Genomic DNA, 72,089 nt, shown 5'->3' with positions numbered 1-72,089 from the left:
TGTAATACCAATACATGTGTATGTATAGGGTGGACAGGTCTGAAATCAGAATAGTCCATGGTAGGTGTAGGCTTATTATGTTATTGGGGTGTGCTTGCCTTCGGCGAGCACAAACCATTGTTATCTCACATATATGTTATTTATTGTTTCTTTTCGCCCCCCTAAGGATGCCTCAATATTTGGACTACATAGACAACGGCGATGTCAAAAGGTTCGTCTCTGTAGCGATTGCGTTGGTTGTATTGGGATTTATGTTCCATTGCACGGTTTAAGTAGAAATTACGTTTTTGTGGCAAAAAGTGTAGCTAACGGTGGCTAACTTGCTAGCCACAGTCACTAACGTCACCAACGTCACGAAAACTCGCGTGACTATCTCTAGCAGAACATTAGTTTCCCATCTGTTAACTTGGGGGATACTAATCTGCAAGGCAGCTGCAGAAACGCCACAAGCAAAGAGGCCAGGGTGATATTTAATCATTTTACTTTGTGGTGTGAAACATAATTGTGAAATGTAATGTACAATATTAGCTGATATTATTAAGTAAGTAGGCCCACATCTACTTTCGGAAACGGTAGTCTACTATTTCACTGAAGCATTAGCATCATGACATTAGCCTCTGTTGCTTGGGCAACACATACTACAGTGGTCATGATGCATCTGTTTTCAATCGTTAAAATAAACATTCCTCACAAATACGTTTTTGTTGTAGGATTTATTTTGACATTAATAAACGATTTGTTGGTGAAATGACCATTACCTGTGGTTTCAAATCAGTGTGGCGGCTCACTGCAACGCTGTAGCCTACCCGAGACACTAATGAGTAGCTAACAAAAACATCTCTTTAGAGATGTTTAGAAAGTCAAACGGCGACGGAACATGTTTGGCTTTCCCCTTACTCAAAAGTTTTTCAATAGGTGAAAGTATCTGACTACTAACCTGAACTTCATTGCCACAGCCTAAACTTTGTCAATGTCAAAACTTTGTCTGTTCATGAAAATAATTAATGTCAGCCTGCTTCAGCCTTGCTTAGCTGTAGGATATACATTTTACTGGGTCTTGCTGCGCTGCTTGATTTATTGAAATTATTATGAAATGTTATGTTTTACTAGCCATTTGCCTTCTTAAGCAAATCACAGTATTTCCCACCCCTCATGGTGTAACTGAGACGACCGTAAATAGCCTAATTCATCTTTCAAGTAATAAGCCCCCGTTGAAGTGTTGAGCAGGAAATTAGCTGGTCTGTAGAGATCTTGGGTTGGTGGTTTTACTGATGCAGAATTCGCTCAAATAAAATCGATAGACGTAACGAGTGGCACATAACGTGAAGTAGGCCTAACATTGCATTTTATTTTGTTTGAGTTTTAATAACTTGTCCAGTGCATCGGGGCAAGTAGCACTAGCCTAAATTGATCTTCCAGACTTGCCGTTAAAAAAAAATGTACTCTTCCCGGACAAGCCTTAGCTACATGGCTAGACTGTTGATCCAGATCAGAATCCATCATATCTTGGACACTCAAAATCAGCGAATCTTGCAGCCAAATCAAGTAGCCTATATTTATAGGCCTTTATATGGCTACAAACTTCTGCTCGGTTTCTAGCTGGCTACTTGTTACCAAGTTACAACTTTGTTGCAGGGGCATTCTTTGTCTACATTGCGAGCTAACAGTGTCCGGTAATTATGTCGCTATAAATAATGATGTTAAACCGAGACCACTAAGCCCTCAAAGAAAATGTAAGGTCAAAGAAACAAAAGAAAGGTTTGAGGTTACTCTGAAAATTATTAATAAAATAGGCTTCTAATATTAAACTGCTAAATCCTTCTCTAACTAGGCTTCTCTATGATGCATAATGAAACTTAACGTTTTTTAAGTAATCAATAAGCCTACGCTTGCCCTCATTACTCAAATGATGCCGTTCAGGGCGTTCAAATTACATAATAGGGCGATGATAGGAGGATAATAGGACATAATAGGGCAACCAACAAGTTGTTTATATCTGATTACAATTTAATAAGTTATCTAGCGCTGCATCTTCATGAGCTACATTTGGCCTCCTTCTCTTCCAACCAACCAGTATCACCTCTCCTCCATCTGAGTGATGCATGTCATTTTTACAAACTTATTATCAAGGGAACACAATGGTCAGAACTGTAGTCATACACTTAAATGCTTTTTGAAATATGTAAACACCAGGAGTGTATGGAAAGCTGGGGCAGCCACAAGCACACCCTCACAATTTCCCCAGAAATTGTATGCTCTCTAGTTTATTTTGTCATTTATTTCATTGACTTAAACAATAACAGTAATATTTCCTATATTAAAAAGGATTTGATGGTATGAACATGTCTTTTGATGTTGATACATAGTTGATAGATCGTTTTTAGTACTTGTCTTTTGTAGGCTATAGGCATGTGAAACTTTGGTCCCTTTTCAGGACAGCTGATAGCCTATTCTGGATCAGAAGGCTGTTGTTTTCGACCTGTCTGAGTAACCCACCCTACGCGCAGGCTAACTGCATTAAAATCGAATGCATTTGAACCTATACATTAGTATGACGAGCCATGTGAAATACTTTGAACCTGCTACACAAAATACATTTCCTTTGGTAATCATACTGGGGTATATTTCCTCAAATGCGAATTTTAAGGATTTTGTGTTGTAAATAGCATCTGATATTTACACAGATAATCGACATTCTTCTCTTGAATTCTATAACAAAGAAAGTATAATGTGAGACTTCTGTCTCTCCTTCGTTTGGTTGCGATATCAAGACAATCATTCACTCTTTGATTCGCGTGCGCTCCCGCGAAGGGGGTGCCAATCCAGAGAGTCATGCATCGGGTGATTCAACACCTGGCTTATACAGATGTGTGTATTGGTACTTTGAAAGGTTTGAATTATTATATCCACATATCAATGTATAATTATTAAATTCCCTGCAACAATAGGACAAAAGAACACCAACAAAATGTGAACAGCCTACAAACAATAAGCATACTACTGTTGTATAACTGTAACAGGCTAGAGGCGATTCTAGAGGCGATTCTTTGGCTGTGTCTACTACCGCGCACTTTACGAAGTACACTGCAATACAGTGCACTGCAAAACAGTGCACTTACATATTCAGTGCACTCCGTCGCTGATGGGCCTAAGTGCTGTCTCAATTGGAACACTTACGTTAAACACTTGGTGGAAGTGACGGACGCAAATCTGCTCGCGACACCAGCAAAACCTGCCAAAATGAACGCGCTTCTCCACTCAAGTGGAAAAAGCTGCCGAAAGGGCTCCTCCTTTTCCGCTACGTAGCCAAGATGGTGCCCGTGTAGGGCGAGTAGTGTCCATCGTTGTCATAGAGTTAATATAACTAGAGACAGCTACTTCTGTCTTCCAAAATGGCGTCCCCATTCATTTCTATGAAAAGTGCTCAGTGGCGCAGTGAAGCAAGCGAGAGCGCGAGACTGGACGCAGCCATCTTTCCACTTCCGTGTTTTCCGGTCTAGCTTTAAACAGTGGCTCTTTTTTTCCTTGCTCCGAGACCTCGTGCACGCTTGCAACTAGCTGTACACGTCATACTTTGCGACAACATTGCAGTGGCAGAATGGGGTACAAGTCAGATAAGAATCAGACACATGATGCAAACTTAACGGAAATGTATTCTGTCACTGTATAGTATTCCTTTCACTTGTTTTTTTAGAAATAGGCTATAGGGCTAAATATAGGGCTATTCTAGATGGAACTCATCACATATGTTGCTTTTTTTCTTTGTGATATAAGTATGATTTCCAACGCATTGTATCGGATGAAATAAACTGTTAGCATGAACAGCTCCGTCTTTGTTCTCGCCAGGCAAAGAAAGCTTTATAGTTATTTTGGTAACCGAAATCTTCCATAATGCAGACTTAGCATAGCTTACTTTCTTCACACTGCCTTCAATTTAACATCAGTGTAGAAATATGGCCATGTGTTTTATATGTTCATCCTAACCAAATGCCTATTAATGGATATAACGTGATCTAACAAGACTTGGTAATAATGTAATAAATCAAAGCTTGAGAACTGTGTCTAAAATATACTTTATTGGACATTTGCCTTTGAAAGGGGAATATTCGAAGAACCATATAGGCTACACAACGTTTCCATCAGATGTAAGTGGGGGTGAAACATTTAGTCACCGAGGACCTTCATTGTCCCACAAAAGCAGTCTGGCTTGATGACACGATCAACAAAAGAATAATGGGTGTGTTTAACAAAAGCTTCTGAAGGCAAGACTAATATTATTTAAATATAGGCCTATATAATTTCCTATTGTGGTTACCGGTTAAAGTATTAATCTTCGTCTTTGCTCCAGATAGACGTCAACAATCTATGCTCGCGCTTAACATATTATATTTGCCATCATGTCATGAACGTTTTTACGAAAAATCAAATCTGTTTTAAAATAACGGGAATAAACTATATTAACAACATGTCATGTATGTGTGACATTTGCTTAACTTGCTGCAACAGGGCAGGCAACTCAAGCCAGTTCTCCCTGTGCTCATTCAATATAAGTCTATGGCTCATTCAGCTCCATGTAAATCGGCTATCGGCCAATGTGAACTATTGTGCTCATGCCCTGTTAGTATCCGCAAGCACATTTGCAGGCAACTTTTATTGACGTAGGCAAATAAATGGGGTGCTAGTTTACACATTTCGGATTGGTCTCAAACTTAGCAAAAATTGGGATAAATTATTCTATGAAAAAGCTAGTAGTATGAGCCAGGTTCGAGAATCGAACACAAATTATTGGGGGAGATAGTTTTGAAAAAATTGACTGGAGTTAATAGAATAAAAACGACCGGAAGAGTCGGAAACCTAACCGTAATGCAATACCACCTACATCCACCGGGGCCGTTGCTTCAAGCCGAGGGGCGAAGGGTGGGGGCTTGATCGTTGTACACTGTTTTTTTTGGACCGTTTGCAGTGCGCCATCTGGGTACTTTCAGTGCACTGAATTCTGCTGGTTTTGTGAGTGAAGCGCCCTAAGCACTGAAAGTCAGTGCTCGAAGTGCACAAGTGCGCGGTAGTAGACACAGGGATTTAAAACTGGTCGTAGCACTCTCTATCCCGTTCAGGTGCTTTCTCGAGTGTTTGCAATCAACTACCGCACACGTCGTTCCAGAACCACTTTTCTTCATGTTGTAAATTTTACATCCTCTTTGTCACTGCGATATCGGTGCTTTTCACAACGGACCTCGGTAGCAAAACAAACCCAGCCCGCCAGAACGGAAGTGGATTGCATATAGGGGAGCAGTTCAGGAAGTAGAGCGGAAACAGCTCAAAAACTGGCTATCCTCATGATTTGCAAGCTAGCTAAACTTTTACAAAAATAATTTTGTAGACATAACAATGGATTCCGCCACTGAATGAGTGACTTGGCTTTATTTCTGAAGATACTATCCACAACCGAAATATGTTACACAATGCTATAAGATCGCATATACTCGTGCTGCTCTTGGTACCCAGAATGCCCTGCGGCAAACTGAAAAGCTATTAAGTTAAGGGCATTACCTTAGTTAAATAAGCATTGTTTGGAGTTTTATTGTTGTGTTCGTTTTGTTTTGATATGTGTATATACTTACTACACTTTAAGTATTGGACATAGCCATATACTTAAAGTGTACTAAGTATACTTGAAGTTGTTCCACTTTAGCACATAAAAGTACACTTAATACACTTTAAATTGTGCTTCAGTACAATTTAATTACAACTAAAATATACTTCGTACAACATAAGTTGTTCCAAAATACCACACTTCAAATGAACTAATCATTCAATAATTTGAAGTATACTGATGATTAATCAGTCTTCAAGTATTCAAGTATACACATTTTTGTTTTACCTGGGTATGCTCGATCCTAGACCATTCTACATTACTCAGTCAGTAGGAAGCTCATGTCACCTCTAGACCGGGTTAGCTTTATTGCAGTAGCTTCAACTGATGTTACTCAATATCCCTGTTACATGTGTGATCTCAAAGTCCAAAAGAATAACAATTTGAAGAAAAATTGTCTCATTCAAGTTAAACTCAAAACAATCCTCTCAATTGAAATAATCGTCTGAGAGGATTATTTAAGCATTCTTTTCCTACCAGTGTTTAAGTCTTGATTTAATAAACATTAATAACCCTCCCTTTTCCTTTAATGAAATACTGGTCGGTCTAAACAAGACACACACTCGCACACACACAAAGCATAATCACAAACATGGCCAAAGCCATCCTTAGACAGTTGCCAGTTCTGGTAGATGGGTTTACCATGTTTCACTGTGTGTACAATCAGGCTGACCCATGAGTTGTAGAGTAGTAACCTGAGAAGTGGTCTCCACAGCACTTTTTTAAAATTCACTCTCGCTGTTTGTGGAGCATGGCATTGTAATTAGTAAATTGACTAGCCTTTACTGATGTTGCCCAGATTGAGAAGCTATGAAATATATAAAACCGAGTAATAGCTATTTATTAGATTTTAAGAAAACAAGCCTTTATGCAATGTTCTGGTTCCTTAAATCCTTTCTGAAATAACCCACAGCTGGTAAAATAAATTCATCTTTTATGTATACAAAAAAACAAATAAAGTTTGGACAACATCCAAACAGTGGAACACTTCACACAAAGTGTTTCCTTGTGTGAGTAACTGGGTGAGTCACACTCCTCAGATGTCTTCTGTCAACATATTTTCTTGTCTCCCTTCTCTCGTTGTCTCCCTCATTTTTATTATCTGTGTGTATATGGAAGGGGCATGTATTTCAGTCATTGTGGGAGTTTGGGGTGTTTTTGTATGTTTGGGTGGAGGCTGGGGTGTTTCCCTCTGTGAATCTTAGCATGTTCATGCCTGTCTGTCAGTATTAAGGTGTACACACCCAAACACACGCCCACACAGACAGTGCTAAAGGCTTTTTACCCATGCATGTCTTTGTTAACTTGGCAATACTGTAGGTGCTGGCAACTCCACACACACAGACTATTTGCATAGATAAAACTACATACAATTTGCATAGATATTTAGATGACTTTTATTTACACTACTCACACACTTTGGAGAAAATATACGTTACATGAGCAGAGAAGTAACGGAACTTTGAACCAAAGAAAGAAAATAGGGAAAAACAAACTGTCATCATAACAGCAAGGAAAGTTAGAGTGGAGTGAGAGAGGTGAAAGTGAGGATGTAGAACAATTGACCTGTAACTGGTAAGGAGAGAGGGGGACACGTCACTGGTAAGGAGAGAGGGGGACACAGTGACACAAATGGAGAGACAGAGCAAGGATACAAATGGAAAGGGAGACAAAGAGATTTACTCAGAAGTTCTTCAGTTCATCAGACATTTATTTTCTCAGGCCTCTCTTGGTCCTCTTGGAGCTGTTGACAGGAGACCCGTGTCAGAGACCAGATTCAGACTTTGACCTTGTCTATTTAGAGGTTTAGGTTTAAACTTCTAGCAAAAGACAATTTGTATAGACATGTTTCTGAGACATATGTAATCAGGAAACCACCTCTACAATATGATCACCATGCATTATCAATGTCTGCAAAGGCTGAGTTTGTGTCTATGGTCAATGCATTTCAGGAAAGACTGCAGGTATAAAAAAATAAAAACATTTAGTTTAAAATGTTGAAGCCATGCATGCACCCACACAGGCACATGTGGTTTAATCTGTGTTGGCGTATGACAGCTGCAACTGATGATCAGCCAATGTAGACAGCTATCCCACCATCATACTGAGTTTGTGCACACCTTGTGGGCTGCAGTCCTCAAGTGAGGCACTCTTTTCATTTTCAATGAATGTCAGTGTGTTTCTGTGTGATGTGATAAACTCACCAACTGATTCACCCACAGGGGGACTGGGGACCGCACCCACAATGCTATAAGTGTGACCTGATAAATACTTGGCTTAGAATTACTTTCCCAATATAAGCTTCATTGAAAGACAACTGGTTGACTCACTGCGTCTTAACTACAACAGCCTCGTCAATAATGTATTGTATGTTTGTGTACATGTGTGCATTTGGCATAAAGTCTATGGGATTTTAGGGTAGTGTTAAAGATGGCCTTATACTGCAGGTTTCATGGCGAGAGAAAGATGGTTATAATCTTTAGTCCTAGTTCGTAATGTAGCCATTGTTCTTCTTTACAGTAGTTGCAAATTACACTTCAACAGGATAGGTATGGCTCTGGTAGGGTGTGCACTTTTCCTGTGACCTACTCATCAGAGGCTTTAATAGGGGCCTACTCACCCCAAATACTGAAGTGCCTGTCTCTGCCCACAACACAAGTCTTTCCAGTGAACAAAAACTTCCCTGGGATTGGAAGATTTTCATTCCCTTTGGATGAGAAGCTGCGTGTGCGTGTGCGTACTTCAGGCGTTTCCTTGTATAGCACAATTTTGTGCGTGTGCACCAGTGTGTGTGTGTGTGTGTGTGTCATTGTGTGCCTGTGAGTGTGTTAGAGCTGGACAGAATGAGATGCAGAAAAAATATACAAGGGGAGAATTCAATGCATTCACCTTTTCTGGTGGTCACTCACACGGTTCCTTAGCACGTTAATCTGGAACACGAGAGGAGATTTAGAACCACATGGACTACAGTATGTATTTTATTACATTTTACAGTACTTAACTAAATAATTGTATTGGAAGACACTAGGCTATACCTACCATTACAATGAAAATACTATCTAAAGATAAAACAGTACTTCTTATGCATTTTGGCAGTATAATCATCATGTCTTTACAGATTAAATATTGAGTTAACTCTGAGTTAAACCCTTATGACGTTTACATTGTATTATGTGCTCACCTCATATTTCTGCCGAGTGAACTGGTACTGCAGCTCAAACTTCTCAGCTTCCAACTGGTGCATCCAATCCCACAGCTCTTTAGCTTTATCCCTGTGCTCACACACATGCACACACACACATGTACACACACAAACACACATTGTTTGGTGCCATAACCATTTTAGTGTACCTTGTGTTTATGGGGTCCTGTGTATTCTAACTTTCTAGAAAGCTGGGACAAAACGGTTGGGCTCAATTTACCTGAGCTTGTCCTGGCTGGCATTCTCCACATCCAGTGATTTGCGCCTGTCGTTCAGGATTTTCTTCTTCTTCTCTCTCTCAGTCTGTCTTTTGCCCACACGTTTCTCTGTCTGAAAGATTAAGTGATTGATGTATTCATATCTAACTACCTACCCCTGTCCCCCCACATCATCCTCCTATTTGGACAGCTATTCTCTCCATTATACAGCATCCCTGACCTCTTCCACAATCCCTTCTCAGCACCAACTTTCCCAATCCACCTATTCCTATCCCCCTTCACCATACCATTTGTCCCCTCTCCCCCTCCTGCTTCCATCTCATCCTGCACCTTTCTCATCTTACACCCTGCCCAGCACTCATATTTCATCCCCCCCCTTCCCCCTCCTTTCTATCCTTCACCTTCTCTTCTCCTCTTCCATCCCTCCCACTTTCCTCTCTCCATCCATCCATCCCTCCCCTTCTACTTCCCTCTCCCCTTCCATCCCTCACACTCAGTCTTTGACCTTTTGCATGTAGCCTCCAAAGTGCAAGCTGGTCAGTGTCTTCTTCTTCTTGGCGTCATCCTCAGCTTTCCTTCTGGACTCCTCTTCCTCCTTCCTTGTCCTCTCATCCTGGGGGGTTAGGGCTCGGGTTAGCCTTCATTGTTCTATGTGTGTGTCAGTGAAAGGATGTTGTTCTCATATTAGACCAAAGGAGATTGTTTCTTGCCTCGAGACGCTTCTGTCGTTCTTTCTCACGTTCACTGCGGATCCTGTGCTGCTCGGCTCGCTCAGAGCGACGCTTGTCCTGTAGGACAAATCAGGAAATGGGATTAGTCAGATATTAAAGTTTTTCTCTAAATGTATTACTGGTATCGATCATTTTTGATCTTTCAGAGTTTTGGTTAGGGCCATGGGAAAGCAATAGCAGCATTTTTGTGACAGGGGCGCAGGCCACTCACAATCCTGTCCTTCAGGTTGACAAGCTCCTCCTCTTCCTTCTTCCTGCTCTCAAAGTGGACCTCGATCAGAGTCTGCAGTTCATTCAGGTCCTTCTCCATTCTCTTTCGATGGATGTCCTTGACAGGGAGGAATGAAAAGGGGTAGAAAATTGAAAATAAAGACAATTTGAATATGCCACGTGTATATTAATGTACATCTTAAGGATGCATATCATAAATCATTATGTCATGTCTCTTTGATTTACATGATTCTATATACATGAAAAAGGGGTCTACAAATGAGCATCATAACTTGTGTGCGTGCATGCTACGGTTTACAGTGGGATGCCCAAAGGCAAGGCAGCTTCAGACATCAGTCACACACAACCCGTTCTTTTTTTGTGATTAATTATTTATTGTTTGAATGACAAAAGGTGACACGGCAAACATGGCAAAATGTAATACAACTATTTTCTATGTATTTTTTTCTTTCTTCGTAAACTTTTCTAACAGAATCTAAAAAGGGACTTTGAGGAGATTTTGCCAGCTCAACATACTGTAGGAACCCTTTGTGAACCTTCTTGAACCTTCCAACAAATCTACTGTATACAGTGCTCAATCCCTAGTAGCAACTCTTGTACTCACATCAAAATCTACTTTCTCTCCATCTGGGATCTTGGGAGGGATGAGGTTCGGCATCATAAAAGGCCTTGAAGGAGGGAAGGAAAAAAGGTGAACTGTGAGATAAAAAAGTGAGAACATGTAGGAAGGAAAAGAAGAAGAACAAAACCTCTAGTTTTGAGTGTATTCTGAGTGTACATGTGTGAATGGGGTGAGAACTCACTTGAATTTAGGTTTGGCCTCCTCTATAGACAAAATAACAGGGAAGGACAAACAGAAAAGAGAGTTATCTTTAGGCATGACTGTCAGACAGACAAGATGACTTATGGCTGTCATGCTTCAAACACAATAACACAGGTAGAAGTACGAATGAGTGACACAAACTATTAGGGTGTGTCAGGTTACAAGACATAAAGGGGTAACAATCCTGCCTTAACAGGCTGTGTACAAGGGGATACTATCTCGTTGTCCTTCGTGACATAATTTCTTACCCCCTTCCTCCTCTCCTGCCTCTGCAAACAGAAGAGAGGGTTAAAAGTGTGTGTGTGTGGTTCTGCAAGAAGGTATGGTATTGTAGATATATCTGTATGACAACACATGGTGCACACACACACACACACAAATACATACACAAGAAAAACACATCCTCTATCTGCTTGGGGAACGGCATTTAAAAAAAATAAGATTGAGGGGACTAACTAATAATAATTTCAAGGAATCTTCCCCTAGTTATTTCACACAGCGATACATGTGTTAAGGATGTGTGTCACCCTTGAATGTGATTTGTTTTGTTTTTCCGTAACTGTGGCAGTTACCCCCTTGAGGACTTTTGTCTGACAGACCGTTGAGCTCTGTAGAGTGGGGTGTGGTGAATGAGGAATGAAGACATGACACTGGGTGTGTCTGCAGACAGACAGAAACACAGTGTGTGCCCCTGTGTAAGTCAATAAAAGTTCTGAACTGCATTTCTCATTGTAATCACCATCCAGCCATGCAAATCAAATACCTGGTTTCTGTTGTAGACGGCTTTTTAGATTTTTTTGGTTAAGACTTTGCAGATCCTTTTTTAACGCATGTAAAATGTTGAGATTTACATTTTATCCATTTAGCAGATGATTGAGCAGATTTTCATTCAAAGCAGCATGTGTAAATTGAATTACATCACAAAATCTACATTTTGTGGGTGCAGTCAGTTACGTGACAGCAGGATGTCAAAGGTCTCAAATACAACATTCAGAAAAAGCCACCAGAAGTATTGTACTGCTAAGTGCTGCTCTGGGTGCCCTTAGGCCAACTGAAAGTAGTTAGTCCATGCAGATCTTGAAGAGGTGTTTCTTCCAACCTCATTAGGAGGACTGGGATTTATCTAGATCATTCCATCACTCTGGAGCATCGTATGGTAGATGTGCGCGAACCCTTCTTTAGCAGTGCAAAGCAAAACGAGTTGGGGTGCACGGCTGGATGATGCCCTGGATGATGCCCATTTTCTGGTGGGCAAAGAGCAAATCGTTGTGGGAATACAATATACACCTAGGCAGACATTTTAGAACCATAGAGGCACCAGGGTATCTTCTGAGGCACCGGGATACCGTCTAACGCTATTGTCTAACAAAGTGAAATGAAAATAATTTGATAACTTGCTTACATAATTTATCCGGTAGTCAGTGAGACGGGCTCCATCATGTGGGTGGAATAATTGTATAATTTAGTAATTTGGCTGGTCTATTTAACCAATCAGGAGCCTGGCGGTACACATGGAGGTTGACAAAAAATAAGTGAGAAACTATGCAGAGATTAGACAACCTAACTTCACGAGACTGAGAGGAAAGTTCACCAACGCGGATTTAAAAATATTAAAAACTCAAATATGTACTGTACGCACAATAAATTTCCTATGCTGTAAAACTTCTATCCATGTGAAACTTATATTATCAATAATGCAAAACCATCAATAATTGTGTATCAAGTCTTAACTGAATAGAAAAAACTGATTAGATATATTACATATATTATTTATATATATATATATATATATATATATTGAATACACTTCAAATTAAACGAAAAGGACATATTAATCATTGTCATGTCCCATAGGTACTACGTCTCAGTCTCAGACCATTTCTGACGCATCCATGGGAGAAGACGGAAATTTACATTTCAATATTTTCTTCTTAAAAAAAAAATGTAAACTATACTATAGGGAGCTTTTCTAGAAAATACTTCCATGGGCATTCACTTAATAAGTAAGAAAACTTTGGCTAAACGTCTCTATTTTCCTGTTCTGTGGGTGCAATACCCTGGCCGTTTGCCACTGCCTCATCTAGTTCTCCATAACTTGCCTACAGCCCTGCAGTCTTCTTTGTAATATCTGAGTGGCACTGAGGGCCTCATGTACTAAAGCTTTTGCGCCCACTTCAGGCATATTTGTTTTGCAATTTGCACGTTAAAGCATTGCAAGGTATGTACAAACGTGCCACACTGATGTAAAAGCGCAGACTGCCTGTCGCGGGAACTGAAAAGGCAAATTGCGCTTTTCCGTGTCCTGCATATGCATTCACGGGAGGGTCAAGTGGAAAGTGGGAGTTTCCCATAAAGAGTTGGGATGGGATGCGTTAAGTGCGCCTTATTATGTATTCCGCGGTATGTACAAAAATCGCCTCTGAAAGCACACCTCTATTTTTGAGGTGAAAATTCTCCGCTTTAAAATCAGGCGTAAACCAGGATGCGCATATGCCTCCTGGTGAAATGGCAGCCGTAACCCAAGCAAGTCAAAGACATACGCCAAAGGATTTTTGCCACAAGGATCACACTTTTTGAGTAAAGTGAACACAAAATCATTACGTGTTACGGATTAAGCAGCCATATTACAGTTACTGGAAGAAATCAAAAATTACATCGAATCTCCGACTCAGCATTCACATTCCATTCCAGCAGTTGTTAAACTCATCGCTACATTACAAATATTGGTATCAGGATCAATGGGTGTGCTTGCCTTCGGCAAGCGAACAACCATTGTTATCTCACATACATATTATTGTTTTCCTGTTTCTCTTTCTTATTATTGTTGCAATACTGAAACAGCATTCCAACAATAATAAGAAAGAGAAACAGGAAAAGTATTGTTCTTTGAATCGTTTTTGTGAGAATGCTGTTCAGCATGCTGTTCTTCCGCTGTTTTTTGGCCTTTAACTAGTCCTGCATACTTTCACCAATTCCTACAATTTTGGTATCAAAACGTTCAGGTCCTTCGGGAGATGATGGCTATGACATCTGGTAAATCTTTTCAAATCATTAAAAAGATTCCTTCTCTTTCAAACTTAACTACTTCAGAATACTTTCAGCTAGAGACACCATTCAACCTTTCAAATGTTCACAATACATTCAGCTATTCCCAAATGATTCAGCTTCTTTAAAATATTCAGCCAATTTTGAATCGTGACAGTTTTAAATACATGAAAAATGTAGCTCCTTCTTGATTTTTAGAGTGGCACACTGCTGGCTGCTCTTTTTCTGATATTCAATTAAATTGTCAAACAAATTCCTCTGACGTTCATATAGTTTAACTTACAGAAACAAGTTATACCTTAAAATGTAGGAAAACTTGTCCTCTTTCAGCCAATTTAACTACTAAAGAGCTCACATTTACAGATTTTTAGCAATGAACCTTGAAGCAAGAGCAGCCTTTCACATTCTCTCACTAACTTCAATGGAGAGGTGGGTAAAATTCGTCAGAGAAGGCCGAAAGGAAGATGATTTTAAAGCTGCCGGTAGAGTCAGATTTCTGACCACACAGACATATAAAGGACATGTCTGGTTTCGGGAGTCTTGGGTCTCGTAAAATATTCTAATTTTTAGGATTGGACGTATAGACCAATTATCACCCTACGTCACACAACTGTCAAGCAGGCTCAACTGCGCATGTCGGTTGCAAAAGACGAACTTGTCTCTGGTCTATTACACTTGGAGTGTGATCAGGTCCTCTGGCCACTGGATTGCAGGGCTTGATATTAACTTTTTAAGGCTCTTGGCCTTAAGACAAATACATTTACGTTTCACTTGTCTAAGCACAAAAGTCACTTGACCCCGATACCCTTAAAAAGCCTGACCAAGTGATCGGGCAAAACTAGCCTGGCTAACGGAGGTCGTTTTCTCAGGCAAATGACGAATGAAACAGGCTCGGTTAAAGAAATCCGAGATGCTGGCTATCTTCATTAGGCTCGTATCTACATTAGGCAGTCCTCCCTGACGTTTCTGTTGTAGAATGGAGTGAAATACAACATTGTGCACACTGCCAGTGAGCGAGTCTGACTGAGGCTAATGTCAACACAGTGGGGACGCACGGGACGCAGTCTCACTCAGATTGCCAGTTTAAACAAATTAAAAAAAAAAAAAAAAAAAGCAGAATTCCCATATCTCTTGAAAGCTGCCCTGCTCGACTTTTTAGATGTGAATTGACTGTAAAACTGTAAAATTATGAACTTTGTGACATGACGTGAAGACATGGTTGCCGCTCGACTATGCGGTCTGTACCGGGCGACACTCTCACTCAAATTTCAAGACTTTCGTGACCTAAATAAAAATGCTGATGCGACATATCAATGGGTAATTGGTTTCTCTCTTAAAGACTGTCCTCCTAAACCTTTTTGGTCTTTTTAAATCTAACTATTTGTATAATCCGTGTGGTCCTTTTGCCATTTAAAATGCTATCCTTTCCCGGTTTTCTGCAGCCACATTGCGCGCGCATCCCGAATGTTTACAAACAAATAATTGGTCTATAGTTTTGTGTCTAGGTTAACTTGTTTGAGGTGTGGATTCCAGCTAAATATGTTATTCTCTCTGCCCAGCTCGTTAGCAATCACAGCTGCGTCATCACCGTGGCAACCAAACAGACACGCACCATGAAAACAGAATTGGGCAACATTTGGAGACTGCCAAAAGAGTTGTATTTCTGACCGCACAGACATATACAGGATATCAATGATTTTGGCAGAGTCTTGGGTCTCGGAAAATACCCTTATTTTTGGGATTGGACGTACAGTTTTGCGTCTAGGTTAACTTGTTTGAGGTGTGAATGCTAAGTAAATGTTTGTTATTCTCTTATAATCGAGCTAGTGCGATGGCTCTCCATAACTAAACACGGCTCGACTTTTTCTTGCACTATGGACCAAATTGGCCAAACAAGGTATGTACATTGAGGTTAAAGTGTACATAATCTAGCTAGATTGTGTTTATTTTTGAAAGTTTCACAGAAATCTGCAAAAATTGAGGCTCGACTGTCATAGCTGACCGTCATGAACAACCAAACCGGGGTTCACAAAAGGCTTACTGCAGATGGCCATATTACGAACAAATGCTTCGTAACTGAATTTTTTTTACTTTTAATTGACGATATTGAACACAGATGTTAAGAAACTTGTCTTTACTCTGCATATCTTCTCCATTTTCAATTTGAAGCAGTAAATCTAATTCAGTAGGAATTCTCCCACGACATCCGCTCGACCATGTTTTCTCAGTCACACATTAGAGCTAGAAACACTGTTCAAACTGTATTTCTGTTTTTACATCTTTCAATTATGAATACTTTTCAGAATCAGAATGGGTTTTATTCGCCAAGAAACTTCAAACAGACGTGGAAGTAGAAGTGCACCATCATTGTCTTTGGCAGGTTGAATTTCTTCAGCTGCCGTAGAAAGAACATCCTCTGTTGTGCTTTCTTGGTGAGGGAGCTGATGTTGAGTTCCCAATCGCGGAAGGACTCAGTGTTGACTGGGGTTGCACAGGGTAATGGGGGTGACTGTCTTAAGAGCATTGGGCCTCATTCACCAAATGTTCTTACGAACAAATTTGTACTCAAACCCCACTTACGCAGTTTTCACAAAGATTCTGCAATTCACCAATGTTTTCTTATTTGGGATTTGTTCTTAGGTAAGAACAGAATTTACGCACAGCCAAGAGCACTCTTACGCACAATTGAGAGCTGACATGTTTGCGCAAAATAAGTAGTTATACCTTTTTCGTCTGTTCTAATTTAAAATAGAATATTTCTCTCCTTTTTTTTTTATTATTTCCAACTAATAATTGTCATAATTTTAAAAGTTTTTTTTGTTTGTTCAACCATGAAGAAAAACATTAATGGTTCTCAGTTGCCCCTGCCGGGAAGCGGGTCACCGGGGCCCCCCCCTGGAGCCAGGCCCGGGGGTGGGGCTCGATGGCGAGCGCCTGGTGGCCGGGCCTTTTCCCATGGGGCCCGGTCGGGCACAGCCTGAAGAGACAACATGGGACCCTCTTCCAGTGGGCTCACCATCCGCAGGAGGGGTCATGGGGGTCGGGGGCAGTGTGAGACGGGCGGCGGCCGAAGGCTGGGGCCTTGGCGGTCCGATCCTCGGCTGCAGAAGCTAGCTTTAGGGACGTGGAATGTCACCTCGCTGGCGGGAAAGGAGCCTGAACTGGTGCGCGAGGTAGAGAGTTTCCGGCTAGATATAGTCGGCCTCACCTCGACGCACAGCATAGGCTCCGGAACCAGTCTCCTTGAGAGGGGCTGGACTCTCTTCCACTCTGGAGTTGCCCTTGGTGAGAGGCGTCGAGCTGGGGTGGGAATATTTGTTTCCCCTCGGTTCGGCGCCTGTACATTGGGGTTCACCCCCGTGGACGAGAGGGTGGCCTCCCTCCGCCTTCGGGTGGGGGGACGGGTCCTCACTGTCGTTTGTGCTTATGCACCAAACGGCAGCTCAGAGTACCCACCCTTTTTGGAGTCTCTGGGGGGGGTGCTGGAAAGCGCTCCTCCCGGGGATTCCCTCGTCCTCCTGGGGGACTTCATTGCTCATGTGGGCAATGACAGTGAGACCTGGAGGGGCGTGATTGGAAGGAACGGCCCCCCCGATCTGAACCCGAGTGGTGTTTTGTTGTTGGACTTCTGTGCTAGACATGGCTTGTCCATAACGAACATCATGTTCAAGCATAAGGGTGTTAATATGTGCACCTGGCACCAGGACACCCGAGGTCTCAGTTCGATGATCGACTTTGTAGTCGTGTCGTCGGACTTGGGGCCGCATGTCTTGGACACTCGGGTGAAGAGAGGGGCGGAGCTGTCAACTGATCACCACCTGGTGGTGAGTTGGCTTCGATGGTGGGGGAAGACGCCGGTCAGGCCTGGCAGGCCCAAACATAATGTGAGGGTCTGCTGGGAACGGCTGGCGGAACCCTCTGTCAGAAGGAGCTTCAACTCCCACCTCCGGGAGAGCTTCGATCATGTCTCGGAGGGAGCCGGGGACATTGAGTCCGAATGGGCCATGTTCCGGGCCTCCATTGTTGAAACGGCTGACCGGAGCTGCGGCCGCAAGGCGGTCGGTGCATGTCGCGGCGGTAACCCTCGGACCCGGTGGTGGACTCCGGAGGTGAGGGATGCCGTCAAGCTGAAGAAGGAGGCCTATTGGACTTTATTGGCTGGTAGGACTCCTGAGGCAGCTGATGTGTACCGGCAGGCCAAGCGGTATGCGGCTTTGGCGGTCGCGGAGGCAAAAACCCGGGCATGGGAGGAGTTCGGCGAGGCCATGGAGAATGACTTCCGAACGGCTTCAAAAAGGTTCTGGACCACCATCCGGCGGCTCAGGAGGGGAAAGCAGTGCTCTGTCAACACTGTATACGGTGGGGATGGTGCGCTGCTGACCTCGACAGGGGACGTCCTGGATCGGTGGAAGGAATACTTCGAAGACCTCCTTAATTCCACCAACACGCTTTCCGACGTCGAGGCAGAGTCTGGGGACATCGGGGGGGGCCCTTCTATCTCTGGGGCTGAGGTCACCGAGGTGGTTAAAAAGCTCCGCGGTGGCAGGGCCCCTGGGGTGGACGAGGTCCGCCCGGAGTTCCTTAAGGCTCTGGATGTTGTAGGGCTGTCTTTGTTGGCACGACTCTGCAACATCGCGTGGACATCGGGGACAGTGCCTCTGGACTGGCAGACCGGGGTGGTGGTTCCCCTCTTTAAAAAGGGGGACCGGAGGGTGTGCTCCAACTTTAGGGGGATCACACTCCTCAGCCTCCCTGGGAAAGTCTATTCAGGGGTCCAGGAGAGGAGGGTCTGTCGGATTGTCGAACCTCGGATTCAGGAGGAGCAATGTGGTTTTTGTCCTGGCCGTGGAACAGTGGACCAGCTCTATACCCTCCGCGGCGTCCTGGAGGGTACATGGGAGTTCGCACAACCAGTCTACACATGTTTTGTGGATTTGGAAAAGGCGTTCGACCGTGTCCCTCGGGGGCTCATGTGGGGGGTGCTCCGAGAGTATGGGGTACCGGATTCCCTGATCGGGGCTGTCCGGTCCCTGTACGACCGGTGCCAGAGTTTGGTCCGCATTGCCGGTAGTAAGTCGAACTTGTTTCCGGTGAGGGTTGGACTCCGCCAGGGCTGCCCTATGTCACCGATTCTGTTCATTACCTATATGGACAGAATTTCTAGGCGGAGCCAGGGTGTTGAGGGGGTCCGGTTTGGTGACCTCAGGATCGGGTCGCTGCTTTTTGCAGATGATGTGGTCCTGTTGGCTTCATCGGGCCGCGACCTTCAGTTCTCGCTGGAGCGGTTCGCAACCGAATGTGAAGCGGCTGGGATGCGAATCAGCACCTCCAGATCTGAAGCCATGGTAATCGACCGGAAAAGGGTGGAGTGCCATCTGCGGGTCTGGGAGGAGATCCTGAACCAAGCGGAGGAGTTCAAGTATCTCGGGGTCTTGTTCACGAGTGAGGGAAGAATGGAGCGCGAGGTCTACAGGCGTCCGCAGTGATGCGGGCTCTGCATCGGTCCGTCGTGGTGAAGAAGGAGCTGAGTCGAAAGGCGAAGCTCTCTATTTACCAGTCGATCTACGTTCCTACCGCCACCTATGGTCACAAACTATGGGTAGTGACCGAAAGAACGAGATCGCGAATACAAGCGGCCGAAATGAGCTTTCTCCGCAGGGTGTCCGGGCTCTCCCTTAGAGATAGGGTGAGAAGCTCGGTCATCCGGGAGGGGCTCAGAGTAGAAGCGTTGCTCCTTCGCGTCGAGAGGAGCCAGCTGAAGTGGCTCGGGCATCTGATTAGGATGCCTCCTGGACGCCTCCCTGGTGAGGTGTTCCGGGCACGTCCCAAGGGAAGAGGCCCCGGGGAAGACCCAGGACATGCTGGAGGGACTATGTCTCCCGGCTGGCCTGGGAACGCCTCGGGGTCCCCCAGGAAGAGCTGGTGGAAGTGGCCCGGGAGAGGGAAGTCTGGGCCTCCCTGCTTAGGTCGCTGCCCCCGCGACCCGATCCCCGGACAAGCGGCAGATGATGGATGGATTTTTGTTTGTTTTAATAAATACACACTACACTTACACTTCTGGGGTCTCATTTGTCCTACTGTGCGTAGGATTCTTACTAAAAGTGCAAGTACGCCCAAAAGCTTAAAATGGCGTACGCACATAAAAATTCAGATTTATAAAACCCTGCGTACGCACACCTGTACGCAATTTTCCCTTTATAAATCACAGATTACCCACACGTGTGCGTACGTGAATCAACATTGTACCCCGCCCTGAACACGCCCATTTTTAACCATATATAGTCAATGCAAAGCACCTCATGAATGCTAATCTAGTATCTCATCATGACCCTGGCATACGATTGTTCTTTACGGTGAATCATAGCACATGACAACTTCTCAGACACTGTTAGCCTATTGGTGGAGCCCGAAAACTCAGAAAATGTGGTGGCCGGTAGATCACCAATAAAAAAAAACTGTGCGAGTGGCGTCAACTGTGGCAGTGATACTGCGAGTCGAGATACAATTTGAAAACAAAAGCGTTTTGTTGTGAACGGTAATCTATTAAAGTCTGGACTGATAACGAGGACGTAGAGTGTAGCGATTGCACGGGAGCTTGACGACTGTATTTCCAGTTTTTGACATATGAGGATATTTGCACAGTATTAAATAAATATATTTAGTTATACACTGTGTTCTGCAGTTATCTAAAAGTAGGATATGTGATGTTATCCTGTATTCCATGCAGTCGGGGAATCTCCCCCTCCTGAACTCCCGTAGTGGACAATCTGATTGTGAGGAAGCGCTGAATTTTTATTTAAAATTTGAGTTGGATTGTACAAGGTGTTTATGGAACAAGAATCAGTCAGTACAAGCGCAAATAACACTGCTGGATGTAATCTTCATGATAATCATGAAATTGAATGAAAAAAACGTGTGTGAGGAAAAAAATAAATAATAATATTACGAGTAATGTTCTCCCCACATTCAATTTCTGCAGTCTGACTAGTACGGTCATCTGCGTCGCCAATTCCAACTGTTTTCAAAATGTGCGTAGGTCTACGGGAGGGTCAGAGTTTGCGTGGAGGACCGCACATTCTCCCGTCAAGTTTGTTTTTTATAAATCACAACCTTTGCGTGGAAAGTGGCGTACGCACATTTTCAGCCCCGTTTTGTGCGTAAGCAAGCTTTATAAATGAGACCCCTGCTCATTTGTAAAGCACTTGAAATATCCATTGTGTATGAATTGTGCTAGGCCTATATAAATACAGTATTTTACAATCGCTATGACAGTTTTTTCAATACCTTTAACAAGTTTCCTAAACTCTTAACACAGTGAGTACAACATCCGTCTGTGTAGGCTATACAATTAACACATTTATTGTTGCTTTGACACAAAATGCATAGAGTAAATACAAATTTTAAATGCTTGAACTTCTTTTACACACAAGCTCAACCAAGACCAAAACAATCGATTTTTACTGCCCAATTTACCAATGCTTTCACACTGTCAGCAAAACAGATAACATCATGTTAAAAACCTAAATTATTGGCTTAAGTCAAAGGGAACAGCTGTTTATATTGTGAATTGAAACACAAATATATCCCCGGTATTTTATTCCATTGCTACTGAGAAACAGCTGAAGTTATGCAAATACTGTACATCACAGCTGATTCCGAACTAGGAAACACTCTGGTGTTGAGGTTCTTTCAATTGCATGACCATATGGTATAGACAGTAAAGAGGACCTCTTTGGACTGATCTGGTGTGGAAAAAAAACAATATAGAGCAACACAAGAAAGTAAGAATACAGTAATGCCTGCACAAGGGAGAGGAAGATAAGTACCAGGACAAGGGAGAGGAATGGGACAAGGGAGAGGGGGAGGAGTGAGACAAGTGCAAGGGAGAGGAAGACAAGTACCAGGACATGGGAGAGGAAGACATGTACCAGGACAAGGGAAAGAGAGACAAGTACCAGGACAAGGGAGAGGGAGACAAGTACCAGACCAAGGGAGAGGAGTGGGACAAGGGAGAGGAGTTAGAATGTGTGGTGGCGCTCAGAGAAGGGCCAGAGCTAGGGTAATACTGTAAATGGAAGCTATATTGCATATAGCAATGAAGCAAATGAAGCCTTTACTGCAGCAATTATGTTTCTGTCTTCTTTTTTATACAGTAACCGTACATTCTATAAAGCTACTCTGAGATGGGTCATTCGAAAAACTGTAAACTAGCTTTGCTTTGCCTTCAATTCAAATCAATTATGTTAACAGGGAACTTTGCCATCAAATACGTGACTTATCACTGTATTTATAGGCCCAAAGTCAGCTTTTTCCGCACACTAGGACTACACCACACAATGGCATATTTATTGCTGCTGCAAAATGTTGCGGAGCGTTCCCTGAGGAGTGAACATATCTTCCTTGACCATACCAATATATTTGCAGAGAGCGACGAGTAGGCTACTTGTTGGAACGCTTTAGGCTACCAAGAGCAGTCCTCATGGATATTTGTAACAGTCAACGGATTTCTAGGCTATGTTTTTTTGCTTAAGAATTCAGATTAAAGTTAAACCATTTATTTTTTCACTTCGTCAGTTTTGCGCACTTCTCCACATACAGCGTTCACTGCATGAGCAATAGCATTCCATGCATCGGTTTTATTTACTGCTTTGTATCCACAGCTGACGCTATTAAATATGATGTGTTGTTTGTCGCTAACTTCTTGCAGCTGTACCTCCACTTCAGAATTATGATTACGTTTTTCCGTCTTTTGTCGAGCAGTGGCGGAACTAGAGTTTTATAAATGGGGTGGCCAAGGGGTGACCAAAGCTACTTCAGGGGGTCCATAGTCTAGAGTCTTGGGTCACTGTTTTCATTAATATATACAGTATAATCTGGGTCTATAAGTACTGGAACATCCTAAATATTTTTAGGAAATCAAGCTCAAGCACCAGGGACTTATAATAACACAGTGCATAGTTTATTTACAAAACAAAGTGAATTTACACACCCAAAAAAACACTGCAATTTGACTTGACAGGTAGCAGAAATCAAGCAGAAATGGACTTGAAAAATATAAATAACTTGGTGCCCAACCAAGCCGATAAAGCCAAGTCACTCATTTAGTGGCAGAATCCATTGTTATGTCTACAACATTATTTTAGATATACTATAAGTTTAGCTAACTTGCAAATCCTGAGGATAGCCTACTGTAGCAGACCTTTCTATGTGACAACGGACAAGGACGTTTTGTCCCTCGGGAGTTGCGGTAGGCTTGATGCTGAACGCATTCGTGAAATCAGTGAGGGCTGTTCGATTAGCGATGTCAAGAAGAGCAGTGGTAAAATACGTTATGAAAAGAGACTGAGTCCGTGTCTTTTTGTCCACAGGATCTTACAAAGAGCTCGGTTACACTACCAAAGTTGAATTAGTAATGTTGTTAGCAATGCTAGCGTTATTTTGCTAGAGAAAGCTAGCCTATAGCCTGGGTCTTGTAGCTGTTTGATTAACTGAAATTATTATGAAATGTTATGTTCTACTAGCCATTTGCCTACTTCAGCAAGTCACTGTATTTCCAAGTCTTGATAGTGTAACTGAGACAACACAGTAGCCTAAATAATTCCTCTTTCAAGTAATAAGCCCCCGTTCAAGTGTTGAGCATTAAATTAGCTGAACGGTCTGATCTTGAGACAAAGACACTTTTTTGTTCTAAAACCGAATTACAGTATAAACTGCTTCGAAATATAAGGTGCACAAGAAAACCGTAAAATCGGAGTACAATTACTGACTGTCTCAGTTTGTCTGTTATTGGAGTCGAAGTTCTAACATTAACTCACACAGCTACTGTAGGCTAGCTAATCAACATAGCCTACGTAAAAAATGTTCAGGAAACCTAAACCCAATGCAAACCTTAAAACTTACTTCAAATATTATGCCTTTTTCAATCGCAAAGAGAGCTTGTGGAGCTGTGGAAATATTCTCTATTCTGCTGTCTGTTCTTATTCTTCTGTATATCGCAACAAACGTGTCTCTTCGATTTGAACAATGCACTGCAATGCAGCAAAATAAATGCTTCTTTCAACAAGAGGTCAAATAAGATGTCAATCAGCATTCAATTTCCAGTAGCAAATTACATTTACACCCGGGGTGGCCAATCAGATGTCAGGGGTGTCCAGTGCCACCCTGGACACCCCTCTGGCTCCGCTACTGTTGTCGAGCCCTCCATCGTCTTGACCACGTCATTTTGACATTTCTCTGAGTGTGCACACGGCCCTGCCATATCATGCCCTTTTATGGGAATTAACGGGGCGTTTACCTATGCTAAATAGGAGCAACGAGGCACGAGCTTTCAAATTACGAAATATTGGGACTCATCATTCTAAGAACACACCTGTGAACAATTCTGCTGTGTAAGAACGCTTCATGAATCACACGTAGATTTTTCTTAGGAACTTTCTTAAGAATAAATTTAAGAAATAACTTAGGAAGATATTGGTAAATGAGGCCCATTGAGCTGTAACATAACGCTTAAACATTTATGAAATTAAATAAGATACCCTTTTCATTTCACTCTTTTTTCTCCTTTGTCAACCGTAAGAAAATATTGCAATGCATAACAATGACAGATATACCTTTATCACTGTCTCAAAATTCTGGTTTCAAAGCAAAACTTTTTTCACCTTCATACTGCTGACATACCTTTGTCTGCTATGATATTGATAACTAGTATGCAATATACTCTTCATCACTATATTTGCTCATTTTTCTAAATTCAACCCTTCTGATTCTGTCTTTAATTCTTTTATACTTTAAACGCTTTAAAATGTATGAAAGTCAATAAGATACTCTTTTCATCAGTATTTTCTCCATTTTCAACAGTAAGAAAATATTGCAATGCATAAAAGACATATACTTTTAACACTTTTTCTCACCATTTTGTTTTTAAAGCACATACCTCTTTTAAAACATTTTTAAAACCTTCACTATTCAAGCCATCAAAACAATCGTTTCAACTGCTTTCAGCAAACACACACATTTTCTTCAGGAAATGTACCTTTCTAGTTTACTATAAAAAACTCACCAGGGACAACGACAACATCGGCAACTGCACTATTATTATTATTATTTAGATGTCATCTTAAATTAAGTGTCTGAACAGGACTGGGTGTGCAGGCACGCATGATTAGTTTATCCTTCATCTTGAACCTGATACCTAGATTCTAGGTTAGAAATGTTGCAAGGTATTGTCTGTTGCCAATGACTAACGGTTGCTACGTTTTTCCAGAAAGTTCAAGTCATTCCAGTGTTGTCCTTTTACCTGCAAATTCGTTCAACCCAGACTTCAGCAACCGGTTTTCTGCTAAATTTTCACATTTTTCTGCAGCTCATCTTTCTGAAATGTTCCCCTTTTAGTTTTGCATTTTTCTTCTTCTTTTCTTCTGTTTTCTGCCTTCATCTTGCTCCAGGTCCTTTCAAAAATACTTTTCACAGCAGTATCTTCCAACTGTCAGTACTTTAGATTTTTTTTCCTCCTTTCTGTACTTTTCTGCCTTCATCTTGCTGCAGGTCCTTTCTGACATACATTTCAGGCCTTTTAAAACTCCAGTAAATAATTTTCTGCAGAATTTTCAATTTTTTTCACCTTTTGTTTGGCATTTTTCTTCTCTTTTCTGTATTTTTATGCCTTCGTCCAGCTCCAGCCCCTATTTAAAATACCTTTTGGGCGCTTTGAAGCTTCAGCTTATAACTTTCTAAAGATTTTCAAAATTTTCAGCTTTTTTAACATGGTCAGCTATCCCCATTCCGGTTTTCAGCATTCTCACTGCTGTTTCGCAGGAACAGCCTTTTCTAGTTATCATTTCTTTTTGCCCCCCTAAAACTTTGTTAATATTTGGACTAAATAGAAAACCTAGGTGTCAAACGTTTCGTCTTGGTAGCAATTGAGTTGCTTGTATTGAGATTTATGTTCCGTAGCACGGTTTAAGTAGAAATTAAGTTTTTGTGGCTAAAAGTGAAGCTAACGGTGGCTAACTTGCTAGCCACAGTCACTGACGCCACTAACGTCAACAACGTCAACAACGTCACGAAAACTTGCGTGACTATCTCTAGCAGAACATTAGTTTAGCAGCTTGTTAACTTCGAGGAGATGGCTAGGCTAACTGCTTAACGGCAAGGCAGCTGCAGAAACGCCACAAGCAAAGAGGCCTGGGTGACAACTATTAGCTCATTTTACTTTGTGATATGACACACAATTGTGTATTGTACAATATAAGCTAATATTATTAAGGAAGTACATCTACGTTCGGAAACAGTAGTCTACTATTTCACTGAAGCATTAGCATCACGACATTAGCCTCTGTTGCCCGGGCAACACATACTACAGTGGTCTATGATGCATCTGTTTTCAATCGTTAAAATAAACATTCCTCACAAATACATTTTCGTTGTAGGATTTACAAGTTGATTACAAGTAAACGATTTGTGGGTGAAATTATCATTACTTGTGGTTTCAAACCAGTGTAGCTCACTGCAATGCTGTAGCCTAGTCTATAGCTACGTAGCTAACAAAATCATCTCCACAGCTGTTTACAGTACTAGTAGGATGTCAAACGGCGGCACATGTTCGGCACTACCTTTACTTAAATCCAAAGTCTTTCAATAGGTGAAACTATCTGACTAGTGACTACTAACCTGAACTCCATTGCCACAGCCTAAACTTTGTCAATCTGTTCGTGAAAATAATTCATTTCAGCCTAGACCATACAACGGATAGCCTGGCTTCCAGCCCAACTTAGCCCCGCCCACTACAACAATTTGGTCGGGAAGTTGGGTCTGGAGGGGCTCATATTGGGGACAAACTATATAAAACCAGGAGCTGGGCGGACCAATTAAATTGCCAGGGTGGGCTTTATACAATGATGGACAGATGACCAACAGTATGTAATTAACAACGTCACGAAAGAGCGTTTGGGTTGAATTTGTTTTCAACAAACAACATATTACGTTGCTATGATTGGTTGTAGGTCTATCCAATTGAACGAAGAGGCATTTGTTTTACGAGTTCGGTTGAAACATGCCCCATGGTCACAGCCCAACGGAGAGTTATCAGACTCATATTCTGACTAGAATCATGAGTATGACAACGTCAGGCTATACAACGGAAGTAACGTTAAATCGAATTCAACCAACGCAATCGCTACCAAGACAGTCTAGTACTAGTAGTAGCCTACAATTTACCAGGGCAGCTTCTCCACACAGCAGGGCTATATCGCATTTTGCCTTGTTACTGACAATGATCGCTATCACTGACATTTTTATGAATGAGTGATTTTCCCCTAAATAAATGTCAAGCTTATTTACCTTTTTGGGGGCATTTTTCAGTAAGCCTATGGTACTATTTGAATCGCGATTCCATCTGAGATAGCTACTGCTGGTAACGTTGTTGTTAAAATAAGCTTCAAAGGGGGTTCTTTATTAATGAATGAATGCAATATGAGTAAGCTAAATGCCTGAAAATATCACAAGAAGGGAAAAATGACAATGACGTTTAAGTCATAGAGATTAGGTCCATTTTTACACCGGTCTGCCAAATGTATTTGTTTTGATTCAACTATGAGGTTGCTGATCACCATTCCTTCTTGCAGGGGAAATGAGAAGACAACAATTTAATTCTACTCTTCACTTTTAGTATTTTGAGTTGTAAATGAGCAGAAAAACATATGCTTTTAAATATATGTAATCTTTATAAATAAGTAGGCTATGCATTTTTATATAAAATATACATAAATATTAGTTTGGGAGTCAGGTGGCTGAGCGGTTAGGGAATCGGGCTAGTAATCTGAAGGTCGCCAGTTCGATTCCCGGGCCACACCAAATGACGTTGTGTCCTTGGGCAAGGCACTTCACCCTACTTGCCTCGGGGGAATGTCCCTGTACTTACTGTAAGTCGCTCTGGATAAGAGCGTCTGCTAAATGACTAAAATGTAAATGTAAATGTAGTTGTAAAATGTAATTTAAATACGGACCCCTGCAACCAACGCAAGCATACCCTACAATTTCCCCTACAATTTCCCCCAGCTTTGGTGGCTGATCCATGTTAGAAAGAGAGAAGCAGGGGAAAATCTAGGTTCCCACTTTTGGGGGGGCAAAGCCCGTAGATAAAACCTATTATTTTTCCTGTGACCCAGCAAAACTAGGGGGGGTCTGGGGGCACGTTCCCCCATAAGATTTTTTTAAACATTTTTATATCCTTTTAAATTGTGTCCTCTAGTGGGTTTTAGGAAGAGAAATTAACAAATTTAGATGTAAAATATGATAAAAATCCCCTCCAAAATAGGGCTAGATACGCCCATGGAGAGAAGGAGGCCCATTCAATTGCACAGTTAAATGCGCAAAAGAATCTTAATGCGTTAAAATCTACTGTATAGTGGACGGAGAAAGGCGCTAATTACCCGATGACCTGCATGTTTCGTAAATACGACGTAAACTGAAGTAACACAACGTGCGCAATCTGCGGGTTGGCCACGGCGCTATTAACGCTACGTTTGCAAATGTACGTACATGAGGCCCTGAGTGTCATTCATTACGCATGGCAATATTGTGCAGAACCATTACGTGGCTTTCATTAAATAAATGAACTAGTAAACTCCTGAGAACCAGTCATAAGTGTCTCTGTTTCTTTCAGAAAGAGTTTGTTCAGACAATTTAGGATGCTCCGCAGGTCTTGATACTAACAGAGGTTTAGTCAAAATTGGTATTGGAGAGTTGAAGGGTTGTGTGTATTTCACTGCTCTACTGTTATGAATTACCTAAAGTACTGTATTTGTGTGTCAATGATTGTACCAATGTGTGTGTGTGTGCTTGGACTCTGGTTGACAAGAGGACAGATAAAGGTAGACAGCCTACCAACACTGCTCCAGGGTCTTAAGTGAGCTACCATGCTCTGGAATTCACAGACAACAGTCAAGTGTTCAAGTGCTTGCATGATAGGATCGGTGTGTGGGTTTGGGTGTGGCATACAGGAAGAAAGCTGTGTTCAATGCCAATGTGAATTTTAAGGCTAATGTAAGGGCTTTGCATTTAACATCTTAAAGCAATGACACAGCAAATGAGAAGAGGCTAGCAAAAGCCTTTAGCTCTACCTTCCTCTGCCTCCTCCTCTTGCACCTGCTCCTGCTCCTCCTCCTGTTCCACCTCCACCATCTCTTCCCCTTCCTCCGCTTTGCCAAGGCAAGTAAAGACTCACTGTTAGTAGGATTAGGTAACCGCCAGCAGCACCACCAAACACATACTAAAACACACACACAATCCATGACATCCAAAGATAGCCAACTGCTCACATCTCATTGACCACAATGGGATTTTAATAAAGATTGGTTGACTTGGATGAGTAACCAATGATTCATTGCAGCATTCCTCTCAAGTTAAACTGGTGAAATGCTATGGACATTTCACCAATAGCTGTAAGTCATCATTCATCAGCACATATTATAACTGATATGCACACAGACCAATATGTTGATTTGATCGATAGTTGTGGATCATAATCTTGCTGTATTGATAATAATGCAATTTGTTCAATTAAAAGCAGATGATGTGACATACATAGAAAGAGATGAAGGAATACATTTGTTATATGCACACACACACTTAAAGATCTTGGACTTATTACACACTAATGAATGTTGTCACAGTTTTCACCATTTCAAGACTCTAACTGAATAGCATTCTCATGAATGTTGACTTTTCTAGTCAAGTAAAAGGATCACTTGTACTGGATGCAGAGGGGTACATGTAATTATATAGCAAATGGAGCAGGGTCATACCTTCTGTCACTTCCTCTGAGAAACACATGCAGGGAAAGGAAAACAATAACAGTATGATTTTATTTATCACAACACACACTCTCCACCAGCAAATAATCAACTGTATGTATAAAGGAGTCATTGTATTCAATGACTATATGCAAACACACACATTTACACAATCTTACACAAACTCATTTATGTTGATAGGCCAGGGATTATTCGTCACAGTTTTTTCATCAAATGTACAGAATGACAAGGTCATCTGGTTTGTCAAAATATTATACAACTTTTTTTTTAACTTTGTTAAACATAACCCGTGCAGTCTCAAACACAGATCCACACACACAAACACATATTCTTACCTTCCTGCACCCTGTGGGAAAAGACAAATTGAATACCTTTATTCCCAATAGCTCATTTATATTAGGTTAAGTATACACAACGCTAACTTTACACTAGTAAAACTGTATGTTTCATATAAAGTATTGCAATAACCAGAAGACAGATCATGCTTCAGTGAAAGACACTCTCTATTGGTAGCCTGTCACATTCCTGACAGTTAATTCATTCAAGACCAATAGCTCTTATGTGACCTTGTAGCAGGATGCATATTGAAGGTTTAATGTGGGACTTACTGGTACTCCTCCACTTCCTCGTTGTCAGACATGTTGGTATTTGTAGTTCTACTGCAAACCTAAGCACAGACACAAATACATTTTTCTCTGATTCTAACACCAACAAGGGTTTGTAAAACCATTAGAGGATTTAAATGGTCTCAGTTTCATCACTAAAGCAACTATGCTTTAAACCAGGGTTCTCAAAGTTTCCCATTAGTGGTTATATCCACAATACCAACAACAGAACCATATGGAGTTTTAAATAGAACCTTCTTGGATACGAAATAGAAACTACCATCAATTTGCCTTCATTCTGTAATACCAACATAAATGCATGCTCCATGGTATTCCAGTTCACGTAAAATATAAGTAAGACTTACCTGAGCGAGAGAAAAAGATGGAGAGATCCCTTTTGACACAAGCAGAAAAGAACACCAGTCTGTTAGAAGTCCTCAGCTGTGTTAGTGGCCAACAGATATGTGACCAAATATAGATTGGAGGAGAGAGATGGAGTGAGAAAGAAAGATCCACAGAGAATGGTTGTGTGGAAGAGAGGCTTCATGGGACACATTGTGTTTATTAATAACTTCTGAGATAGCATGCACACACCCTTATCATCACTTCCAAAAAAGGATAGTTCAGTTGTTGGGGATAAACAGATGCCACACACACACACACACACACACACCCAGAATGTAGAATACGCACACAATCTATTCACACGCAACCTGAAAACTGACACACACAGTGGCAGGCTGCCATTGAAAAAACACATGCATTCCACTGTTATCACCCCCCTCTTGGTCAACTGTTTTTAGAGTAGAGGAGAGGTGTCTGTCCTTTTCCATCTTTTGTCAGGAGTCAGAACAGTGCCTAAGCAAGGACAGAAGAACTAAGCAAAGCTTTGTAGAGAAGGTTTTTGGAAAAATACAACCCGATATTTCATTATCTAGAATTAGTGAAAAAATATACTTTCAATGGAGCTGTGTAGGTATATAACACTTTATTTGCAAGACAGTGTGTCAGGTACTACTGTGCCCTGAGAGACAGTGTATTGAGCATTACTCTGCTCTAGTACGGACACAAAAAGTGGCATGTATTTATCAGATGGGGGTCAAAACACAGACACACACCTTATTCACTGAATTAAAATCTATTGCCGGTTCACTTCAGGAATGGACATTTGTCAAATACATCGCCATCACCACTGCAAAGTGCTTTAAGAATCACCCTAAGTTCAAAATTACTTAAAAGGAGTCTCCAAAGTTTCCTTAGAGAATTAGGCACACTTTAGAACAGAGCACACGGGGCTTTTAACAGTCTCCCACACACTTTACTCCTCTGATCATGTACTTCTTTCTCAATCTTTTTTGTATTTTCTTGTTTTTCCACAACTATGCACACAGGGGTTGTAAAACAAAGCATAGACAGAAAAAAAGAAATCAATTAAAGTAACATTCAGTCCTGCCATCTTCCATTTTGTACTCTCGGTTTTCTGTAATTTCATAGATACTGGAAAAGGGGGAAAATAGCATTAACAGAAAAAGAAAAGGTAGACAGTGGTCTTAATGACAAGTCTTTCCCCCAAATAAATGTTAAGCAATGATAACTTGGACAGGGATCAGGGTTGGGTGGGGGGGAGTTCTTCACTTGTAAACCTTGCTGTCAGTGGTTGGTTTTGGGGAGACCTTCCCTCGTCTCTCAAACAGACTTCTCTTACCGACGATGTCCACATGCCTCAGGTCCTAGAGAGAGAGAGATTTTAAAATGACCACACATGCAAGTAATGAATATACACATGCACAGAAAAACACACCACTTCAAAATCCACACACACCTCAAGCCCTTAACCCCCACATCACAGACAACCACCCACTCCACACTAAAACATTTATCTGGTAATACAGTTTCTCAGTGCTTTGTACATTTCTCAAATCATTCTTCACATTTGCAAAACAGTAAGTGAATTTCTTAAAACAATTTGTAGAAATTGCAACACACGATTACTTGCAAAAGCCTGTAACTTGCTCAAATCCTTACTATAACAACAACTATATCCTGGTCCACGTTACTCTGATTGTGGCATTTCGTTCTTCTGTAGTGGCTATTAGTTTTTTCTTCTGAAAAGTCCTGCCTTCAACTGCGTTAGCGTGCGCATAGGCTACTTATATTGTGAAACGTTAACAGCATATCAGAGATTATTTCATAGGAATGACCCTGATTAAAATAAAGATTAGTGTCATGACTCTGAATTGTAAACATTAATGTTTCCTCTTTCCTTCCAACCAAAACGATCAAGTTCATGATAATGACAGAGTTACGTGAACTAGTTGTTTGGCTATGTTTAACACGCAATTTATGCATTTGCATACGTAGTCTATGCTACATGCTTTGATGCCCAAATAAATGTCCTGGTGCACGTAACTCTGTCAGGCTATTTCATTGTTTACTTCTGTCGATCAATTTCTTAGCCTATAGCATCCAATCAGCGCTAAAGTATAGTACCTACCCTTTCCGTTCAGAGTTAATGTAATGTCGTTTTCCCTTTGGGGGAGCGTGTTTTTGTATTGGGGGGAGGTGAACAAGTCATCCGATTTGGGGGGAGTTGACTCGTATTCGGGGGGAGCGTTTTCATTTGGGGGATGTACTCATATTTGGGGGTGTGATTTGCACTTCAGGGCCACCGTAGGCCTGACCCAGCCCAAAGACAAGAAGAAGCCCATTGATCACATGTTTACTCCTTTGATTTTTGTCCCTTTTACAGTTGTTCACAATTGCTAAAACACTAAACCCCATTATCTGAATCAAATGTTCAGTGAACTAAACCAATTTGTGAAATCAGACACTCGTTTGGCAAAACAATGAACACATTTTCATTCACTAAACACATTTTGCACTTGTGCTGCAAAATGGTAAACACAGGCGGCAAACAGTAAACAACTACAACACAGTTGTCATCTGTAAAACACAATGAGCCCTATTTTAACAATCTGAAAACACAAGTATCAAAACGCAAAGCGCAAGTAACTTTGTGGGCGGCACTCCGGCGCGGTTGCTATTTTGTCAACGGGATAAATGACTTAGCGCCTGGCGCAAATCTAAAATGGGTTGGTCCAAACTAGCTACATTACTAATGAGTGTGGTTTGGGCGTAACGTGCAATAAACCAATCAGAGCATCATCTCACATTCCTTTTACAGTTTTTCACAATTGTTAGCAAACATTTTGCACAATTTTCACAACCTTAACTTCATGTACCAATTGCTCGAGCCAATTTGGCACTACTTCACACTCCCTTATCTGCATTAGACTATGACTTTCCTTGTTTACACACTGATGTCAATTACACATCCCCTTGTTGTCAAAACACTACACACAATGTTCAGTTGTTGCACACACTTCTCAAGTAAAGTCTCAAAGCATCAACCTACAACACACAAATATTCAAATCTCTAAACACTCAGGTTTGATGAGCAATTTGCGATCCGGACTGCAGCATGAAAAGGGCCTTGAGCCTCTGTTTTGTTTGGTGAACAATGGAGAACTAAGGACATATCAACAACCAGAGAAGGAGAGGAGTAAGAGAGAGAGGAGGAAGAGGAGGACAAGGAAGAGGACAAGGAAGAGGAGGGAGAGGATGACAAGGAGGAGGAAGAGGAGGATGACAAGAAGAAGGAGGAGAAGGAGGAGAAAGAAGAAGGAGAACGGTGATCTCTAATGAGATTTGGGCCACCGTGGTTGACCATGTGCTCAACCATGGTTTGAGCATGAGGGAGGTTGGCCAGAGGGTCCAACCAAATCTCAGCCGCTTCACAGTTGCTGCAATCATTAGAACCTTTAGAATGGAGAACAGGTATGAATTATATTTGCCTTGTGTACTGAAATACTGCATATCAATAGAATACAGTGTGCTCACTGTATTTGTATTTTACAGGACTGAAAGAGAACCACACCGTGGAGGAAGAACATGCACTTTCAAAGCTGAACAGGAGACTGACATTGTGAAAATGGTTTGTGAAAACAACACTATCACACTACAAACCAGAATCCTGGCTGACCATGCCACATTCAGAAACATCCAGACCGTCAGCCTCTCTACACTGGACCGTGTTCTCCGCAGGAATGCCATGCGGATGAAACAAGTGTACAGGGTCCTATTTGACCGGAACACAGACCACATAAAAGAGTTACGGAAAGAGTTTGTGCTTGTAAGTCCCATACATTCAGCACTGACACATGCATGTATTGTAACTGTAATCCAATATTGTTCCTTTTCTACAGTGTACCTCACTGTGTTGACCCATCTGTGTCCATACTATAACTTGCATTATCATGCTGTCTGTTTCAGCGGATCCAGGAGCATGACACAGCTAATGAGCTATATGAATACATATTCATTGATGAGGTTGGATTCAACCTGGTGAAGAGGAGGCGCCGGGGCAGAAATGTCATTGGCCAGCGCTACTGAGGTACCCGCAGAGCGTGGTGGGAACATCACTTTGTGTGCTGCAATGGGTTGAGCAGGCCCATTGACAGTACTGTACTGTTAAAAAAGAAAACCTTTTTTACTGCATATGTGTGCTGTTTTATGTTTGACTATGAAAAAATTAGGACTACACTGAGACATTTTACAAAAGTTACATTTACATGTATTCATTAAGCAGACACTTTTATCCAAAGCGACTTCCAAGAGAGAGCTTTACAAAGTGCATAGGTCACTGATAATAACAACAAGATAGCCCCAAAGCATTGCGGGTAGCCAAAACAAGAAGCACACATTGTGAACAAACAAAAAACACGTGTCAAAGGGAAGAACCATCAGAGCATGTAGTTAAGCAAGTTACAATTAAACAACATGAATCTCTAAGTGCAAGTGTAGCTGTAGAAAAAGCTGCAACAGTAAAAATAAAAATAATATTAACTAAAATAGAATATTTTGCAGCAAATACAACTGTTTAAATCAGTTGCCACTAAGCAACAAGAGCAACAAGACTCTAAGCAAGAGTGCTTGTGATCCTTGAGGAAACTAGCATTGGGTTCAGCAAACCATTCGCAAGTACCGTTGTACTCCCGGAACAAGTGCGTCTTGAGCCTTCTCTTGAAGGTGGAGAGACAGTGTCTCTGATGGAGGTGGGGAGTTGATTCCACCACTGGGGAGCCAGGCAGGAGAAGAGCTTGTGTTGGGACCGGGCGGTCTTGAGCAGTGGGACCACCAGGCGGTTGTCTGAAGAAGACCCGAGGTGGCGGGTGGGGGTGTAAAGCTGCAGGAGAGACTTGATGTAGTCGGGTGCAGTCCCGTTCACTGCTCGGAAGATCAGTACCAGGGTCTTGAATCTGATGCGGGCCGTGATGGGTAGCCAGTGGAGGGAAATGAGGAGCGGAGTAACGTGGGAGCGTCTGGGTAGATTGTAGACCAGGCATGCCGCTGCGTTCTAAATCCTCTAAAGAGGGCGGGTTGCGCATGCTGGGAGACCGGCGAGCAGCGAGTTGCAGTAGTCCAACTTGGAGAGGACAAGTGCTTGGACAAGCAACTGGGTGGAGTGCTCAGACAAGTATTTCCTGATCTTCCGGATGTTGTAGAGGGTGAATCTACACAACCGGATGACCGCAGCAATGTGGGCCGTGAGGGAGAGCTAATCATCCATGGTAACCCCAAGGTTCCTGGCAGAGGATGAAGGGGTCACCGTCGCAGATCCCAGGGTGATTGAGAGGTTGTGAGAGATGGAGGGTTTGGCCGGGATGATGAGAAGTTCTGTTTTGTTACAAATCAATATAACATACATAGAGATTTCTCATGAAAATATTTGTATAATCATTGAAGAAATGTAACACGCCATAAATCAAAACAATGTAACATAGCTTTGCAGAAAGAAGACCCTGACCTCATTAGCAGTGCGCACGGACCAAGCTTGCGCCCTTAAAATAGCATCTGAATAATGCGCCATTGACTTTAGATTACGTTTTTCCTGGTCAGTGGCGGGATTGTTTTTCTGAAACTGCAAAATAGCATCAGGGAACGTTTGCGCCAGAACACGGCTCCTTTTTTCGCTGAACCGCCCCCGGGAGCGCAAAGTAATTTCCTAATTTACCGACGTGCGTCTGTGGAGGGAAAAGTCTGCTTTGCGTTGAGTGAAAACTAGGAATGATACTTGCTTCGTTGAGGTTTTGATAAAGCCGTTATTGTTTTGAGAAACGTGTGTTAACAATTGTAAAAAACTAATATTTTCAAATCAAATCAAATTTACATTATTTGTATAGCCCTTTTCACAAGCAATGTCACAGAGGGCTTCTCATACGCCCATAGAACTGCCCCTCGCCAACCTCAAGCTTCAAAAGGAAGACAAGGAAAAAACTCCCATAAAAACTCACTTGAGGAGAAAAAAAATTTCCTCTAAGAAACCTTGGGATGAGAAATTCAGTGAGGGATCCCCTCCTCCAGAGACGTTGGCGAAGGAGAGGTGCAAAACACAGGCTAAACATAGTCATACATCAGGAAAGTGTCAATGGGTGTTGAAACACCAAAACCCTGTGTTTCAAAATCCAAAATCTTTTTTTTTTATTGCTACAGTAAATGAAATTTACTGTGTAAACATAATGAAATTATTCTTTACATGTAACTACATGCCCTGGATGCTGTGTTCTCCATTTGTAGGCCATATACTGTACAATGAACAAATTGTATGGCCCTGAACTAGCTACATTGCTAACTCTCTTATAAACTACACACCAGCTAGAACACTGCAATCATCAAATGCAGGCCTATTAGAGGTCGCCGGAAGCAGCCATAATAAGATTGGTGATGCGGCCTTTGCCGATGACGCCCCAAAACTATGGAATAAATTACCCATAAATATCAGAGAAGCAAATACGCTAGACATTTTTAAAAGACAGCTTAAAACGTACCTTTTTACCAAAGCATTTAACTATTTTTTATCTCAGAAGGGCCTTACAACTGGTAGTAGTTATATTATTGTTTTAACAGATTTGCTTTGCATTCCTGCAAAGATTGCGGCTTGTGTTTGACTTGCACTATTGCTTATGTGTTACATTTTATCAATTTTTGTTGAGTTATTGTATTTTGTTATTCTGTAGTTTCTATTATTATTATAATTTTACTCCGCAGATAGAGTGCGGCTTGTCTGGGTTGTTATATGTTTGGAAACTGCACGAGGCAGCTCGGATCCAAGACGGATTTGAGAGACCGCAGATAGAGTGCGGCTAGTCTGGTTTGTTATATGTTTTAGATCTATTACTTTTAACACTTGTATTATTGTTTTTGTTAATTTTATGTAAAGCACCTTGAGCTGCAATTCTTGTATGAAATGTGCTATATAAATAAAGTCTTACTTACTTACTGAACATTGTGCTTTCCATTTGTTACAGTAACAGTACTGACTGCTCAATAGATTTTGACTGGTTGCACGTTCATATCACCAAAGAACAAGAGTAAGTTGTGAGTAGTGAGATGCAGAGTACAGTACTGTATAGGGGTACAAGGAGGAGAGCAAAGAGCAAAGCAGAGTAGCAATTTCTGATCAATTTTGAGCTAATAAGCGCAGCTAGTTCTGGCAGGGCAATCAGGCAGCGCGCGTCAGTCAGTCATCGGGGACGTAAGACGTCTTACTCCACCTTCCTTACTCCACTCACTACCACACCCATGTTAGCAGCGCATATCCATTGGGCCACGTCCGATAAGGCGTCTTTAAAAGACGCGCGGATATGCACACACTCACCCCGGTCGTTGTATTATCAGTGCTGCTGCCACCCTCCACCGTCCCCTTCTCCCCCATGCTGTCTGTATGTCTATCCATCAGGGGGATTATATCTCTATTGCTTTCTGCCTCATATATCATGTATGTATGTGTTGCATCGAGGAGGCAGGCAGTGCTTCCCTTTGATCATCCACTCCGCCAAAGTAAATCTACATGTCCATGTCATGTAACAATAAATGCTCAAATCTAATACGTGATTGTCTTGACTGAACTATGATAGAACATTACATTTACATTTACATGTATTCATTTAGCAGACGCTTTTATCCAAAGCGACTTCCAAGAGAGAGCTTTACAAAAGAGCATAGGTCACTGATCATAACAACGAGATAGTCCCAAACATTGCAAGCAGCCAAAACATGAAGCATACATTGTGAAAAAGCTAAACAAGTGCCAAAAGGGAAGACCCATAAGAGCATGTAGTTATACAAGTTACAAATAAAACAACATGAACCACAAAAGTGCAGGACTGTACCTGTAAAAGAACAATCAACAGTAAAATATTACACAGCAAGTACAAGACTTAACTTCGTTATATCTAACCTACAATAGCAACAAGTGGGGCCACTCAGATATTTGTGAAAGTTAGTTTGTGACATTTGGGGTATTTTAGAAAGCAGGGTTAACATTATGCTGAGTTCTAACCCAACTCTGGGTTGACTGATTGAGCTGTCAAACTCAAGAGTTGATGGTTTCAGAACCGGTGGTAGAACTTAGTTTAGTCAACTTTGAGTCTGATTAACTCTGAGTAAAACTTGCACCTGAGGATATAAAAAGCCCTTATCAATGGAACACAGATAACACTATTCGTCATGGCAACAGGATAAAAAGACTTGAAAACTTTCTCCCCAGAGAAACTGTAAATATTAATGACTGCTTATGTCAAGTATGAACAGCTATTTAATATTTAAAAAGCAATAGCAGTAGAAAAAGAACGTGAATTGGCCATGGCAGAAAATTGTTACAGAGTCAATACATAATTTTGGGGAAAAAACAAGGTTTTTATCTTGTATTCCACGTATTCAATATTTGTATGTCCATGCACAAGTGCAACCCTAAAGGCATCAAACGTACTTGGTAGCAACTGAAGATTAAATAAAAACATATGCTTTAAACCGGTAAGATATAATTGCAATACAAGCAATTATGATGTTATTGAGATTCATTAAACAGCATTCAGCAGCTCCATTTTCTGAGCAAAAATACAGCCAGTATTTAATTTTGTCCATTTGAAAGCAAATTATTTTGTATACATACAACTCTCAAAATGTGTGCTAACTGAACATATGATAATAAGAAATCCAATCGTGGTCTGATCTCCCTCTCCCAATGAAGTATTTGTGCTTCAAAATCAAAGTCGCCATGTCTAACACATTCAGGTGTCAGGTTTCAGTTTAAGAGAAAGGACAAACTCAGGGTCAATGAAATCTGCAAGTAAACAGGTTAGCTTCACAGAGTATGTTTCCGTAGCAAATGACTCAGAGAAATGCTGAACTGGCTCTTTGACAGTGTAAACCCAGAGTTTCAAAACAAAAACTTTTTCACAAAAAAAGCTTTCTGGAACATTTGTTGAAAACATTTGTTGAAAATGTTTGGTTAGCACACACTCTTTCCCTGTTCTATTGCACAAGCATGTTGAAATGTAAATGTAAATCCCCATTGTCATAAACTTATTATTTCCAATTGCACTATTATCTGAACACACAATATATAAAATCCACTCAGACACGTTTATTAAATGCACAACATACCTATCACACAATAAAAATATTAGTTTAGTTAGTTTGAATTGTTGGTCTGAGAGTGTGATTCCCAGTAGGAATCAAATCATTCTGATTTCTTTTAAATAGTGGTGGGCATAGATTATTTTTTTTAAATCTAGATTAATCTCACTGTAATCTTGGCGTTAATCTATCTAGATTAACCCCTATGGAATCCTAAATTTGCCTGAAAACGCCTTAACAGCATACCCAAAGTAAATTGAAAGCTGTTCTTGAACCATTTGGAATACATGCATGTAAATGGTCTCTTTTGAAAGCTGACACTGAAGTTATTTCCCTTGTTGTCAGGACCCCTGTCAGTCCTACTAGTGTTGAGTAATATAAGCTTGAACACAAGGAAAGTGAAAGTTTCTATTTCCGCCTAGATTTTGTATTGAAAACAGAGGCCTGAAGGTGGCCTAGAGGTGGTAGGTATTAGCTGGAGGACAGAATTGGACCACAGCTTGACGCCTTACCCAATTCAAATCAAAAGTCAAACATAATACCACAATATATTCATATTTGTCACGTTTTTATAAGAGTACATCCAGGCGTTTTCTAAAAGGGCCTTTTGGAGACTCCAGAATGACCCTTGTAACCAAGGTCAAATTCTTAGGATAAAAAGGTATAATTGTTATCTCTAATGAAAGATGGTACTTAGAACTATCATATATAATAGCTAAATCCCTCATTAGTATTACTGAAACACAAAAACTGAAGCATGAACAAATTGGAGTGCTTTATCTGATTCCCAGGATCGGCGCACAAAGAACACTGATTCTGACAACCATAATGCGCAATCAACTTTTATTTTGAAGGCTCCACAACACCTAGCAAATGGGGTATTGCCATTTGCTGCTAGCGCTAAGCTACAAGGATGACAAGCTCATTTCAGAGCCAGTCGAAGCCAGTTAGAAAAAACTGGTTTGGTGATAAAGATGACTATTGATTAACCCATAGCCAATAAATCAACAAAAACACACATTTTCAAGTATATCCTCAATATCTTTATCAAAAATGAACATAGAAACTTCAAACTATGGATTAATCAATAATCAACTTTATCACCAAACCAAAGCTTGTACAGCTTGGCCAAATTGTAGTAGAAGAATGTGAAACAGGTCTGAAGTTTCTACGTTCATTTCAAACATAATCAATAATCAACTTTATCACCAAACCAAAGCTTGGACAACTTGGTCTGCTAGTATTAGACTTTATCACCAAACCAAAGCTTGACAACTTGGTCTGCTAGTATTAGAAGAATGTTTCTTCTAATACTAGCAGACCAAGTTGTCCAAGCTTTGGTTTGGTGATAAAGATGATTATTGATTAACCCATAGCCAATAAATCAACAAAAACACACATTTTCAAGTATATCCTCAATATCTTTATCAGAAAGAAACATAGAAACTTCAAACTTGTTGCACATTCTTCTAATACTAGCAGGCCAAGTTGTCCAAGCTTTGGTTTGGTGATAAAGTTGATTATTGATTAACCCATAGCCAATAAATCAACAAAAACACACATTTTCCAGTATTTCATCAATATCTTTGTCAAAAATGATCATAGAACCTTCAGACCTGTTTTGCATTCTTCTACTACTATTTGGCCAAGTTGTCCAAGCTTTGGTTTGGTGATAAAGTTGATTATTGATTAACCAATATTTCAGTATTTCCTCAAAATATAAGTTTGAAGTTTCTATGTTCATTTTTGACAAAGATATTGATGAAATACAGACATATTGGTGTTTTTATTAGCTATGAATTAATGAATAACTTTATCACCAAACCAAAGCTTGGACAACTTGGTGTGCTAGTAGTAGAAGAATGTGAAACAGGTTTGAAGTTTCTATGTTCATTTTTGACAAAGATATTGAGGAAATACTGAAATATTTATGTTTTTATTAACTTATTGGCTATGGATTAATCAATAATCAACTTTATCACCAAACCAAAGCTTGGACAACTTGTTCAGATAGTAGTAGTAGAATCCGCAACAAGTTAGAAGTTTTTATGTTCATTTTTTACAAAGATATTGAGGAAATACTGAAATATTTATGTTTTTATTGATTTATTGGCAATGGGTTAATCAATAATTAACTTTATCACCAAACCAAAGGTTGGACAACTTGGTCCGATAGTATTAGAAGAATGTGAAACAGGTCTGAAGTTTCTGTGGTCATTTTTGACAAAGATATTGATAAAAATAGCATGTTCAGGGGGGTATTCCAGGTAGCGGGTTTAGTGAAAACTTTGAGTTGGTTAACCCTGAAAAGAGGCATACTCCAGAAAGAGAGGTAAAAAAAAAACATTTGGTCAGTGTCCATGGTAACTTACTCTGTGAACCTAACCTGCTCGCTAGCAAGTTTTCTATGACAAACTCCGCGTTTTTACCTATCCCCTCCCACTTTCTGGGCCTGATAGCGTTGGCAGACATGGATAGGATATCCTACTGTTATGGGATATTTTAAGGATATCCCATAACGACTTTCAAGTTTCCAGAGATTCCTGAGATATCCGAATTCCAAATGATTCAAACCATAATACTCCACTCCCTCCCTCAAAAGCCACTCCCAAAAAACACATGAACTAGTAGAATTACTAGTGTGAGATCATGAACTAGACTAGCCTGACTACAGAACTGGTGGGAGACTAGTGTAGTTAGTCCATGAAAGAGAAAGAGCTTTTGAGAGAGCAGCATTAGTTTTTTCATGAATTACCCCATGTCGCATTCACATGTAAGAACACACAACAATGAGCGCATGGTATGGCACTCGGACAGTGAGCGTCACATCACCCATCACTGTGTATTCAGGCCATAGGTTTAAAAAGGTGTTTCTCAACAACTGTCAAGTCAAAGATGAGTCTTAAACTTTACTTTGGGTTTTTAAAGAAAATGCAAGGGAAACACAGAAAGGGGAGTTGACAATTTCACTTTGAAGCAACAGAACGTCATACACGCGACACAGCAACGGAATACACGAGCGACAGAGGCTAACAGGCAGAGCCCGTCTATGCAGAGCCTGTCCACTGAGTAGCATGTACCTGCAGAGTAGTGATGGGAAGTTCGGATCATTTTACTGATTCAGTTCTTTGAATCTCATTCAGCAAAATTAACAAATCTTTTTTCGAGTCATTCGTACATTTCAACGGGGGGGGGGGGGGGTGTATGATTTGAAGTGGTAATTTATTATCGCACTAGCATTTAATTATCACGGAAAACAATTACGCTGCACTGAACTAAGTGAAGTACAAAAAAAGTGAAAATAACAAAACCTGTAATTATTACTTGTGAACGAATATCATTCACGTCTTACTAAACCTAGTCACGCAAAACTGAACTAAACAAATCCTTTCTGTTTCCTCTTCTGAGCCTATGCAGGTCACGTGAAAAATGATCCAAAGATCTGTATCCGAAGACCCAGTCAAAATGAACGAATCATTTCTGTTTTTGCTAGCTACCAGTAAGGAGCCTATGCAGGTCACGTGAAAAACGATCCAAAGACTAGTACCAGGCAAATGAACGAATCGTTCACTTCCCAACCGTGTTTTCGGATCAATGGGCCTCATTCATCAAATTTGTACAAACAAATTTGTTCTCAAACCCCACTTATGCTGTTTTCACGAAGATTCTGACATTCACCAATGTTTTCTTATTTGGGATTTGTTCTTAGGTAAGAACAGAATTTACGCACACCCAAGAGCACTCTTACGCACAATTGAGAGCTGAAATGTTTGTGCAAAATAAGTAGTTATACCTTTTTCGTCCATTCTAATTTAAAATAGAATATTTCTCTCCTTTCTATTTAACTAATAACTAATAATTTTCATAATTTTCCACATATTTTTTTGTTTGTTTTAATAAATACACACTACATTTACACTTCTGCTCATTTGTAAAGCACTTGGAATTTCCATTGTGTATGAACTGTGCTAGGCCTATATAAATACAGTATTTTACAATCACTGTTTCCTAGTTTCCTAAACTCTTGACACAGTTAGCACAACATGTGTCTGTGTTGGCTATACAATTAACAAATTTCTTATTGCTTTGACACAAAATGCATAGAATACACTTGATCTTTTACACACAAGCTCAACCAAGACCAAAACAATTGATTTTTACTGCCCAATTTACCTGTGCTTTCACACTGTATGTCGGAACAGATAACATAATGTTCAAAACCTTATTGGCAAAAGCCAAAGTGAACAGCTGTTCATATTGTAAATTGAAACACAAACATATCCCCTGTATTTTATTCCATTGCTACTGAGAAACAGCTGGTTGAAGTTATGCAAATACTGTAAATCATAGCTGATTCCCAACTAGGAAACACTCAGGTGTTGGTTGAGGTTCTTGCAATCGTATGACCATAAGGTATATTCAGTAAGAGGACCTCTTTTGGCTAATCTTAAGTGGAAAAAGAACAATACAGAGAAACACGAAGAAAGAATGAATATGTAATGCCTGCACTAGGGAGAGGAAGACAAGTACCAGGACAAGGGAGAGGAGTGGGGTAAGGGAGAGGAGTTAGAATGTGTGGTGGTGCTCAGAGAAGGGCCAGAGCCAGCGGCGTAACAATGACTTGGCGGGCCTGAATGCAGATCTCACCAACGGGCCCCTTAACCGACCTATCGTCGGGCGAAATTATTGAGTGTTGATCTTAGCGAGGCGCATGGAAATGTACTTATTATCAGTGTTGCGTCTGAACACGTTCATGAACTTGCTCATAATTTTGGTGAACGTGAACTGAACGTAGCCTACTGTATTACTGCCTGATGAACTATACTTTGCAGTGGACGCATTCATTCTGGTGTCTGTGAATGGTGCGTTCACTCTTTTTAATTTTGTTTAATAAGGTGCCAGATTTCTAGAGACTTCCAGGCTAAAAACATACCGTTAACAGTATTGTGTCCAGGGTTACCCAACCTGTCAATCGCTGCGTGTTCTTTATTTCTTTCTTTCTTCTACTGTCTATGCATGGCAAGTGTGAGAACGCCGAATTGCGTAGAGGCAGAGAGCGGTATTGCAGACGGCAGCCACATATTGAAAAAAAGAACTGAACTAACTTAGTTCATTATTTGGAGCATTAAACTTAGTTCAACATTTTGAATTATGAACTATGAACTGAATTAGTTCATGTAGAAAGTGAACTTTCCCAACACTGCTTATTACAATACACATTGTGAATTGATTGATTACCATGATGAGTGATTAGCCTATCTAGCGTTAGCTATTTTCCAACAACATCCTGCACATTGTTTTCGATATCTAACCTGGCTGCTTCCTTATGCCTATACATGCATTTAATGACGTTTAATAGCCATGTCTAAATGCATTCAATAGGCTGTACCAGACAGTAAACGTTAGCCTACCCTGGTGGCTGAGTTTCACTCATTGCTGTTGGGCTGGGGGTCAGACGTAGCGTCCTCTTGAACACCTCGCCATATCCATATGAAGATAATTTTGCCAGCTTTGCCACCCTTTCATCCTGCTCTTTGCGTTCGTGCCGCTTCCTGCAGCCACTTTTGTGTTTTTGAATGAAGGGCATGGGGTAACGTGACCGCAATTACTCAACACACAAGGCAATGCAACACAACAGGATGGCAAACGATCAAAACGTGTGGGTGGGCTTTAGAATCGTTGACAACATATTACCCAGACAATATTACTTAATAAAAACGAAATTCGTTTCATTCAGCAAAAGGCAAATGAGGCAAAATGAATTAGGCTATTGTCTGTTGTTAAAACTGACTATTGTTAAAATGTTTATTAGGCAGGTGAGAATAACTGACACCATAATTGAGAAATGTTTGTGAATTGATCGGACTGAATCATATGTTAACCTTTCTGTGATTTACGCGGGGCGAGGGGCCCGGTTCTTCGAGAAGGGTCCAAATGCAGTGCTCCCTCCTCAGGCCCCTCCAAACCGGAACTCTCTCCTCAGGCCCCTGAAGCCGGAACTCTCTCCTCAGGCCCCTTTTTTCATGTGTATCCGAGGTATTAGTGCCACCGCTGGTCGGAGGATACTGTAGGCTATTTATATTAATAGGCTAACTTACATTGAACTTCGGTTTTAGCATAAGTCAATAGTGTTTAACAAAGCGGAAATTAGCATTGCGGCTAGCGTTAGGTACAGAGTTCTAAATTAACACCCTCCAAATGCGGGCTAAATTTCATTTTCATAATAAAAACTCGCTAGCCAGTTTGGCCGGTGATAGCCTAAATGAGGCATTTCATCAACGATACATAAGGCTATGTTCTCGGCATGGTTATTGTTAATTTATCCCCCTGCAGTAGCCTAAGTTTCCCATGAACACCGTAATCCTACGTTATTGGAATATGGAATATATGTTTAGTGCTATTACACATCTTTATGATTGAAGTGGTAATTGATGAAGCAACATTTAACATAAATACAAGGATGGATATTGATTTCAGATTAAGAGAGTAGTGTTGTTTGTATTATCAACGTTAAAAAATGAATTATTTCAGAGCCGGCTCTTGTTGCCGTGGAAACAATAAACAATAACACGAGCCAGCTGTTGCTGCTGCAAATGACCAACGGAAAAAATTTGATATTCTATAATGACCACTAGATGACGCTAAACTGCCAAACCTATTTTCTATGCTTGCCAGGGTTAGAACAGTGATCATGTTTGTAATGTTAGCAATACGTAACGCTAGCCGCAATGCTAATTTCCGCTTTGTTAAACATTATTGACTTATGCTAAAACCGAAGTTCAATGTAAGGTAGCCTATTAATATAAATAGCCTACAGTATCCTCCGACCAGCGGTGGCGCTAATACCTCGGATACACATGAAAAAAGGGGCCTGAGGAGAGAGTTCCGGCTCTAGGGGCCTGAGGAGAGAGTTCCGGTTTAGAGGGGCCTGAGGAGGGAGCACTGCATTTGGACCCTATTGGGTTCTTCAGATAGAGTTCTCACTTGAGATCGAGGACGGGCTCCCTTTCGCCACGGGCCCTAGTGCAGCTGCACTCCCTACACTCCCTATAGTTACGCCGCTGGCCAGAGCTAGCGTAACTGATGAAATATTGTAAATGGCAGCTATATTGCATATTTCTTGAGTATTTCTTCAGTAATGTCCTGTTGCAACTGAAGCCTTTGCTGCAGCAATTATGTTTCTGTCTTCTTTTTTCAATACAACAACCATAAATTCTATAAAGCTACTCTGAGATGGGTCATTTATTTTTTGTTCTGAATTTAACAAAAGAAACAAAATGCATGCAGCCCTCTGTGACATGCTTGCGTGTAAAAAGAGCTATACAAATAAATTTGATTTGATTTACTAACAAAACAAAAATGTAAATAGACTTCAAAAGAAACTGCATTGCAAAACATAATCTATGATCCATATGCTGTGAGACCTGACACATACTGTATAATAGAATGCAGTTTCTGTAATTTCATCTGATGTTAGTGTTAGTTATGACATGTGCTATGATTGATTAAATGTTCCTGTTGAAAGCGAACGTGTGTTAGTGTTTTGGTAGACATGGTGTATTGTTAATGTATTTTTGTGTTATTAAAAGTGTTTGAGTTTAGTTTACAATGTGAGATTTTGAGCATGAAATTAACAGTTTTGCCAATTGTGTGTGGTAGGTGGTGCATTAAGAGTAAGAGTAACAAGAAATGTATTGAAAAGACGAAAAATGTTCATAGCGATTGTAAAAAACTGTAAACTAACTGTAAACTTTGCCTTCAATTAAAATAAATTATGTTAACAGGGAGCTTTGCCATCAAATAATAAGGGACTTTTCACTGTATTTATAGGCCCAAAGTAGGCTTATTCCGCACACTAGGACTACACCACACAATGGCGTATTTATTGCTGCTGCAAAATGTTGCAGATCATTCCCTGAGGAGGGAACACATCTTCTTTGACCATACCGATTTATTTGATTTATAGGCTACCTGTTGGAATGCTTCAGGCTAACAAGAGCAGTCCTCGTGGATATTTGTAACAGTCAACTGATTTCTAGACTGTTCTTTCTCTTAAGAATTCAGATTAAAGTTAAACCATTTATTTTTTCACTACATCAGTTCTGCACACTTCTCCAGATACAGCGTTCACTGCATGAGCAATAGCATTCCATGCATCGGTTTTATTTACTGCTTTGCATCCACAGCTGACGCTATTAAATATGGTGTGTTGTTTGTTGCTTACTTCTTGCAGCTGTACCTCCACTTCAGAAATATTAGGACATTTTTGTGTCTTTAGTCGAGGCCTACACTGTCTTTACCACGTTGTTTTGACATTTCTCTGAGTGTGCACACGGCCCTGCCCCATTTATGGGAATTAACGGGGCGTTTACCTATGCTAAATAGTAGCAATGGGGCAAAAGCTTTCAACTTACTAAATATTGGGATTCATCATTCTAAGAACACACTTGCGAACAATTCTGCTGTTTAAGAACACTTCATGAATCACACGTAGATTTTTCTTAGGAACTTTCTTAAGAACAAATTTAAGAAATAACTTTGGAAGATATTGGTGAATGAGGCCCAACGTTTCGTTCTTTTGACAACCGGGTCTTCGGATCAATGATTCGTTCATCTGCTGGGTATGAGTCTTTGGATCATTTTTCACGTGACCTGCATAGGCTTAGTACTGGTAACTAGAGGAAACAAAAACGATTTGTTCATTTTGACTGGGTCACCCTTTCCTGCCGGACCATTCAAATATCTTTGCCGTCCAATTGCCGATTTTATTTCTGAAAACTGCTAGATACTCATGACAACTTAAACTCAAAGCATATATCATTGGTAAAGGGGTCACTGCCAGTGAAAAATACATTTATCGTCAGCAACGGCAGCCATTGTTTGCCGAGGCAGAGCCAGAGAGGATACCATGGGAGATTGCCTACAGTGTTAGATTTACAGCTTTGAATTGAAATCGGAGACGATATTATGATTAAAGACAAGTTTTTTTAATACATGTTGGGGGAGAGGAATACCAGTTTCCCCCATGTGTCCACTAATCACTCCACTAATCACTATAATGGTCATAACTTATAATCAAAATATTATATTTCTAATCTGTCTTCTGTTCTATATTGCCCACAGATTTGTGGATATTCCACCCACTCAAAGTATTCCTCCATCTTGTAAAGTGGTTAAAAATTAAGTTGTATGATGAGGTATGGTGTAGGGCTGTCCCCACTCAGTCGACTAGTTGATTTTCTGGTCAATATGCTCTTGGTTGACTAAGATTTTTTTAGATTTCCTGCTTGTGTCACCATTGCTGAATTAAAGAAATGTTCTACAGAAATTGTAGATTATATTATTTAAGACAAATAAAGCAACTCAAATATATATTTAAAAGAAAAGGTGTTATTGTTTTCCCTTTCGTTAATCTGTGCTTCTTCATTTTCTTCATTTTTTTTCAGCATTTCATTTACAGTACATTTACATTTACAAAGTACAGGGTGACTCAAAAAACGTTGAATGCAAACTCTGCCAACAACGGTTTATTTTTCATGGTTGAATATGACATAGTCTACCACCTGAAAACCATTAGTTGGCCTACTTCGCTCATGTTAACACACGCTGGGTTGAAAAATGAATATGCTTATTGTAAGAATCACATCCAAATCGAATGACATTATCTTCTCCGGCCAAGACAACACAATCTTTCTCTGTTGCACCGTTCCCCACTCGGCTTCTACATAAGTTTGCATGCTGCACTTTTTCAGGCAGTGAATAGCATGCTGATTTGCATGTTAAACAAACAGTATCTTTCATTTGTAGTACATTGTAATAGAGAATAAATAATAACCATTCAGGCATTTTGTATTATATCGGCATTCGGTAACAACAGGACTGGTGACATGAAGCTTATTATTAGTAATAGCTTATTTTATAGTGGCTGAATCTGGAATGTCCAGCAGCTACTTTGAGTGAGATCGGGAAAACGTTTGTTTGTCGAGTTGTCAATCTCCCTTTTTACGTATGTATTTCTTTCATATGATCTCTTAAAACAGTGAAGTAAAACATCACACAAAATGGTTTGATGAAAAACATTGTGACATTTATAGAAAAAAAAAGTTTCAAATTTCAATTAATCAATTTTCAGAAGTGCTAGTTTAGTTTTGGTCGACCAAAGAAAATCTTAGTCGGGGACAGCCCTTGTATGGTGGATGGAGAAGATTTTTGTAAAAAATGGTGATTTTTTAAAAAGGATGATTTGTTTAAGTAATCATATATTTATTCACATCATAAAAATCCCCTAGTTATCCTCTTCAATGTGGTATAAACAGTTAAGGTGTATGATTTAATCTGAAAATTCATAAAATATTAATGTTAATATGAATATCATATTTCCACAGCATATGAAATGTTCAGAATTTGGGTTTAGGCAGGAAAGGGATAGGATCTTTGGATAATTTTTCACGTGACCTGCATAGGCTCAGAAGAGGAAACAGAAAGGATTTGTTTACCTCGTTCACTTTTGCGTGACTAGGTTTTAAGACGTGAATGATATTCGTTTAGTTATATGTGATAATTATAGGTTTAGTTATTTAACTTCTTTTTTTTTGGCCACAAGAAAATGATCGAATCGCTCTCTGAGACTACTCGTTACTCCCGAGTCATACTAATGATTCGTTCAAAATGAATGAATCGTTCACCAACGACACACCGCTACTGCAGAGCTGGAGAGCTGCAGTTTCAGGACCGCAGTTCTAGGACCCTCGTTTTATCTGACAGCGCCACCTAGAGAATTGGATAACCATGGACCGGAAAAAGATAATCAATATTTTCCTGCAGTAGTAAATGTAGGTTACGGCTCGACATTAAATTATAACAAGAAGAAGAAGAGGAAGTGATGTAGGCTAGCTTGTTTCATAACAAGATGGACGACAGTCAGAGTGTAAGTAGCTAATTTGAATCACGTGTGGTTATGTATAAAACAATTCTAGTGTCTTGAATTGGACAATAAAGTTAACGTTAGCTAGCTAACGTCAACTTTGCTGTCAAAATCATTTCGCAACCCCAGAGTGGTTTTTATAACCACACATGATTCACATTAGCTACTTTTACCTATGAGCTACACTAATTGTCAAACATACAACTGTTTACAACCAAGTTGTAGACAGAAAGTACAGTTTGTGGGGAATACTGCTTTGGTCAAACTCTTTTTTGTCTTTTGGTGGTCGCGAAAATCTAGAAATCCTTCAAAATGTTGCTCTCAGGAGTGGTTGATGGGATGGAGGGAATGATGATGTTGGATGGAGCGAGTGCAAAATGAATGGGAGTCTATGGAGCTAAACGGCTTCTTTTGTTTCTTTCGCCTGATTGTTGTTGAGAAATCTCAGATTTTATTGTAGTCTTTGCATGTTCAACATGGATTATAGGTCAAAAGTTGAATGAACGAGTAATTATGTCCTTTCGATTTCTTACAGGGTGAGTCGTTGTTGCCCATAACACGCTAGCATTCTGCTAATGAATGCTGATTGGTTAGTGAAGGACTGATTATCACCAGAGATCCTGCTTGATGGCATCCGAAGCGGAACCAGAATGTCAGACCATTAGCAACATTAGCAATAACATTAGTAAGCCAAAACTCTTTCTAGCATGTGTATTGACAGGGAGAGCCTAACTTGTCAGCTGTATTGTCGATGACCAGAGCTTGCCGTAAAGCAGTATCTCTGGTCGTACGATGTGTATGATGTCATTTACATTTTAAAAGGCTTTTTAAGACAAAAAAGCGACTTTAAAATGTTTTAATACCGAGCAGTGTGTATTTTTTTGCCTCCCCTTTCAAATTCAACATTCAAATCACTAGACAAAAAATTATATCCTGAGAAAAGTGGATTTTGAGGGGTATAGCTCCATCGACCTCCATTCATTCTGCACTCGCCCGTTAGCACCCTAATATGGAACTAGAGTGGAACTGCAACCAGTTTAGAACCCGGAAGTTTCCCGAGAGTGGCAATTCTCCCCATAGACATAATAAATAGTCGACGGCGCATTGGCTGCTGAGCAGGAGAAATGCAGCCGCCATCTTGGAAAGGTCAAGTTCCTAGTTGCTCAGCATCAACATAAACAAGATGCCAGCACTGTGCAGCATATTCCTGCTCAAATCGGTGGACAATCTCAAACAGGGCTCGGGGGATTACTTTTCACAAGTAAGATTTAACATTAACATACTATTGGTTGTATTTTGCGAAATAATTGTAATAACCATGTCCTGTATCATAGCTACTTGTATGACCAAGCAAACCGCGTGAAAATCAGTTTGGTATTCAGTTCGGTATGATTAATTAAATGCACCGACAGCTCATTGCCCCAGCCAAACAGATTACACTAGAGTGGAGTGGTTGCCCCTTCCAAGATGGCGGCCCCACGGCTCGTCAGCGCCAGTAGGCAGTAGCGGTCGATGCGGCGTCTACTCTTTATTATGTCTATGGTTCTCCCCATATTAGACATTCTCTGCTAACAGGTGCCTAATCAAGTACAAAGTAGGTACGAAAGAGTTATTCGAAATGCCACAGCAAATTCTGAGAATAGGTGCGTTCCACTTCATGCAGCGCCGGCGGCGCCGACAGCCGGCTGCAGCCGGCTGCCTCAAAGCTTAGAATGCCATCGGCTTCTTCAAGTCAGCCTGGCTGCAGGCGGCTGCAGGCGACGCCAGCACTGCATGAAGTCGAACGCATCTAATAACTTGCTAGCGCTGTACGTGCGGAGTGTTGCGCAAACCTGGAATATCTACAGAGTCTGGAAAGGCAGCCGGTAAGAGAAGGAGCTTTTCTCTTCGTGTTTCAAATATTATCTCCATCAAAGTCTGCCGCTGCTCCTGTATCGTGGCTTGTGCTCAAAATAGTTTGTTACTGCAGCGACCGTCTACTACTGGTTCTGGTTTTAAATGGGCATGAAATTGTTAGTTATTTGTAAATGCCAAATGACAACTTTGTTTATACTGAGCATTGTGAAAGAATATCGCGCAAATTTACACTTTGTTTGTTACATTTAAGCGGTTAAACTTTTAACTACATTTCAAAGTGTATTTTTTCTACAGTAGTTTATTTCAAACTCAAGTTAATTATTTAAAGCATTTTTCACATGTTAGTATGGAACACCGAGTTAGTCTAAATTAAATAAATAAATACATACATACAAACATATGGCTATGAAATAAATTCTGAAAAAAAAAAATGGCAATAAATATATAAATATAGCAATATATAATTACATAGCTGAATACATTTACAAACATCAATAAATAAATACATTTATTTATTTCAAAATTAGGTTTTTGTAAAGACAACTTTTATTTATTTCATGGGACTTTTATTTCCTAATGCCACATTTATTTATTTTTTGAGACTTTTACACGCCACATTTATTTCCACATATTTCCACGCCATATTTATTTCCATACCACATTTATTTCTGTGCTGTATTTATTTCCGATCTCCCATGCAAACGAGAGGGGCGTGGTTATCTTCAGACCAACGCAGCTGCACAAAGCACAAAGGCAGATAGGGACACCTAGATTCAGTAGATGATGGAAGATACTTGGGAAGATAAGTGCTCTACAGAACATTGAAGTCTTAAATAGTTTAAGACTTATCGAGCACTGTTCGTGTGCAAGATGTACAGGTAGTGGGGGGTGATTAGTGCCAGATAATGTTAGCTAGCTAGCAATCGTCGCTACGCCTAACAAAGAAGACAATCACTGCCACCGCTACATCGCTCTGCTATTATGTGGCTAGAGCTAGCTAAGTCGATAAGGCACCTAGCTATAACTATCTATCCTCACCATAAAGCCATGCCGGTTTTACCATTTCCATTTAGTGAGACGACATCTGAAGTGAAGCCAGACCATTCAAGACATTACCCATAACTTTGTATTTACAGTACTGCTTCAAATTGAAGTTTCTAAACGCTTTGTTAATATTGGCAATTTAAAGTTGCAACTAAAGTTGCAACTAACGTGTCCAGACCAAGACCCACTCAACACGGTACACGATACCCAAACCCAGATATTATAATTTGTGTAATTCTTCAATATTAAATCAAACCACTACCACTAGACACTAGGCAGTTCAGGTTTGTGCCAATACAGCACAACATTAGCTAGCTGAAATAGCCACACTGATCCTTTTATTATTATTCCAGCTAGGTAGCCGGCTAGCCAGCCACTTGGCCTACAGTTGCCGACTTCGAGACCGGTGATAGTCAACATACCACCTAGGAAGACGTAGTGGTGGCAGTGATTGTTAGCTTTGCAGACGAGTTACACGTCACACGAGCTAAAGCAATGTTTACAAAGGTAACTTCAGCGCTATGTCACAGCTATCAAAGATCAAGTCCCTACATGTAGGCTACTAGGTCACCGCCATCACTCCCATTGGGAACCAATGATAAAAAGGCAGAGATGACACATACATTGTGGGCAAAGCTTGTCTACATTGTATGCTGTTCGGCAGCGATGCCACTGTCACCCCCCATACAGGTAGCTCTACAGCTATCCCCTTAGCACACGTGCTGGACACCCGCAGTGTCGCCCTGGTTTCCAAACTACCTGGTTTCCGTAGCATGCGAGCTGTGCGTTCACCTAACAGCAGCAGCTGCCGTTGGCCTCTATCACCAGATTCGTCACAAATTCACACAACATTCAACCTTATTGTCAAATTTAAAGTTGCATCTCTTTTTGATCTTGTAGGTTAAGAAAATAAAACAGTTGTAAAGTGGGATTTGATCGACTAGAGCAAAACACATGATTGTTGGTCTGTTGAAGTTATTCAGGCTCATGGATGAAAGGCGCTTGTAGTCACATATTTATTGCCATTTAAGCAACATTTTGTATGGCCTGGGTTCATCGAAAACAGCTGGTTATCGTGGGCCTATTTGGGGTTGTTTTGAGGCAATAGCCAAATGTCCCACGATACCACAGCCCCTTATGAAACTACATATTACAAATGAGCCTACTTCAATCGTCACTGTGTAGCACACAAACACGGTGCTCGATAAGTCTCAAACCATTTAAGACTTAGCACTTGGCACAAGCAAGGCCATAATCATAATACATCAGTGGCGGATTTAGTGATTTGGGGGCCCCAGGCGAAGACAGGCATGGGGCCCCCTTAACTCCTATTCTTACTCTTTTCAATCCATATAATTATATATATATATACACATATATACATATATATATACATATATATATATATTACACATATATATATACATATATATATAGATTAGTGCTGTCAGTTTAACGCGTTATTAACGGCGTTAACGCAAACCCAAATTAACGGCGTCAATTATTTTATCGCGCGATTAACGCTCTTTTTGGCCTAGCAAACTTTGTAGTTTTTTTCACATGCTGTTGCAACAACTACCGACGTTAGAAAAACTACAACACCACACCGGATCTAGCTAGACCGGAAACAAAACAACAGGCACGCCAAACACTCGTTTGGCTTGCGAGCTGGCTAAAGAGTAGTAGCAGAGCCCGTTTACGGATATTAGACATTCTCTGGTAGTAGGCTAACGTTACGTTTTGAGTGGATGACGAGCGCGAGATGCCGAAATGGATGCCAATAAGATTCTGAATGGAAAGTTTGCTTTTAAAAAGTTGCCAAATGGTTCTATTGACAAGACCAGTGATCTGTGTGTTTTGTCGTTGTAAACTGAGCTATCATCGCAGCACGTCCAGTCTGAAATACCACTTGATGGCCAAGCACACAGCTGACGCGAATTCTCTGCCCCCTCGTCAAAGCCAGGCGATTGCAATGTTGTTTTCAATTAAAAAAAATATTTGCACAAAGCAATCCGAACCACTTTTCTATGTTGATAAGAGCATTAAAATTTGAAAAAAGATTGGGACAAAAAGAAATCAGGGACATTTAGAGTAGATAAAAATGTGCGATTAATTGTGATTAATCGTGAGTTAACTATGACATTAATGCGATTAATCGCAATTAAATATTTTAATCGTTTGACAGCACTACTTTCGACCAAGCGCTTCTAGGGCCTGCCATAGGACCCCATGGCGGAAGAATAATACTAAAAATGCAAGCAGCAATGAGGTGGCCAAGCAGTCAAATGACCCATAAAACACGTTAGAAATCCTCAGAACAGGGTTACGAGTGCATGCAGCAAGTTTGGTGTGAATCCATCAAAGATTTGCTGAGATATGACCCAACTTCCTGTTTGCTGGCTTAATGGCACATTTTGACTGCCTGTACCGGGTAAACGGTTCTGAAAATCAAAAAATCATGCAAAGGCCTTTGTGAGGCTTGGTCTGATGATACTCTCTGCCAAATTTGGTGAAGATTGGACAACATGTGTAGGAGGAGTAGAGAAAAAAACTTTTTCAATGAATTCAAAATGGCGGCCGCATCAATTCGGCTATTATCACAAGTTATCATGTATCACACACGGGATGTCCCAACATATCATGAGACAAAAGAATCACTTAATAAAAGCAAACAAATCAACAGTTATTGGCCAAAACACATTTTCGCTTCCTGCGGCCACGCCCAGTGATCACATGACACCAAATTAATTGAACATCCTCATACGACGGTTCCGAGTCAACATATCAAGTTTAATAAATAAATGTATTTATTTATTGATGTTGGTAAATTGATTCAGCTATGTAATTATATCATGCTATATTTATATATTTATTGCCATCTTTTTTACATTCAGAATTTATTTCATAGCCATATTTATTTAAGTATGTTTTTATCTATTTATTTACCTATGTATTTATTTATTTTAATATTGACTAACTCAGCGTTCCATATGTTAATGCCTGTGTGCTGTTACTGTGTATTGCTGGGGGCTTATGTGTGTTCTGTTTCTGTTTATCTTTGAAGGTTTTTTACCTAATTACCTGATATTTCTATTGAACTGACAAAAAAATGCTGCTAACCTGAAATTTAAAAGAAAATAAGTGGAAACGTAGCTACTGCCTGGGACTCAGTCCTTCAGTTATTCGGCAATTTGAGTGAAATCCAGTGAACCTTAATCTCCATGTAGATAATTCAGTCCCTTTTTCAAGTTGGGGAAAAGTGCATCAAGTATAAAGCTCCGGAAACTTGACAACAACATTAGGTGTGTTCAACTTCATGCAGCGCCAGTGGCGCCGTCTCAAGTCATATGCCATCAAAGTAACATGAGATTGATTTGAGAACCGCCGGCTGTGTAGCCGAGCACATGCCAATGGCATTCACTGCTTCCAATCAGCCAGCTGCAGCCTGCTTTCGGCGCTGCATGAAGTCCAACACACCTAATGACGACAGCTATTTCATTATTGTCCAGACTAGGGATGCACCGAATCCAGATTTTTGGGATTCTGCCAAATACTGAATCCACTGGTTAAGATTCTGCTGAATCCTCCTCCCATCTTCAGTCCATTAACAGTAAACACATTAATGCAGTAAATAACGTCCACAGCAGTGTATTTTTCATTTGTATTTTTTTTTACTGTAAAAAAAAAAAAAAAGATTATGCAACATTATGCCAAGAAGACAAGTGGGAAAAAATATTTTGACAATTACCATATGCCTATGTTTACCCTATCAAGATCCAATCAATATACAAAATATTAGCCTTTTAGATTTCTTGAATTTCTTTCAGGTGTTTCATACGCAAATGTTTAAACAGCGGATATGTCGTGTATTGTTTAGGGTCCCTGCCACCACAAGACAAATCGTCATTGCAAATTGAACATGTGGCTCGACTTGAATCACCTTCTTTTGACTGAAAGTTACGGTGGCCCTGAAGTGCAAAAGACCCCCCCTAATATGAGTACATCCCCCAAATGAAAACTCTCCCCCCGAAAACGAGTCAACTCCCCCCAAATCGGATGACTTGTTCACCTCCACCCAATACAAAAACAGGCTCCCCCAAATGGAAAACGACATTACATTAACTCTGAACGGAAAGGGTAGGTACTACACTTCAGCGCTGATTAGATGCAGTAGTAGGCTAACTAACAAGATAAGAAATTTATCGACAGAAGTACCAAATGCAATAGCCTGACAGAGTTACGTGCACCGGGACATTTGTTTGGCCATCGAAGAATGGCATTAGCAACATAAGCTACAACATTAGCAAGCCAAAACTCTTTCTAGCATGTGTATTGACGGGGAGAGCCTAACCTGCCAGCTGTGTTGTCGGTGCCCTGAGAGAAAAAAGTAAGTGACCAGAGCTTGCCGTCAAGCAGTAGCTCTGGTCGTACGATGTGTATGACGTCAATGACATTTTCAAAACCTTTTTAGAACAGAAAGGCGACTTTAAAACAATCCAACAGCCAGCAGTGTGTATTTTTTTTTCCTCCCCTTTCGAATTCAGAATTCAAATTACTGGACAGAAAATTATATCCTGAGAAAACTGGATTTTGAGGGGTACTGCTCCATAGACCTTCATTCATTCTGCACTCGCTCGTTAGCGCCCTCACATGGAACTTCAACCAGTTCAGAACCCGGAAGTTTCCCGAAAGTGGCAGTTCTCTCTATATTAGACATTCTCTGGTTCCACCTACGTAAACACCTTCTCGTAATCAACAGCGGCGTCATCATGTCGACCAGCGTAGTGCGCATAGTGCAAGCGTATGGTTCGTTTCGGTGTAAATTTTTTTATTCTATAAGCCCAATATTCGGTTAAATCCAAAAAGCGAATCCTGGATTTGGTGCATCCCTAGTCCAGACTCACACACAACAACTTTGACGCATGTTTTGTATTTATTCTGACTCCTTCAGTTAGGCCAATGCTCAAATCCGGAACAAACAGTACAAATGAATTAAATATTTTGCCTTTATTGACAGACTGCAATAGCCTACTATTGTTGAAGAAAGTGTTTCAGTCCACCTCTTCCAGAAAGACTAAGTTTAGTTGAGTTCTGGTTGTATTATCAATCTGTAGATTGGAGAGAGAGTTTAAGATATCCCAATACATAAAATGACAAATTTCAGTGCACTGGTTGGTGCAAGTGCTAAAGCGAAAACAATTAAACAAATGGTTGGCCGTTTGTTACCAGTAGTGAAGTTATAGTTAGTTATAGTTATATAAGGCTATATATAGCCTACAACTGACGTAGTAAAATCTCAATAACATGTACATAAATATTGTCTTTCTCTTGGTTAATTGGCCAGCATCTCCTCCTGATAAGTAAGCTAATAGGCTATACTAGGTTTTAATTTAAATAAACGCATAATCAGACCGTGCATTAAAAACTGCTGTTTTCAGTTGTCGCGCATGCTCTCTTTCTCAAACACAAGTGTGTGTACCAAGGTTGTAGCTTTATTTATTTATTGTTGTGGAGGGAGTTAGCAAGATTAAGCTGATGCGAAAAGAATAAAATGGATGGGAAAAAGATGCCAGGAGGAACTGAAAAAGCCAAGTAAAAAAATAAAGATCTGTCAATTCATAAATCTAGGTTCCTGCAAGGGTGGGAAAATGTTTTCTCAATAGCCCTGAATCTTTCAGGTAAAAATTTGGGTTGTAATTTCTGGAAGTATAACAACATGAGTCCCACGTAATGTTCATATTACATAAAGCTAAAAAAAACTATTTTGCACTGAAATTAATGCAAAAATATTAGCTGAAAATGGGTTTATTCCTGTGGTGAATTAAAAATGCTTGTAGTGTGTAAGGGGATGATTAAACAATAGCTACCGTAGTTTAAAAGTATTTTTGTGTTTGTTTTGTTAAAACTATACACATATAGCGATTTCCACGTACCATTAACCCATGCCACCCTGCCAAGACTTCTTGCCACCCCTTTGCCACCCCATGTAAAATGTTCTAGATCCACCACTGTACAGTGTCACCTCAATATGGCTGAAGGGGATCAATCGCAAAACTGGCTGCAATTGTGCAAATGCGGCACCGCGCGTCCATGGGTTCTGAAATGGACACCTGCAAAATTAAAACTTTACACAGTACCCTGTTCTCAAGATAATCGTTGGACACTTGTTGCCCTACAATCCCACTATAAAACCACACAGAAAGACAGACAAACACGCACAGATATTCTGTGCATTATTATTTTAGTAGATCCTCTACACAAACCTTTAAACTGTCTCTGTTTTGGAAAGCCTGGTTATACCCATTCCTATCTGATGACAATCAAGACAGTCACATCAATCACACACCTAATTCCCATCTGCTTCAAATCACAAAATAGACCAGGAATCAATCAATAATGGACCATAAATACAATATTTCTCTACTCAATTGTGTTTTTACTCATGCCCCACCCCCTCCCCATCTCCTCCTCTATTATCCAGCCTTCCTTTCTACATCCAGACAACTCAAGGTTAATCTACTGAGATAACAGCCCAGAGCGCATCTGCCACATCCAGAGTCTGCCTGGAACATTATATTGTCATGCCTTCAAGTTAAACTACCAGACTTATTCAGTTGTTGGTGTGGTGTTTGAACTTTAAGATCCTCTCAAAGGATTTATGGAATTACTGTTACTTATACCAACCCTGTCAATTTAAGATCAGTGTGAAGGATCTGAATGAAAATGTAGTCTGGCGACCCTATGATATTTCTACCTGTTTGAGCAACCCAGGCCTTGCCTGGGTGGCACCTGGGTCCTTCTCAAACACGCCTCTCTTCCTGGAAACCTCATCTAGCAGGAACAGGGTCCTCTGTGCCACATCAGGAGAACGCACCATATCTGACTTCTACAGAGAGAGGGGTAGGGAGGAGGGACATGAACAGAGAAAGAAGTTTATGTCTCTTACAAGCACACATCCAATGAGCAGCACAGCTTTAATATAGTCAACAAACGGTGTAATGCTGTGTGGTTGTGGGATATGTTGTACTATTTGGTTTGATTCTGTGATGTTGTGTTGTTTTACTCTGAACTGTGAAAAGTTACGCGCCACCATGTTACAGTTTTCTTGCTATGCAACGTCATGTAACAATGTGTTTAGTGTTGTGTTATGTAACATTGTGTTTAGTGCTTGACATCCAACCTGGGCAGCATGAGCCAGTCTCTCCATCTTCTCCTGGATCGTGCGGGATGACACCCTCTGCCTGGAGCTGGAAGGAACATGACAGAATTCACCACTAACTACTTCATGTAACCCACTTTAGGGGCAGAATAATAGTATTTTTGTAGAGCCACATCTTTGTCAAGCTGAGCATGACTGAAAGTAAACATGGAACATGACAGGCAAGTGATACATGGTGCACATTAAAAGGACAGGAAATCAGATCTAAAATGTTTAATCCACACTCACTTTTTCTGGAAAGGTGATGTCTTGTCTTCTTCCTGTTCCTGGTCCTAAGTAGGAGAAATCATACACCTTCAGTATCTGCTTCATAACTCCAGATACTGTGATTCAAGTTTAATTGGCATTTTATCATGCTGTTACTCAAAATAAAAGTCCTATATAGGATAATTATGTTTCCATTAATACACTATGCTTGTGATGTGAAGACATTACTTGAAGGGTAAAAGCATTATAAATATAGCTGTTTCTCCAAAGATTGCCATAAAGGTATATTAGCTCATTCTCGACTAATTTAAATGCACAAAACAGATTTCTTTACAACTTGGATAAGTATAATATGGAGAATTAATTTATCACACAGCTTGTAATTTAATGTATGGTAATGTGTGGTTGCCAGTCTCACCGCGTTAGCTTCAAAGGCCTTGGAGGTGGTCCGCACACTCGCACTGATGGAAGATAGCAGAGATATTATAATTTCACCATGAGAAGAAATACTAACAACTACAGCATTTTACAGTAGTATCAGTTTATGTGTGTGTGAGTGTGCATGCACCTCCTCTGTAAAGGCATTCTTTCTTCTTCTTGCTTTCTCAGCATCTGTGGAAGAGCAGAAGAGTAAGCATGAGGAGGAAAAAATGTATACGCACACATACATACTACGCACTACATATCAACTTGGAAATGTTAAACTGATATGGACATTCCAGTCAATGTTCCAATGTCAGAAGTTGAACAGAGATTACAGTAAAAGCAGGTAACATTACAACAGGCAGTATGGCACTTAATATCTAAGGATATTGCTGGGTTCGGGTGACATAAGCAAATAACCTAGACACTCCTTGAATGAGAGCATCTATGTATATAGACTTGAGTTGACAGTCAAATTAGGATAGGGAACAATCAGCATCCATTTTCTACTGTCAGAATATTGTGTGTTTGTGTGTGTACTGGGTTTGGGTGTGCAGGGGTATGTGTGAGTGGGGTACACGTTATGTAGAGATAGTGGATGAGTGGGCTTGTGCACTGATTATAACTAAATTTGTGAAGGTGTGTGTTCTGTGTGCGTGCATGTGTGAGTAATCACCCTATAAGAGGCCGTCCTGGAGCTCTGTCTGACGAAGGCAGGACGGCCGTTAGAACTGTCCTGTGGTATGAATCAGACTTGTTACTGAAAGATCTCATAACTTGTCAAATGTACTAAGTCATAATTTAATATATGTTACTCGCCAACAAGAGAAAATAGAGTGAAATGCAATGTGTGATTGAAACACAAGGGAATGTCATTATGTAATTAATTCGATTTCACCAAACGTGCGTGTGTCTGAGCAGCTTTTTTACTGTTTGTCCATTTTGGGTTGGGCTCTGGGCCCCTCTAGGTGAGGGGCTCTGGGCAGGCAAGGGCTGCAGAGCTGACAATAGGGTTGGGCACTGAGGGCTCGTGGGAGTTGTAGGGCTGATCCTTTCAGTATGATTACAGCTGTTGTCAAAGGAGATGGACATAGAACTAGAGAGAGAGAGAGAGAGAGAGAGAGAGAGAGAGAGAGAGAGAGAGAGAGAGAGAGAGAGAGAGAGAGAGAGAGAGAGAGAGAGAGAGAGAGAGAGAGAGAGAGAGAGAGAGAGAGAGAGAGAGAGAGAGAGAGAGAGAGAGAGAGAGAGAGAGAGAGAGAGAGAGAGAGAGAGAGAGAGAGAGAGAGAGAGAGAGAGAGAGAGAGAGAGAGAGAGAGAGAGAGAGAGAGAGAATACAGTAAGAAGCCGTTGTAAAAACACGTGTATAAACAGTTTTCATGTGTCTGGTCCTTCTTACCTGACAAACTTATGAGAACCTATTGGAGGTGGTTTGGTGCTTGAGTCTTTGTTTCTCAATGAGGAACCATTTCCATGCTGTAAAAGCAGTGCAGAACATATTACAATTACATATGACAGACATAACGCTAATCAAGACAAGGACACACCTGACTTACCAAACAGAGTATGGCTATATTAGCAGAAATTATATGGCGCTATAAAAAATAACACTAACATGATAGCCTTTTACTTAGGTGCAAAGTATAAAAAACCACAACCACAACATTAAGATAAAAAGAACAGTGTTTGTGTATGTCAGTCGGTCTGTGCCAGCTTCTGTGAATATGCACCAGCCTTTACTGTTTGTATGTGTTTGTTTGTTTGTATTTTGTGTGTGTGTGCCTTCATGTCTGTGTGAATAAAGGTCAGAATGTGTGCAACTTCTTTTCTGGTCAAGGGGAAAGGTTCCCGTCTATCCTGGTGGTGTAAAACCAGTAAATAATTAACAGCCAACAAACCTTGTGTGGTATAACAGCACAGCACAATTAACTACTAAGCCAGCTTTTCCCAATCCTGGTCCTTGGGACCCCAGTTTTAAATGAATGAGTTGTTATCAAGCTTAGCAGAAACCTGATGACGACCCATTCATTTAGGCATATTGGAATAGGTAAATATCTAAAACATGCATAGAGGCCCAAGGACCAGTACTGGAAACCACTGTATAAAGGGACAGCAAAGACACTAGCAAAACAAAGAAAGCTTCCTAGATTGAACTTGATCTCTTGCACGCACACAAACGCACACTATATCCCTTCACACACCTGTGGATCAGTGCTGGTAGTTACCGTAGAGGCATAGGCAGGACCGGAGCCATTCACGGAAGTAGGTGCTGTCTGTGGAGGACTCTTCTCTTTCCTTATTGTCTCCTCCTCTGCCTTGTCCTCTTCTGCATCCAGGTCCCCCAAGATTTCCACCCTGACCTGCTGGCTCCCACCTCCTTTCTCCTCCCCCTCCTTTTGTTGTCTCAGCATCTCCACATGCCTCTTCCTCCTTTTCTCATCTCGGACACGCAGCATCTTCAGAAAGTCCAGCTGTATCTGCTCTGCACTACAACATTCTCACACAGACACAAGCCCATTCAAACAATGCAATAAATCAGAAGAGAGCTTTCATTCTCTGTTACTGTACCTTCTTTATATACTTTTTTATTATTTGTGTTTTACAGAATGTCCTTGTAAAATATATATATATTCTATTAAGATAACATTTTCAAAAACACAGATAGAAATTTACACTTGTTAGTTATACATTATAGAATATCTTGACATATATGCATAACACTAGTCAGAGACAGCATGACAGTTCTCCCTTGAAAATGGACCCTCAAGATATTTGGTATTTAGTTTCCACAGTGAAAAAACTACAGAGCAATGTTTCAGTCTGCAGGTGAAAACTGTCTTTGAAGTTTTTCACCTGAGTGAGTGACTGTATGTATACACTACAGAATTGAACTGCACTCCCCAAGGATGAACTGAACCCTGGCTAAGATATGTGAATGAATTAAAGAGCATGCCTAGCCACAAGGAATATTCAACATGCTGCAGTCTCTTAAAAGTTTTTCTCTAAGGCTTTACTCCATTCTTGAATGAGAATAATCATTTTCAAAACAAGTTCAAATCTCAAAGTAGTTTCTTGTCCACACCACATTTGAATTTCCTATTAATTCAAAGCAATCCCTCATGTTATGGCACAATAATAACATGCACATGGCTTGTTAATGAGTTGATTCTGAGTGAATCTCTTCAAAATTACTAAACAATATTTAATCATGTGAGACATCACAAGCAAAATTATCTATTCAATTTTCAAAATCTGATTAGATATATTCTTCATATATGTTTATGACATGGAATGGCATGGAATAGTTTTACGTACTGTGTGGAGGTACAATTTATTATAAATATATTTGTCAAAATTAGCCTATGCGATTGAGAAAATTTGTAAATACATGTTATGAGAACACGCCAATGGCATTGACTGCTAAACTGAAAGCGATGTCTGATTTTTAACACAAAACGGTTTCTACTCTGACCTGCTTCGAGCCGCAGCACTGTCATTGCTGGAGATCTGCTCAGGAGCGCCTTCATTGGTGAGGCTGGCATTGGAGGAGTGTCCAGGAGAAAGCTCATCAGGGTCAGCAGTGCTGGTAGAGCTCCTAACCCTCCGCCTCTTCTCCCTTTCTACCTCCTCCTCGTCCTCCATCGTCCACTGGCGGGTCAGGCTAGGGTGCATGAACATACAAATATTCACATTATTAATACTCAGACACACTCACATTCTCTACATCTTCATCTAATCACTGCCTTAACTACATTACACACAGTACAGTACAGTACAGTACAGTACAGTATAGTATATTAAGAATGAGATATAGACTTTCAGTGGTGCTGAGTAAAAACTCTTAGTTCACTATTTGTCTTTGGCAAACTGGAAATATTGATCGTTCTGGTGGCAAACAATGAACTGTTACATATAATCTGTATAACTAGCTCACCTGGGGAATTACAATCAGAAACGCAAAGACTGCTGTCCATATAATCACTTCGCGCTTGTGAGAACTGACAGCAAGTTATCTTCACAAATGTCATGGAAAGAGACTGGACCATGGCCAAGACATAATTGTGCAGGTAGATTGAACATAGTCCGCTCACATGAAATCAACCATTGTCAACCCTAGTTCAAGTCTAGTTCAAGTTTAATTCTCAGTGCATCTGTATTGCGTCAATCAAATGTTACCCACGTCAATCAAATGTTGTGTAGCCTACGGAGTCTTCAGAAAGTCTACCGCGTGAAAAGACAATTAGGCCTACAATCTACTTCAGACATAAAGGAAAATAATGTACGAATAATGGATAAAGAAACTGGTTTCCATTCGTAAACGCTAATGTGTCTTATTGGCGTAGCTGCAGTGCATAGCTGTTCAAAGTTTCAAAGGTCTATTTAAAATGTTTTATGCTAATCTTACCTGGTAAGAGCTGACCAGCTTTTCCTGCTCAATGACATTTCAGAAAGAACTCCGAACGGTAAAAGTATTATAAGTAAAGGTGAGCGATGCACTTGACTCAAGAGCGGAAAAAGACAACTGCCACAGCAGTAACCATAACTTTGAACTAAATGTGAGGTCCACCTTTAGCCTGCGCTACCAAGAAATATCACATGATTACAGGGGAGGTAGGACTCCATTGGGGGGGGGGGGGGGGGGGGGGGGGGGGGGGCGGAACTATGTGGTCATTCTAGAGTTATGATAGAAGTGCAATTCTAATCGCTAGAACATATAGCAGCTTTAAAATAAATTATCTTTCTGAAAAGTTAAATTACAGTTAGGGCTTAATGTTGATGCTTAAAATTGGATCCAACCCATCACTGGAGACGAATAAAATGCAGTGTTGACATTCGGAGGGACCAAATTTAGGTTATCGAAAAAGATTAGCCTATATATTTAAATTAGATAATGCACACCCAAACTTTCTCATGGTTAGGGTTTAGGGTCATATTATCTGCTTTGAAGACAGCTATGGTCCGCATTCATCTTCAGCATGCAATCTTGCGCTTTTTCATGCAGGTCATGTTGTTATTTATGGAAGCAAATCGTGAACAAAATTCAAATGAAAATGCATTTCCAGAAATGAATTTTCATTTTAAGAATGTGGCTGCATTATTAGACTCATAAATAAAATTAGTAATCAATCATCCTATTTGCATTTTAATTTTCTTCTTTAAGACTGCTCATTCTTTCACTTAATTAAAATGAAAACGAAAAAGACATTTGACATTTAATTTTCAAAATATGCCCCAGCAAATAGATACCAAACTTTAATTTGAAATGTAAAATTCGAAAATGAAAATGCATTTCCAGAAATGCGTTTTCATTTTAAGAACGTGGCTGCAAAATTGTGACCACAATTCAAATTCAAATGCATTTCCAGAAATGCATTTTCATTTTAAGAACGTGGCTGAACAAGATGGGTAGCTCGGTCAGCAGGAAGCTGAAGAAGAGAGGCTACTGACCTCACTCTGCTGCGCCGCTCAGAATGCATTTTCGTTTTCGAATTATGGGCAGTTCTTTGCTAGCCTGGTCCTAACCAGACCCTTGTACATTGCATTTGTACAGAGGGTCTGGGATCTCTCCATTGACAAACATTAACTTCCTTGAAGGCGGGTCCTCTGTTGAAGTTTAAACTATTGGATCCGCCCAGAGCCACTCTGATTTGCCATAAACAAGCGGAGCTGCTTCATGCAGGGGGAAGCGAGACATAGCGTGTCATTAGCAGCGTGTCACTGGCAGTGCGTCATCACGCAATAGGGGCACACCTTAGCAGGGCGGGTATTTAATGAGGATATCGCTGCACTCTGCTTGCTAGTGCGACACAAGGTGCTTCTGTTTAATCTGCTGTTTGCGTCTTCGGGTAAGGTCGTTCTTTGGCGGTTTTCCGCTGTGTGGGGCTGAATCTTTGGGAACACTTGGTGTAATGTGGGTCTGTGGCCGCCTGGCCGTGGTTCGGCGGGACGACGGGTTATCTCTGTCTGCGTGTAGCACAGCGTTCTTCGCGGGATCTAACCTGCATGTCTATGTGGTTATCGACTCTGGACTGGTCTGTGTTGGATCCGGAGTGGTTAGCCGCGCTTGCTGGGCTCGGTGGGTGGTGTGTTCTGGTGCGGGCGTTTCCCCTGGTGTACTGGGCTGTGCCTCGGCCTGGACGTCGTTTGTTTTGGGGATGTCTCGTTGTTATGGTCTTGAACTAGCACTAAAGCTCTCTTGGAAGTCGCCTTGGATAAGTGTCTGCTACATGACTGAATGTTAATGCAATGCGAGGGTTTTAATCATAAAACCAGTCAAACTTTTGGTTGGGTAAATGTCCGCTCTAGTGTGTCACTAGTGTGTGCTACTGCAAATGTTTTCTCAGGAGCCCGATGTGTCGCTAGGGCTAGCAAGGATCCGGCAGAGGTATCTGTGGGCCGCGATTGGTCTGTGTTTTTTTAATCGGTGGCACAGCTACCATTACATATCTGAGGCAGTGGCGGCTGCTGGTTTTCGAATAGGGGAAGCTCATTTTCAGTCTTATGCTACGTATTAATTTATTTGGCTAGTCAGCCTACGACAATAGCCTGGGCTACTGAATGAATGGATACATGAACGAACGAACTAAGGAAGAAACATAAACTCAAAGGGAATGTGGGAATTAGGTGAACTGAAACGAGGGATGTGGTGTAATTGTATGATCACAGCATTATCCATTGATTGTAGAGTTTCGAAGAACTGTTGGAAGCAGCCCCATCGAAGTCCATTGATGCTGGGCTTCAAAAGGCAATGCACTGTGACGCTACAGGAATGTATGGGATGGAATCAGTCAGTCGACCTGCTACCGTACGTAGCTGATTCCGAACGAACTCGTCTTCGAGATGAACGTGTCTAACTCATTCAAATGTTAACACAATAGTACATATTTACCTGTAATTTTGCATTTAGGGGAAGCTGAGTCTTTAAGGAATCGGCTGATCTGGGGTGACTGACAGGGTTACAGGGCCTGGCATTTTGCTTGATCTGCCTGATCCTGTGTGTTTCGGCAATATCAGTCGACATCAGTCAATTGCCGGGCAGGCGTCTGGCGACGCGTCAGGTATGCTCTAAACAGTCGCAGTGGCACCTGTCGGGATTAAACGGCGATCGCGGATGTCTTCATGCTCTTATGGCGTCAGCGTCGTAGCGGGTGCGCATTTCAACATTCCGTCCGAGTCTTGCGTAGGTCAGCTGGACGGGTGCAGAGTGCTCGTGCTGCGAGCGATTTTGTATTGGGTTTTTCGTCCTTGCCCCAGCTCGGTGCGTTTCATTGTCGTTGCTCGGGCGTCCTAATTTCGCATGCGCATCGTCTCACGGTAGGTCGTCGTTCCCGTCTGTGGCCGTGGCTAAATCGGGTGCGGGCTGCTGCACAATCTTGTCGTGTGAGGGTTGCAATCCGATTGCAATCTGGGCCGTGCTCTGCGGGCTATGAACGGGGGTGTCGTTCTGTACGGCCGGGGTGCAACTTTAGCTCCCTGTCGGTACATTGTGTTGGGGATTCGATGCAAATGAAGGGCTCGTGGAATGGAGTTCGGCGGGCGATTGCATGTCACAGCACTGTTCGACTGTATCCCACTAATTGTACCCCACTTGTCATAGGGTAGTACGGGTAGTGTGTGCATTATATTACTCTTAGGTCTATAAGGTTGGTACAGGTTGTACAAGGCGTATTAGAGGTCCAGTATACTGTATTGGATATTATCTATTCAGGAGGTTTAACTATTTAGCTTTGTTAAGATGTAATCTATGTTCTGTGTGTTCTCACGTTATGCCAGGTTGCTTGCGTTGTCTTGTCCTGAGAATTCAGGGCCCAGTCTGACCTGGTGTTTGCGCATCTGTCATAAAGACTGAATATGAATTTGTATCCTATCTCTGTAGCTCTCTGACGTGGGCTAAACTAATATGATGTGATACAATACAAGGGTTCCTGCAGCTGTGACAAGCTTGTCTGCTAAATGACTAAATGCAAAATGTAACAAATGTAATATGGTGCAGGAAGAGACATCGTTGTGTCTTGTGATAATGAAGACACAGTAACGATCAAGGGCATTAGATTAACAGTAGTGAGACGTCTTACAAGCTGGACGTGCATCACGGGCAAATGTTTGTGGGCTGCATTTCTTCCCGGGTTGGTTAACAACGTAAGTGATGTCACATTCCAACCTTGACCTTTGCACATTCTCACCCTGGAAGCGACTTAACCATAGACACACGCATTCTTAACGTAGTACTAGTGTGAAGCTGGTGCGGGTACTCTTGTTACATGGTATATTAACTCCGCTTTCTGTCCCCTCTTTTACATGGTGCACCACCTCCGCTGTATGCGTTCATCAACCGCAATGAGCGAACCCCTGTTCGTCACATATGCCGGGGAAGCATGACTACATAACTGTCACCGGGAGGCTTGGAATCCTGTGCTGGCCCTGTGGTCCGGACCCTAAACAACGTTGGAATCTCAAGTGGTCTCGGCTCACTGCTCAGTGTTGGGTCGTTGATCTGCAACAGTTCAATGTTACATTAGAGCGAATGCAGTCATGTGATGGAAGGCAGAGGAGGATGGCATCTACCCTCCCTACCTTCAAACTATGCAATGTTCACTTCATGTCATGCATTGCCTGCTAATATTTACAAATGAAAGTTTCGTCAGGTGGCTGGCCAGGAGTACGTGCGCATCAGGCGACGCAGTCACCGTCAACGTTGGGATGTCGAAGCAGTGCCTCAGGTGGTTTGATGCAATGCATCAGGTGGTATGTTGAGGCAGTGCCTCAGTTGGTATGTCGAGGCAGTGCCTCAGTTGGTATGTCGAGGCAGTACCTCAGTTGGTATGTCGTGGCAGTGCCTCAGTGGTATGCCGGGTAGTGCTCAGTTGGTATGTCGAGGCAGTGCCTCAGTTGGTATGTCGAGGCAGTGCCTCAGTTGGTATGTCGAGGCAGTGCCTCAGTTGGTATGTTCGAGGCAGTGCCTCAGTTGGTATGTCGAGGCAGTGCCTCAGTTGGTATGTCGAGGCAGTGCCTCCAGTAGGACGTCGAGGCAGTGCCTCCAGTGGGACGTCGAGGAAGTGCCTCCAGTGGGACGTGGAGGCAACGCCTCCAGTGGGATGTCGAGGGATAGACTCGCACATGTCCACCGTGGGTCTTAAAAGGGGCAAGTGCGGGTAGCCTATTCCTGTCGTGATATCACAGATTAACTCCTCTTTCTGTTCGCTCTCTTCCATAGTGAAATGCCTCCGTTGGCATTCATCAACGGTAATGAGCGAGCCCCGTTCGTTACCAATGCCGGAAAGCCATGACGGCTACTGGTTCACCGGCGGCTTGGAATCCTGTGCCGGCGCTGTGGTCTGGATCCTAAACTGTAGCTACACGGCGCACTCGTTTGGAATCGGAGCGGCTACGTTGGCGGTTCATTGTTACATCAGACTGAATGCAGGGATGTTCTGGACAGCCAGGAGGATGGCTTTCACTCTTCCAACCTCTAATAACGTTCACTCTTCTCGTTCTTGTATTTCATGCTATGATTTCACTCACTCCATGTTTAGGTGTTCAAATGCTTAATACGAAATGTTTCGTCTGGTGGCTGGCCGGGCGCGGGTATGCAGCATGTTGGGATGTCGAGGCCGTGCCTCAGTTGGGTAGTTGAGGCCATGCCTCAGTTGGGATGTCGAGGCCGTGCCTCAGTTGGGATGTCGAGGCCGTGCCTCAGTTGGGAAGTTGAGGCCGTGCCTCATTTGGGTAGTCGAGGCCATGCCTCAGTCAGTAATCACGCTTGTTCAATTTCAATACATTCACTATAGATGCAGCAGGGGCACAGTCTGCTCTGAAATGCGATGCTGAGGGTAAGTATGGCTAACACAACGCTCAGCTAGTCGACTCTAGCACAACAGGGGCACCACATACACACAGCAGTCTCATGCATTGTCTCGTCTGGCATGTGGTTTTGTGTTGGGGGAATGCGTCGCTGCTTTCTGCTCGGAGGTCGAGACGGTGTCTCCGTTGGGTGCGGCAGGGAGCCGATGCAAGCAGAACCATAATGCCAAATCAAATGTTACAATGATGTATTGTACCGTGTGAATAAAGTATCAAGTAAATACATACTGAGTCCTCCTGCCTGAAACAAGGGGGACGCGAGACATAGCGTGTCATTAGCAGCGTGTCACTGGCAGTGCGTCATCACGCAATAGGGGCACACCTTAGCAGGGCGGGTATTTAATGAGGATATCGCTGCACTCTGCTTGCTAGTGCGACACAAGGTGCTTCTGTTTAATCTGCTGCCTCCGCCTCCCCGGCCTCCACCCTTGGTTCTTTGTTTCCTGTCGTAGGGGGAATGCGTCGCTGCTCTCTGCTCGGAGGTCGAGACGGTGTCTCCGTTGGGTGCGGCAGGGAGCCGATGCAAGCAGAACCATAATGCCAAATCAAATGTTACAATGATGTATTGTACCGTGTGAATAAAGTATCAAGTAAATACATACTGAGTCCTCCTGCCTGAACCAATCGCAAGCGTTCACCTTAGCCAACTCCTTCACCACTACTGTAACGGAGCTAGCTGCCGTAGCTGGAAAATCAAACTTTTCCCGAACCCCGAGTGGAGGAGGGCCACAACATCATGGCCACCAACAAAACTCAG

The 72,089-nt window shown here is 41.3% G+C and overlaps 2 protein-coding genes across 5 annotated transcripts; both read right to left on the bottom strand.

The window, feature by feature from the left end:
• Positions 1–7,043: 7,043 nt before the first annotated feature.
• On the bottom strand, positions 7,044–29,095 carry tnnt2a (troponin T type 2a (cardiac)). 3 transcript variants are annotated; one of them, XM_084680958.1, is made up of 11 exons: positions 29,023–29,095; positions 11,107–11,127; positions 10,839–10,860; positions 10,640–10,703; positions 10,016–10,132; positions 9,784–9,861; positions 9,579–9,686; positions 9,076–9,185; positions 8,835–8,925; positions 8,543–8,583; positions 7,044–7,397 (listed from the first exon to the last, which is right to left on the bottom strand). In XM_084680958.1, exons 1-11 carry the CDS (start codon positions 29,081–29,083, stop codon positions 7,364–7,366), a joined length of 747 nt encoding a protein of 248 aa, XP_084537084.1. In that variant the 5' UTR covers positions 29,084–29,095; the 3' UTR covers positions 7,044–7,363. The 3 variants fall into 3 exon arrangements, with proteins under 3 accessions (XP_084537084.1, XP_084537085.1, XP_084537083.1); XM_084680959.1 differs by lacking the exon at positions 29,023–29,095 and adding an exon at positions 23,804–23,916; XM_084680957.1 differs by lacking the exon at positions 29,023–29,095 and having other exon boundaries at positions 10,839–12,956.
• Positions 29,096–31,293: 2,198 nt separating this feature from the next.
• lad1 (ladinin) lies at positions 31,294–66,056 on the bottom strand. 2 transcript variants are annotated; one of them, XM_084680489.1, is made up of 12 exons: positions 65,877–66,056; positions 64,944–65,132; positions 63,673–63,958; positions 62,871–62,947; positions 62,405–62,570; positions 62,151–62,210; positions 61,620–61,663; positions 61,470–61,512; positions 61,073–61,116; positions 60,806–60,872; positions 60,380–60,511; positions 31,294–32,050 (listed from the first exon to the last, which is right to left on the bottom strand). In XM_084680489.1, exons 1-12 carry the CDS (start codon positions 65,912–65,914, stop codon positions 31,952–31,954), a joined length of 1,245 nt encoding a protein of 414 aa, XP_084536615.1. In that variant the 5' UTR covers positions 65,915–66,056; the 3' UTR covers positions 31,294–31,951. The 2 variants fall into 2 exon arrangements, with proteins under 2 accessions (XP_084536615.1, XP_084536616.1); XM_084680490.1 differs by having other exon boundaries at positions 63,697–63,958.
• Between the last annotated feature and the right edge of the window lie 6,033 nt (positions 66,057–72,089).

The sequence above is a fragment of the Hypomesus nipponensis genome, chromosome 18 (genome assembly GCF_054491055.1).
Source record: "Hypomesus nipponensis isolate SF chromosome 18, ASM5449105v1, whole genome shotgun sequence".
Lineage (NCBI taxonomy): Eukaryota > Metazoa > Chordata > Actinopteri > Osmeriformes > Osmeridae > Hypomesus > Hypomesus nipponensis.
This window is presented reverse-complemented; position numbering and strand designations above follow the sequence as displayed.

Bases quoted from the DNA above. Each gene is read 5' to 3' on its own strand.
- tnnt2a (XM_084680957.1), bottom strand. From the start codon at position 10,951: ATGACAGCCATAAGTCATCTTGTCTGTCTGACAGTCATGCCTAAAGAT. The intron at 9,186-9,578 runs GTCAAAGACTGA...TTAATCTTTCAG, and splicing joins TTGGAGGCTACATGCAAAAG to ACAGAGAAACGTGTGGGCAA. The intron at 8,584-8,834 runs GTGAGCACATAA...CTCGTGTTCCAG, and splicing joins TCACTCGGCAGAAATATGAG to ATTAACGTGCTAAGGAACCG.
- lad1 (XM_084680489.1), bottom strand. From the start codon at position 65,914: ATGTCATTGAGCAGGAAAAGCTGGTCAGCTCTTACCAG. The intron at 62,948-63,672 runs GTGTGTGAAGGG...CTGCTTTTACAG, and splicing joins CTACCAGCACTGATCCACAG to CATGGAAATGGTTCCTCATT. The intron at 61,117-61,469 runs GTGAGACTGGCA...TCTCCTACTTAG, and splicing joins AGGCCTTTGAAGCTAACGCG to GACCAGGAACAGGAAGAAGA.